The sequence below is a fragment of the Podarcis filfolensis genome (assembly GCF_964270895.1).
Source record: "Podarcis filfolensis genome assembly, chromosome: 11".
Classification (NCBI taxonomy): Eukaryota; Metazoa; Chordata; class Lepidosauria; order Squamata; family Lacertidae; genus Podarcis; species Podarcis filfolensis.
Window position 1 is genome coordinate 38879569 of NC_139613.1, and position 72089 is coordinate 38951657.

Consider the following 72089-nt stretch of genomic DNA (forward strand, 5'->3'; position numbering starts at 1 on the left):
TTTGTAGATGATAGATAGATATATGATATAGATAGATGATAGATGATAGGTAGATAGATAGATAATAGATAAATAGATGATAGATAGATGTAGAAATTGGACCGAACATACTTATTTCTTTATTCTGGAGTGCAATAGTTATAAGAGAAGAGCAAAGTTACATATGAATTTTCCCCTTTAGTAATTCTCTGACATTCCAATAAGTGCAACTCTGCAGCTGAAGCTCCTGGACTGAACCTGAGGGTTAAAGCAACCAGATGTTGGTCCTTTATAGTCCAGAGCTTTGTCACTGGGCAGCTAATGTCACTCTCAGCCCTTAGCTCTGGTGGCATGGTTGGGGGAGCAAAAATGCTAGAAGCCCCCCAGTCTTCAGATGTTCTAATTTATAAGTGAATACATGCAAGAATGGCATAGACCAGGCTGATCCCCCATCCCTAGTCCGTGTTGCGTTTAAGAAAATAAATCCAATTTCAGTAGCCTCAGTGTTGGTTCCTATTACTAAACCATAACCATTACTGCTATATGGTTGGTAAAGCGTGTTCTCACTAAAGGAGAGCACGTGTTGCGGATGGGGCCTAGCAAGACACCCCATAGTTGCCAGGCAGTATAAGATAGAGGGGCCTGGCAAGGATTGGCTGTTTGAGTTGCTGGGATAAAATTGATGTTGCCAATTTGGGGGTGGGAACAGGTTATTTAAACAAGGTTCACAGCAAGCTGCTTTCTCTTTCAATGTGGGAACCGGATCACCCGCCCGCCCTCCCTTTTGGGCTTGTGCTTTGACCTTGCTATGCCTATCATGGGGTCGTCCGCCTTGGTGCGGGGGCCTGGTAGGAATTTTTCCATTTGGCTGATTAGTGTGTGCCATTTGGTTTTTGCCTACTGCGTAGCAAATCGTCACAACTTGTAAGGTTGGCGGTTAGGCATTGGTTTAAATTGGTTGGTGGAGGGGTATGGATTGGCTGTGCCTGCCCCTCCAATGCTGCTGCTGCATGGGAATTCTGTTAAAGGAATTCAGGGGCTTACCATCCTCTCGTCCAAACCCTTGGTGCAGGGTGCGGGCCGCGTAAGCTCCTGGGAGCATGCGGGGAGAAGCTGAGGGTCTGTGTCGCAGCTCCAGTTATCCCTGATCTTGTTCCTCCACACTGGCTTTCGCTGGAATCCGGGAGTCAGTGCTGTCCCCCAAGGTGGGGGGGGGGACAGATAGTCATAACCAATGCCTAAGCAACCACTCACAATTTGTATGTTTAATAAAGTTGTGGCCAAAACTATGCCAAAAACCTTAAACAAAAATTTATGAGTGATGTGTGAGTTATTGGGGTAGGGGTGTTTTGGGGGACCTCAGCACGCAAATATAGATTGTTGATATTTATCCTAGAGGAAAGCATCAAACATAGAAACTAAAGTGTTACCCTTTTCAGGGATGTAAATTCAAATTCTTAATGCATTTTTACTATGTACTTAACAACAGCCATTATCTAAACAGAGGCCAGCAGAGGGGGGAAAACTAAAATGGAGAACTTCCTCTCTGCTAGAGCATCTAGCGAAAGAAAGAAATGGTGAGGTAGATTGATTTAAATCCCCAAAGAGCGTCTGAAGCAAAGACACTTAGTTGAACTGCTTGTCTGACTGAGAGGAAAGGGTGATTTCTAAGCGATACTTGGAGTCCTTTCTCTTTTATATTATGGTTATACAAGACATTCATTAACTGGATCTGCTTCATTTCTCTCAAAATTAGCTTGCTTACTCATGCCTCTAAAATTCTCCATGCTGTCCCTTAGGGTAAAAGAGACAGAATTATGTGAGATGTGTAAACAACGATGAATTTAATCTTAGCCAAATCCACACATTGCAGTGCATGTGAAGCTTAATTAGGATTATGAATGCAATGTTACAAGATAGGGTTTGACATCTTGTTTTTTTTATTAAGGTTACACATGCTTCCCTAATTTTAGGGAAATGTCTTTCAATATTTTCTGCAGATTAAGAATGATAAAAGAAATTCACCAAATGGACAAGTTAAGAAATTTTCCTGATGTGGCCTATGAAACAGAAAGGTCTCGAGAATTGGTTTGATGAGATTCCAGAAGGCACCTCCATCTTTTTTTTTCAAAATGGCAATTGTATTCTCCAGAGATGTACATTGAAACAGTGTTCATACTTGAGACATCTTGCTCATTTTGATTCCTTGCACTCTTCTGCACTTGATTGAATGACATTTATTCCGTGGCAGTCTGTGAACTTCAGAATGGATCTGACTGAAGTGGAGAAGGGAGACGAAAAAGGGAGGAGGGAATCCCAGCTTGCATCACGAAGCTGGAAATGATAAAATAGGAAATCGCAGGCCATCAACCTCATCTGAAGTTTAAGCTTTTGCTATTTCTGAGGTAAAGAAAAATACTACGTGGAGATTAGACTTTATCCAAAATCAATTCACAACTATCACTATTTTTTTTTAAGAAGAAACCTAAAAAACTTCAGAAGTAGACATGCATTTGACAGGACTATTAGAGTGGAAGTTATGAAAAGATCACAGACTGACACATCATTGTGGGAAAATTCTCAAGACCCGTGAAGATAAAAAAGAAAAAAAGGAAAACTCCCTGTATCTGGAAAATATAAGTGACTCGTTAATCAAATGTTTAATTCTTTGACAATGTACCTTGCACTCACATGGCTTCAATACATAGTTAAAATTCTCAAGTCATCTTTACTCTGATGTAATATATTCCAAAGGCAGTGGAAGTTACTACAATTGCATGTTGATGTGCAGGATTCATTGCCACCATGGTGTTGGATTGTTACATTGTGCACACAGCTGACAATGCTGTGTGTCAGTTGGTTAAGGTTAAAACATTTACACCATACATTTAAAGCATATTTATACTACTTAACAGTTGTGGATTCCCCAAAGATTTCTGGGAATGGTATTTTACCCTTTACAGAGCTACAATTCCCAGCACCGTTAACAAACAAATCCCAGGATTTTTTTCATGTGCTTTAAATGTGTATGGTGCAGATGTGATCAATGACAAATGGAAGTTGTTTGTGTGCTGAACGGTGAGCCAACCAGTTTGACCCTTCACCGTGGCCATTGCTGCAAAAAGTAACAGTCTGATTTGCACATCAAAGTGCAACTGGTACTCAGCACAAAACGTTTCTGATAGCTTGTGCAGGATGTAGCAACTCTGAGTCGCGATGTGCATCTGATCCCAGCAAAGCGTGGAAGAAGTGAACAGTGACTGTTAGTCTCATTTTCCGTGTGGGGAGGATATTCCTGGATTCTGCCATGGCTGCAGGGAGATAAACTGGCTAGATTAAATGAGGAGCAAAGAAAGGCAGCCATAGCTGCGGAGAAAACCTAGCCTTGAATAACCCCTCCTCATTTATATAGGATCAGCAATGCAATCATTGGTGACTTTTAGGGAAGCGGGGATTTGGATCTTGCCTTTAAAGACACAGTGGCTAAGTGTTTTTCTCCTTCCTTTTTGAGAAAATATAAGCAACAAGAAAGGTCCTGCTCCTGCTCCCATAGGAGGCAGTGATGGCCACCATCACATGGCTTTAAACGAGGATTCGACAAATTCATAGAGGAGAAAGCTCTTGATGGCTACAAGCCACAATAGCTACAGTATGCTCTGCCTCCGTGATTAGAGGCAATAGTGTTTCTGAATATCACGGGAAAGTGCTCTTATGCCTGGGTCCTGCTTGTGTACTTCTCAGAGGCATCTTGTTGGCCACCATGGAAACAGGGTGCTGGGCTAGATGGTCCATTGGCCTGATCCAGCAGGCTCTTCTTAGGCATTCCTGGAACAGGATGCCCGGGACACTGCTCCACTGCCCAACAGGGTGAGCCCACCTATGAGGCAAGGTGAAGTGGCAGAATCCACAGGGGCACCGGGTCCCAATGTCTTCCTCCCCTTGTTCCTCATGTAGATCTTTACTCACACCTTCTTCCCTGGTGGGGTGGGCAGCACCTTTTTGTGGTTTGCCTCAGGTGTCAAAAGGCACCGGACAGACCCCAACTATAACTGAACAAACCTGGACCCCCGCTGTGGCGTTCTTACAGAGCCCCCGGTCGTTTCACGGACTACTGACCTGTACACCACTGCTTTATTCTTCCGCTGCCATCAACCAGGTTTCTTCTGGTAAAATACTAAGGTCTCAGTCAGGTTGTAAAGTTAACAATGAAGATTAAAGTCTTCACTGAAGAACAAACAAGTTTTAAATAGATTCAGAACGGTTTCTCAAATCCCTTAACTAGATGTGGCACTGTCTCACTCTGTCACACTCTTCTCTCTCAGTTCTGTCCCTGTCTCTCACTCTAACTGTCACAACCGCTATGTTCGTCTTACTGGCTCTGTCTGACTCTGACTCCTCCAATGGTGTAATGGCTTGGCTCTCCCACAGAAGTGAGACACCGGTAGTAATTACCTCAGGTTTATTGCCCAAACACATAAATTACTCCAGAGCTCCTTCACTCCGTGTCTGACTCCAAGTTTGCAGTTGCCGAGTCTAAACTCCACCCCTTCCTCTTCCTCCAACAGGGGGAAAAGCCCTTTAGCTTTCACGCTTTCCCCCTCCTCTCACTGACCTTTTTGCGCCTTCGAGTTTTGGGGCTGGCTATCCCCAGCCTCCCTCCCTCTGTTTCTGAGCTCAGACTGCTATTTTGTGTATCTCTGCTCTGGATCCCCTTTCCTTGCTCAGTATTCTCAGGGATCAGGTTACCATTGCTATCTGCTGCCTGCTCTCTGAAGCCATGCCACTAGACTGTCCCTCCTCCCTCTCACATTCCAGCTCACATTCCAGTGTCCTTATCTCTCTTTGTCCTCATTCACAGCCTCTGTCAGCTCCTGAACCAAGCTGACAAATGGTAAAACCCCTGGGCTGAACCTCAAATCCAGGTAGGCTCCGCCTCTGAGCTTTCTCATTGGTCAATCTACATTAACCATTTCCATCCCCCTGTACAAACAAAATCACAAGGAATGGGCAAACGCCACACCCGCGGTCAAAATCTGAGGTCCTTCTTTGTGTGCACTCCTCCATGAGAGGTCCAGAGAGCAGCAACACAAGAACAAGCTTTTTCTGTGATGGCTTCCTACTTGTGGGATGCTCTCCCCAGAGAAGCTTGCCTGGTGCCATTGTTACATATCTTTAGTTGACAGGCACAAACATTCCTCCCCCCCCCCCAGGCCTTTGGCTAATTAAACAATCTATGGCCTTTTGAACTGCATGTGCGGGATTATTGTTTTTGTTTGTAACTATGGTATATTTTTGTGTTTTTATATTGGAAACCAGCGTATAATAATAATAATATCTTGGTAGTATGGAATGCCTTTCCCAGCAAAGAGATATATCTTGCATCCAGCACTGCTATTTTGCATGTTACGGGAGGCAGGGGAGGGGGGAGAGACACACAAAATCATTCCAGGTATTTTAAAGTTTAACTTTCCTAATCATATTAAACTCCCGGACCTTCAATCATGACAATGATTTATTTTTATACCCCACCTTTCTCAGAAAGAAACACAGGGCAGCTAACCACCATACCAAAATACCACCAACATAAAACAATAGATAAAACCAATGTAAAATAATAACATTAGAGCTGTAAAATGCAATACAACAAGGAGCTAACAGTTGGACTATAAAATTCCCATCCAGCTATATGCCAAAAGCCTGAATAAAATATAGATTGTAAGAACCTGAATGGAAAATAAGGGCAATTGTGCTTTTGTCTTGTGGTTGTTTATTCATTGTTATTCTACTTGCTGTAAGCACATTTTAAATAAATAAGTAGAATATTTGAAATTCCATTTGAATTTCAACTAACAAATGGGATGTTATTTGAATCGGTGACACAGTGTAATACAATAAATTCTTAACTGGCTAAGGAGCCACCTTCCATATACAGATTAGTAACAACCTTTTTTTAAAAAATAAAATAAAATAAGGATGTAGCAAGCCGATTGAAGGCAGTTACCAAAAAATAGATTGAGTCTCTGTTGGTTTCCCTATTTGTCAAGCGCCCGGGTTAAAATGAAATATTGTGTTGTTTACTTTTCCATTTTCGAAAGTTTCTTTTTTTCTTTTTGTCCAGAGAGGCTGATTATATACCTGGAAATGAAGACAGTTATGGTAGGAAGTATTGGTCAGACAGAGCTAAAACATACATTGTTCTCTCTCTCTCTACAGATTTGGCAGCCATGAATATTTCTGTTTCATGGAGGTGGGGGGGAGTATCAGAATGGATGGAGTCTCTCTGCCTATAGAAAATGTCTTATAAAGCGGAGGCAAACTTTTCTGCACATTTGAAATTTGGCATTTTTTAAAAATGTTTTTTAATATTTTGGCTGTTTGTTTTTCAAATCAATCTTTGAGGAATGTGTCAAAATTTCAACTCCTGAGGATGAATGTTAAGGCAAACATAGCATTAAGCAGAGATAGCTGCATATGTTGCTGTTGGTTTATCTCAGCCAGGGCTGGCACACCTATCTCGGTGGCTGATGGAGAAGTGAGAAGTGGTGGTGGCAGCTTCCAGTGAGATCTCATGAGCTCCTGCTGCTGCCACCACTTCTCCCATGGTATGGGGGTGCCCCATCCACCTGCCTGCCACCTCTACCACCAGAGAAGCAAGGAGAAGTGGCGGCAACTTCCAGGTTGTGGCAAGATCTTGTGAACCTCTTGTGAGAACTTGCCAGAAGCCAGAAGCTGGAAACTGCAGCTGTATGACCCTAGTAAGCAAGGCTGTGGAGAGGATAATGGCGATTGGAAGGATACCAGTAAGCTAGTAAGCAAGGCTGTGGAGAGGATAATGGCGACTGGAAGGAGGGTTGGCACCTTTCTGGTTTTGCCTCAGATGCCAAAACGGGATGGGCTGCCCTGCTCTCAGTTTCTCAGTTTCCCAATGTTATGCTAAGTTCTCCAGGTTTCCACATGATTTTGCAATTTTTACAAAAGCCCTCATGTGTCCAATTCTGGGTGCCGCAAGAGGAGGGCGGCCAAAATGATAAAGGAAGCCAAGCCTTGTGAGGAATGGTTGAGGGAGTTGGGTATGTTTAGCCTGGATAAGAGAAGACTGAGGAGATAGGATAGCCATCTTCAGAAATCTAAAGGGATGTCAAATGGAGGAGTGAGCAAGCTTATTTTCTCCTGCTCTGTAGGCTAGGACCAGAAATAATGGATTCCAATTTCAAGAAGGGAAATTCTGATTAAACATCAGGAAGAACTTTCTGACAGTAAGAGTGATTCAAAAATGGAACAGACTCCCAAGAGAGGTGGTGGATTCTCCTTCCTTGCAGGTTTTTAAGTAGAGGTTGGATAGCCATCTGTCATGGATGCTTCAGTTGAGATTCCTGCAACGCTGTGAGTTGGATGAGATCAGGGTTCCTTTCCGGCTCTACATTTCTATGATTCTATGAATGAGGCTGTGTTTTGGCTCACATATTGTTTAAGAATGTACAAATGCTTTGTAGGGAAACCCTCTGGAAGTTAATGTAGGAAGGCGAAGCCTCAGCCTGAGGCAGACTGCCGGTGGGATTTAGGTATGTGTGAAGCAGCTAGCATAGAACAAGGCCATCATGAAGTACTAAAACTATCTTCTTCTTGTAAAATAGTCAGGTGCAACTTGCTAAATTCTGTAACTGTCCCTTAGCAAAATATTTAAAATGCAAATCTTAAAATTCAAATGAACCTTCAGCTGGTGCTTTGGGGTGGGGGAAGCAACAAGTTAGCAGAATTCGAACTTTTGCAAGCAAATTTTGCTGGAGGCTTCTTTCCAGGTTCATTTCCACCCAAGTATTTGTCAGAGGAAAATACTGTATCACTCAACTCTTTCTGTAGCTGATATGTTCTTTCTTCTCTGCTCTTGCATATTACCTCTTGTTACTTTATTACATTGCCCACAGAATCTCCCAAGGCCATAACATATCTTATCTCTTGTACTAATGAGATCTGGCACATCTTCTGCTATTTTCCCTTTGGATTCCCCCCGCCCTCATGATCTAGTGATAGATGTTTACTGCTGTGTCCTAAATTTTGACTCAACAAATCTGGATGATTATTCTATATTTATACCATTTCTTTAGCAGGTGTCATGCTTAATCCTTTGCCATCTAGTGTTCCTTGGGGCAAATATATGATGGTTGTTTTTTTAAAAAAAGCAAGATCAAATGGATGAAATGCATGAAATGCAGACAGAAGCAGCTGTTTGAGGAAATAAATGAATATGTATTGACCAACTACTGCAATCAGACTTTCTCTCTCTTCCCAGCCTGTGTATGTTTTGCAGTTCATATTTTTGTGATGTTCCTTACTTAGACTGGTGACTGGGGGCGGCTGCCGAGACCATATAACACTGGTCTTGAAAGACCTACATTGGCTCCCAGTACGTTTCCGAGCACAATTCAAAGTGTTGGTGCTGACCTTTAAAGCCCTAAATGGCCTCAGTCCAGTATACCTGAAGCAGCGTCTCCACCCCCATCATTCTGCCCGGACGCTGAGGTCCAGCGCCGAGGGCCTTCTGGCGGTTCCCTCATTGCGAGAAGCAAAGCTACAGGGAACCAGACAGAGGGCATTCTCGGTAGTGGCGCCCGCCCTGTGGAATGCCCTTCCAGCAGATGTCAAAGCGATCAACAACTACCTGACATTCAGAAGACGTGTGATATTTTACTGTATTTTTGGTTTCTATGGAAGCCGCCCAGAGTGGCTGGGGAGGCCCAGCCAGATGGGCGGGGTATAAATAATAAATTATTATTATTATTATTATTATTATTATTATTATTATTATTATTTTACTACATGTAAATCCAGTCATTCTTCTAGGGAACTCAATGAAGTGTATATGGTCCACCTCCACTTTACCCTCACAGCAACCCTGCGAGGTAGGTGAGACGGCAACTGGTCCATGGTCATCCAGAGAGCTTTGTGAACAAGTTGAGTAAACCTGCCCTTTCTCTAACCCTGGGGTAGGAGACTGCAGGATCAAATGTGGTGCTTTGGGACTGTGTATATGAGCTGAACCATAAAGAAGGCTGATCGCCGAAGAATTGATGCTTTTGAATTATGGTGCTGGAGGAGACTCTTGAGAGTCCATGGACTGCAAGAAGATCAAAAACTAGATCTGGCCTAGTTTTGGCCTGAGATTTTTGATGGACTGCCTGCACAGATACCATCCTAGGAAACCCAGCCAGATGGGTATAAATATATTATTATTATTATTATTATTATTATTATTATTATTATTATTATTATTACACACACTGAGATCTCAGTTGAAGGCCATCTTGGTGTGCCCACAGGCTAAGTCCGTGAGGTAAGAGGCCTTTCCTGCAGTAGTTCCACATCTTCGGAACTCCCTTCAAGGAGAGCTTCAGTGGGCAGCTACATGCCAGGATTTTTGAAAAGCCTTAAATGTTTTCAATGGCTGTCCCAGAGCAACTTTTTTCTTGCTGCATGGAGGAAGCCTGGAATATTATTATTATATTATACTATACTATATTATGCTTTTGAATTATGGTGCTGGAGGAGACTCTTGAGAGTCCCCAAGGACTGCAAGAAGATCAAACCTATCCATTCTTAAGGAAATCAGCCCTGAGTGCTCACTGGAAGGACAGATCGTGAAGCTGAGGCTCCAATACTTTGGCCACCTCATGAGAAGAGAAGACTCCCTGGAAAAGAGCCTGATGTTGGGAAAGATGGAGGGCACAAGGAGAAGGGGACGACAGAGGACGAGATGGTTGGATACTGTTCTCGAAGCTACCAACATGAGTTTGACCAAATTGCGGGAGGCAGTGGAAGGCAGGAGTGCCTGGCGTGCTCTGGTCCATGGGGTCACGAAGAGTCGGACACGACTAAACGACTAAACACAACAACAAATATGGTATCATGATATCAGTGAACATTTCATTTGTTTCATTATTATTCCAGTATCTTCAAAAACTGAAGAATAACAACCTTAATGATGGATGAGTGTTTATAGTAAATCCAAGGCCCACTTTTTTGGGGGGGAAGGGGAACCAAATCATTTTAGGAAGCAGTACTAGATGGTTATTTTTTAAATTCTTGGCTTAGGGTAATTATTCCTGTTTAAAAGTAGGGTGAAAAACTATGTACCATACTAAAAATCTTCCTGCAAAATCAGATAATTTCAAAACATTTCATTCATTCATTTTATTTGTATGCCATTTTTATTGCAGATATTAATATTGTGCAGCTTGAATCAGTAGTAAAAACTGATTCCTCTTGGAATAAAAATCGTCAAGACCCATAAATATTATTCAAAAGCTTTACTCTCATAACTTTTTCCAAACAGATACAAAACAAACAAAACAAAACAAAGACAAATGATACATCCAAATAGTCATACAATATCATGTGCATGTCCAGCACAGGTTCATCTTCCTACAAATTTGAAATAACTCCAAACCTAAAATCAAAGGTTTGTCTATACCCACAGGCTCCATCAGCCTGGAGCTAATGGACATCATTATCACATCCTTTGTTCTCTGTAGCTTTCAGAGAAAGAACTTTGAAAGGAAACGCCCTTCAAAATGGTGATTTGCAAATGAATACCCCTCTCATTTGATCTAAAGTTAAACACCATGTGAGAGGGCAGAGCAGATATACACTAACAGCTAATCATCAACCCACCAGGTACTCAGAGACCTCAGCTTCAATGGAATGTTCAATGCTAAATTCTTAGCAATACACATATAGGCATATACAGAATTATTTTCCATTTCAATGTTAATTAAACAATTATACTTAACAACTTTTCCATACACCAAAAAATGCTTAAAGCGGCTTACAACAAAGTAATAGAGACACATTGCAAACAAACACTACAAAAACAATTTCATAATAACAAATAGCTAAGCAACACAAAATATAATAACATATCAACAAATCACCCTCCAATGTTATAAAAATTATAACATGCATCTCCCAACAGCAAAATGACCAGGGAGCGTCACAGTTTCACCCTAGTCTTAGAAACACTCATCCCATGATGTTGCTCACAGCCCTTCTCCTTCCGCTTCTTGTAAAGCTTCCAAGGGCAAGGAACTGAACTAACCATAAAATAAACACAGCTCCTCCAACCAATGTTTTTGAAATAATAATAATAATAATAATAATAATAATAATAATAATAATGTATTATTTATATCCCACCCATCTGGCTAGGTTTCCCCAACCACTCTAGGCAGCTTCCAGCAAAATCTTAAAATACAATAATTAATCAAATATTAAAAGCTTCCCTAAACAGGGCATTTAATTGATCTCAACCTTAGAAAGCCTGTTCCTTGTGCAAACTCTGACAAGTTTGTCCTGTTTATCTGTCTTCATATAAACAGATCTGTTTTATAGGCTCAAATGTAACAGTAGAAATGTCAACAGACCTCCAGGAGGCATGAAGTGCGATTCATTTCAATTTCAAACTACATTACTTCCAAATGAAATCAAGTCAATTTCTCACATTTATTAAAGCAAACAAACCTTTGAAGAAGAAGAAGAAGAAGAAGAAGAAGAAGAAGAAGAAGAAGAAGAAGAAGATTTTTTAATAGGGGTATTTCCCATGTTATCCTGAAGCCTTTAAATCAGTTTCCGCCAGCCCCCTATTTGTTGGATTGTGTGAGTAACTGCAGAGAGCTGCTCCTCTGCATATTGCAAATGCCAATATCTCTTGGACAGTTCTCTGACGAAGAGTTCCTTGTGTGGGTGCTGCTGTTCTGGCTTGGAGACAGAGCTGGCCCAATACATTTTGTGGCCTGAGGTGGGCAAGATGACATCTCTGCCCATCCCACATACAGAAAGTGAGTGGACTGGCAGGTGAATATGAATGAAACACTGATGAAAGGTAAAGGGACCCCTGATCATTAGGTCCAGTCATTACTGACTCTGGGGTTGCGGCGCTCATCTCGCATTATTGGCCGAGGGAGCTGGCATACAGCTTCCGGGTCATGTGGCCAGCATGACTAAGCCGCTTCTGGCGAACCAGAGCAGCGCACGGAAACGCCATTTACCTTCCCGGCATTTACCTACTTGCACTTTGACGTGCTTTTGAACTGCTAGGTTGGCAGGAGCTGGGATCGAGCAACGGGAGCTCACCCCGTTGTGGGGATTCGAACCACCGACCTTCTGATCGGCAAGTCCTAGGCTCTGTGGTTTAACCCACAGTGGGGAGTAATATCCATCACAACAGCAGGCTCATTTAGGGAAGCTAGGACATGCCATGTAGCATACACAGTTCTGTCCTCTAACAGAGAAAATTACTAGGGGACTTAGGAGGAGAAGGTAAATTATTCTGGTGGCAGCTGTCTTTCATCATCTCCTGTCTGAGGCAGTCACTTCATTTTGCTTAATGGTAGGACCCACCCTGTTGGAGATTAAGACTTAATTCATTGTAGGTTAAAATTTAGCATCCTGCAAGGACTTACAGTCCTGCAACCTCCTACAGGAGGTTGGCTTGTATCTGACCTCTCTCATCTGATCCTGATATTTATTTATTTATTTATTTATTTATTTATTTATTTATTTATGGGATGCCTGATCCATTTCCCCTTCTTTCCATGAAAACATGAGAGTATTTCAATGAACACCCCATGCCTACACTGAAAGGGGGAATGAGGACATTTCCACCAGCCCTGCCACCATCACTGGTGCATCAGCCAGGCGTGCCTGTCATCACCACATGTAACAACAGGTCCTACATGTGCACCAATATACACCTATAGAGGAGGGATCATGATGGCCAAGGACCCTTCCTTGCATGTGGGAGCTGTATACGCCTGTTTAATACCCCTTTTCATGCTCACCACATATAAGAACATAAAAAACACAATAAAAGTCTGCTAGACTAGACCAATGGCCCATCTAGTCTAGCATCGTGATCTCACAGTGGCCAATCAGATGCCTGTGGAGAACTAAGAAGAAGGATTTGAGCACTAGAGCTTTGGTACTTTCCAACAATTGGTATTCAGAAGCAACAGAGGAGGCAGAGCATTGCCATCATGGCTAATAGCCATTGATAGCCCTCTCTCACATGAATTTATCTAATACTCTATTAGAACCTATTAGGTTGGTGGACATTACTGCCTCCTATGGGAGTGAGTTCCATAGTTTAACTGTGTGAGGAAGTACTTTCTTTTGACTGTCCTGAACCTTCCAAAACAACATGTCGCTGTTGGGGTGTGTGGCCTGCATAAATGTACAGACATACCTTGGGTTGAAGTAGCTTTGAGATAAGTATTTTCGGGTTGCGTGCTACGGCGACCCAGAAGTAACGGAGTACGTTACTTCCGGGTTTCACACCTCGCACATGCACAGATGGTCAAAATGACATCACGCGCATGCACAGAAGTGGCAAATCGTGACCCGTGCATGCACAGACATGCGGACGTGGGTTGCGTTCACTTCTGGATGTGAACGGGGCTCTGGAACGGATCCCGTTCACATCCAGAGGTACCACTGTACTGATGGTGTTGCCTGGTTGATGGGAAAGGACCTGCTTCCCTGTGAGGAAGCGTTTATTTGAACTAGTGATAGATGGATCCATTGCTCACCTGTCATTATCAACATAATCAGTTTAAAAATGGGTCCTAAGTGAGTAATGCAGGTGGGGAAAAAATCCATTAATGTGGATCAAGGAGAGCATTCGTTCGGATCAGGTTTTCCAGCAGTTTTGTTACTATGCTACCCACATGCCACTTCCAAAATCAACGAGGTTTATATATTCATGAAGATCAAAGCAAATGATTTTTTTCCCCTCCTGGATAATTACTTAGTGAAATGACAACCTTATTATAAGATGTAGAAAGAGTATATAATTTTAGCTATGGTGGAGAATCTAGTGAACAAACACAGGTGCGCAACATTTTTAGATTAAAAACAAATTACGAGCAGCTTAGAAACCCACCATTTCCATTCCTCATAGGCTTCCCTAACTCACCACCATAAACCACATGGTAATCTTTATTTTCTGTGCAGCGTGATTTACTACAATAGCGAGAGCATTATGCATGCTGAGATATGGCACTGGCATTATGTATGCCAAGGTATTGCAATAGGAGTCTCTGTGGACTAATTAAAACTGTGTGGAAGCAGAATCCTTGTTTATTTTGTTGGGCCGTAACTTGTGAGTAAGTCTTAAATAAATTATGTGTGTCTACTGCAGTGGGTAAGGTGGAGAAAATGCTAATAGAGCTACAATCAGGCTAATAAGGTGGATGTTCCAGGTCTATAATTCTACATTGATAAAGCTCTTTAGAAAGCAATGCTGTGAGAAAGCAGCTGACTGTCAGGCAAAAGAGTGCATTTGAATATTTTCAAATTTAAAGCAGCATCGAAGTCCAGATCACTTTTCAAGGCTGCTGAATAGATATTTGGGAACATTCAATAGTACTAATTTGTGTCTATTATTTCCTTCTGCCACTCCAAGCAGCTCCGTAATTGAAATGCTGAATAACAGTTTCCCCTTGCTAAATTGTAATGATGCCCTTTATAATCCTCTCTTTAATGCAGTTCCTGAACTTTAGAAAGGTTGCTTACTGCCAAATGTCAGTTCATCGGCAAGCAGCCGCAATGGGAACCCTCTTGTTTTATCCATTATGCCAAATAAAATTGGCACTGCCCGGTGTACTTGCAACATAGGTGTCTCTGATTTACTAAGAAAGGAGACGAGAAAAAGGAAAGGGAGTGTGCCACTCTGATCAAAGCAACCCATTTGGCAAACTTCTAGTGAAGTTTTCTGAGACTCCCATCAGCCTAGAGAGCATGGCCAGTGATCAAGGAGGATGAGATATGTCATTCAACAACATTAAGAGGAACACACTTCAGATTATTACAAGGTTTATGTAAGCAACAACAGCAGCTGGAATTCTTTATGCACAAAAATGGAAGGAGGAAGAAGCTACCACCAAAGAAGAATAGAAAAACAAGGTGATGGACTATGCAGAATTGGCGAAGTTAACAGCCAGAAAAAGAAAACTTGATGACCATTGTTTTGTGGAAGAATTGAAGCCTTTTTTGGATTAGTTAAAGAAATATTATACAGTGGTACCTCTGGTTATGAATGCTTCTGGTTACAAACGCTTCAGGTTACGAGCTCTGTTAACCCGGAAGTAGCTGTTCCTGGTTGCGAACTTTGTCCCAGGATGTGAATGGAAATTGTGCGCCAGAGGCGCGCACACAGTGGGAGACCCCATTAGCGAAAGCGTGCCTCAGGATAAGAACTGTTTCAGCTTAAAAACGGACCTCTGGAACGAATTAAGTTCATAACAGAGGTACCACTGTAGTATGATGAACTCGTGAGTAGGAGTTGAACTATGAGTGACAGAAGAAATTAGAGATTATAGTAATATTGTTATGGTATAAGAGATAGAAGATAGGATGCAGCAGAGGGGGAGAAATAAAAACACCATGGAAAACAGGGGGGGAAGTTGACAAAGCAAACGGGAAAAAAATACTATGCATATGTTAAACTTTTGAAAATTTAATAAAATAAAATTGAAAAAAAGAGGGTCACACTTCCCCATTCCTGATCTACTGTAATAAGTAGACTAGATTTCATATTCCTACAGCAATACAATGTGATGATGATCTGCAGTGAGATGGACATATTGGAATTTGTAAAAAATAAAATAAAATGGATGGGATGTGGGAAGCTCTCCACAGGGCTCCTGATCCCTCAAACAAACGTAGTATCTCTAAACCAACTTTAATATCTATGGACATATGGAAGATGCACCCCCTTAAGTACAGAAACTGCATGTTTCTGGTATTGTTACATTGTTGTGGCCCTGAGGTACAGAGAAGACCCGTTCCCATATTACACTGGAGAGTGGTGCGGTCCACCAGATATTCTTATTTTAAAGGCTTGTCATTCTTTCAGAACATCACCAGCTCGTATAACCTAATGCTCTCCCTTGGCTTAGCACAGTGTGGTTTCATACACTAATGCAGAGCAGATTTTGCAGATCCATAGTAAACTCCATTACTTGAACATTAATTAGAATGGGTATGATATGGCATGGAGAGCAGCAGTTGGATTTAGAGGCACCAAATCCTGCTTTCTTATTGCTGAACCTCATGCGGTTTCCCAGTTTGGCCACTACTGCCAAATACTGTCTCTGTGTAGTGCATATTGATCTGTTTTTAAGCTTCAGCATTTAAATGACTGTACTGTTGTCCAGGAGTAACAAAGAGACAGAGGCAAAAGACAATAATTAGCTCTGCCCTCTGAATTGTTTCTTTTTCAGTCCTGTGTGTATTGGGTTTGGTAGGTGATCAAGTATAGCCATACTACAAACATATTTTATTTCTTTGTCTATTAAATTTGCATACCACCCTTCATTAGGAGATCCCAGCGTGGTTCACAGAGTAAAATACAATACAGTGGTACCTCGGGTTACAGACACTTCAGGTTACAGACTCCGCTAACCCAGAAATAGTACCTCGGGTTAAGAACTTTGCTTCAGGATGAGAACAGAAATTGTGCACTGGTGGTGCGGTGGCAGCAGGAGGCCCCATTAGCTAAAGTGGTACCTCAGATTAAGAACAGTTTCAAGTTAAAAACGGGCCTCCAGAATGAATTAAGTTCTTAACCTGAGGTACCACTGTATAAAATACAAGTAAATAAGTAAACCAGATACATTTAAAAGGCTATGGGATATTAAGCAGTTAAAGGCCTGGTTGAAGAGGACCGTTTTTGCCTCGTGCCTAAAAATATAGAATGAAGGCGAACCTCCCTGGAGAGAGCATTCCACACACATGCCATCTTAGCCACAGTTTATGGAGACCAGGAAACACATAGTTTCAAAACAGTATTTATTTATTACTTTGTACATTCCAAGGCAAAGATGTGAGACTGAAATGAAGATTGGACAATAGTGAAAGGGAACTTCAATCTTCAAAGGCAGTGTACTTCTGCATGCCTGTTTATGAGGAAAGAGTAGCAATGGATGGCTTCTGAGGTTTGCTGGTGGGCTTCTTCAAGACACCTGGTTGGCCACAGTGCAAAACAGAAAACTGGACTAGAGGGAGAAGGTATGGTCTGATAGAGAAGGTCTTAAAATGCCTTCTGAAGCTAAGAAGTGGCAACCTGTAAACTATGGAAATGTATTCTGTATTTGCCACAGTGGCACAAGTCTTTGCTAAAAAGGGCAGCAAAAGCCCCCTTCTTAGTCACTGGGCAAACCATGCACATTTTCTTCTTAGTGCAACATTCCAAGCACATTACATTTAATGTGATACTAAGGATTATTTCACATCAGTGGCTACAAATAAAAACCATAGCAGTTACAGGATGTTTTTCTTCCTTGTTCGCAGCTAGGAACCAAGTCCCTTGCCTGTTGTTTACATTTTTATACATATAATGTTCAGCATGCTTGAATATTCAACTGTACATGCAGTGATCTCTGTCTTAATTTCAGATGCATAGTCGGGCATTCGGAAACCTGGACGTGTTAGAAAGTCAACCACCACACATCTGTCATCATGCCTGAATATTCATGGGCAAGTGTCCATGAACAGTGTACTGGGCTCAAAAGGCAATCCAAAAATTCCATGGAGAACATTGGTGAGACCTTTCTGTACACAGGATCTTCCAAACGCAATTGTCCTGGAATCAGTGAGGCTTGCCATTGGTTCTTACATGACTCAGGTAGTATGGTCGCTAGTCCTGCTGGTTGCAGTTCATACTGTTCCGATAACACTGAATGGGGAGCACATGGGCAAGGGGTGGATGATGCGACTTCCTAGGCTAATGCTGCCCTTTCACCACTCTCCCTGATTCTGTGATGCAGCATAAAGGAGACAGGTGAAAGATTATCTAGCCACAAAGGCTATAACGTGTATGGAGGCTGGAGATGCTATGGTACATGTTTGGGACTTTTGACATTATGGGAACGATCATTCCCGTGTGGCAGGAGGCATCAAAGGTTGTGCAGGCTGTGCAGACTTACACTGGCCATCCTCAGATAACTTTGGGAGGGAAATTGAGGTTGTGGAGAAGCCATCATCTGTGTTGAGCAGTTTGTGGAAGCCACCAAGTAACAATGGTGCATGTGGATGACCTTACAGCCTATCTGTGATTGATCCGAATTCCATATTTAAAATCAAATTAACTACAAAGCAGAGCAGGGATGTTCTTCCCATCCCTAATTTTAATATATATTGCACACTTTAGATCATCCTTCATTTTATATTATCCTCCATGCCATTAAACTGAGGAATTATACTTCATTTACCAAGGATGGGAAGTTGAGCTGGAGAAACTTCAGACTCCCAAACAAAATTATTAATGGCTGGATGTTATACTGATTAGATTTAGGTGGCTGTAAAGGTTGCAAGTGAACTAAATCTAGCTGGCTGTGCTGTGTTTGCAGTCCAACACTGCCCTCATTATAAAACGATCATTCATTTGGCATGTTGGCAGGCTGTACTTTAAGACTCCATGTCTAGGTTTCATGTGCAGGAGAATAAATGGGCCTCTCGTATCTTAAAGCACAGGAAAAGTTTGTTATTCAAGACCGAGGGGCATTTTGAAAAATAATGCCCAAGTATATAAATGAAGTTTATGCTGTATCTGTGGTGCAGTATTTGAGTAACAGTTGCAATTACCCACAATGCTTCAAGCCATCATATATGAGACGGCAACAATAGTTGAAGCCTACCTGTAGCTCTATCCAGATGTTAGAAAGCAGGAAACAGGATTCACACCCCACCAACTAACCCTCATCGGCTCCACTCTCAACCTTTGCAGGTTGATGAAGAGCTGAAGGGTAACTCTTTGTGCAGTTGTCTGAATGCTCTTAAAAATCCCCTCTGCGATCGAGTCTTGACTGCACATGTTCAGTATGTTCAGTTAAGCAGGTGAATGTGTATGTGTTCAGACATTCAGCGTCAACATGCCGAGTCTAACAGTGGAGGTCATGGAGATGGGTGGCATCTTGCAGACGCTGGTCTTTCAAATTTCAGTGGCGCCCTGTGCGAGGCCAAAATTCAACGCCCCCTGCCTTTCACCTTCTGTTCTGTTCAATTCACTACATCATACCTGTGACGCCCTGCAGAGTCCCCATGGCTCTGCACCTACAGCAGTGTAGTGGAACTAGTCACACACTGGCCTAAATCTGCATCTGCCCCTGTCTACACATTCTTTGCACGAGGAGAAAACACATGCATAGGACTTAACACATGCATCAAAGTGGGGTTCTCCTTGGGGTAGACACTATCCCTAGTGTATCATCAATCCATTACTTCTAGAGCTATCCAAACAAATACAATGATCAATTTTGCATTTATTCCAATTAGGAGAAAACAGAGAAGGCTATATAAAACCACAGGGTGGTAGTTCATTACATTTTACCCACTGGGAAAAAACCACACACCATGATAGTGGAGCAGGAGAGCTGAAAATAATGCCAATTTATTTCACATCTGTCAACCAATGCTCAGCTTTGGCTGCAGATAGTACATTGGTAGACAAGTCTAAAAAGTCTGGGACACAAATTTTCACAGCCCTCTAGCAGCTATGGTGGCTCATTTACCAGAAGTAATGTATTTAGTGTTAACTCTGAAAGTATATACTCGATTCTGACCAAACTAAGCCTCCCTAGAGCAAAATATACATCAGGAGGCTTCTGGTGTATATATCCCAATATTCTAATGTTGACTGAAATGGGAAGACAATAGTTTTAAAGTGCAACACACACACACACACAAACACACACGTGTGTCTGTGTGTGTTCCCTTATCCACAGTGCATTGCTATATTGTCCTCATGAAAGTTACTGCTGCTCAAATTCAGGCACAGTTTACTACCAAGAGGCCATCTTTTCTTTCATCCTTTACATTGTCGCTTGTGTTCCTCTGCTTCAGGGTATTTGTCAGCTAGCAGCAGGTAGTGGTTGTAAATGCCTCCTCTGTTTGTTTGCTTATTGGGTTCCGTTCTGTGAAGGATCTGAAATTGCCGTGGTAAGAGACGGAAAGTTGGCTGAGACGGACCACTGGGAGATCAACACAAACTAAACCTGGAAATAAGAGACAAATATTTATTAATGAGGGTGAGCAGAGATTGCAAGAGGCGTCCAGGGAAAGTTGTGGAATCTCAATATGCCACACTCTTCAAACAGCTCTCCAAAGGCTGGAATTTGTTTAAGCACAAGCCGACTTTAGCTTAATAATAACTAGAGGGGATGCAGAAGACTAGTGGTCCCATCCACAAGCCAATCAAGCAGAAGCATTTGGATATAAGCCAATTTAGTCCAATTGGAGTTAATGAGATTCAGTAGGCTTCAAGTGAACACAAGTGAAGGCTGGATTGTAATTAAATGAGGCCAGGCTGGATAAGAGCAACAATCCTTCCTGCTCTGAAAACCTCTGCCAATGTCCAGAAGAATGGCAGGGAAGATGCAAGAAGCAATGCACACTTAGCCTGGCATTATTTGGAGACGTAAGAGCCATGCCCAGGGTCAGAATGATCACTTAATGAAGCGGTACACTGAAATGTTACAAAGCGAGGGCTGAACAGTCAGATAATGCGTTGCATCATTGGTCAGATCCAGTTTATACTCTTCTTGTGATCTTAAGCACATACACACAACTTCAGATTCTTCCCTTGCAGAGATGTTGGTATGCAGTTCAGAAATGCATTTACAAAGAGAGAGCAGAAATGTTGACCAAGCATTCATTACATTCACAGTACTACATTAACAAAATGTAATTATAATTATCCTCCCAGGCTTTCACTTAGCTGTTTGATTACTTTCCCTCTAAATACTTAAGCGAATCTGAAATGTGCCTTTCAGCTAATTCTTCCTGCAGATACTGGTGCATCTGGTTCTGTACTCCCTGCTTTTATGGGATAGAAGAGCTGTTCCCTACATTATGTTTTAGGTGTACACCTAAGGTGTTTTAAGTGTATGTCTAGCAATGAAAAAATGTCAGCAAAGTGTAATGGTTAGAGGAGCTTTTGCCAATTTGGTGCTCTCCAGATACAGTTGTACCCTGGATCCTGAATGCCCTGGTACTTGGACGTTTTGGCTACCGAATGCCACAAACCAGGAACTGAGTGTTTCAGTTTGTGAATGTTCTTTGGAATCCAAATATCCCACAGGGCTTCTGTGGCTTCTGATTGTGAAGCCGCACTATGGTTTTCAAACATTTTGGAAGTCGAACAGACTTCTGGAACAGATTCCATTCTACTTCCGAGGTACGACTGTATTTTGGACTAATGGGAGTTGTTGTCCAAACAGAAAAACTGAGAAGGAGTGCTGGGCTCACCTCAATTTATTTCCCAGGGGGCAGACCCAAGCAAGGCCCATTGGCTGTTTGGCCCAGCCCTTGGGGAGTCGCTGGACCCAGGCCTGCCTGCCAGTCTGCAGGCAGGCCTGCAGTCCTCCCCAGCTGGCTGCCGGATCGCTGACCAGGGCTGTGGTCAGGCCTCAATGCCTTCTGACCATTTAAGATAAGCAGACTTGTCATCCAAAACATCTGAGGGGGCCCAAATACATGGCTCAGACACGTGCAACATATACATATATAGCCTTATTATGAAATTTGGATTTACTATAGCACACTGTTCAACCATTCTTTCCTGGCAAACATGCATTTACTGCTGTGAAATTTGCAATTTTGCCTGTAGTTCTTAGGTATTTTAATTTATTTAGCAAGATTTATATATTGCTCAATCAAACAAAACAATCAAACGATCCAAGCAGTTTCCACAAATAGTAGAAAAGATTCATTTAAAATAGTGGTAGAAAAGAGTTTAGAAACAATATATGCATTTATTTCTTGTGCTTGCTTTAAACTTAGCACAAAACTTCTAGAAAGTGATTTACCATCTGCTGAAGCCTTAAGGTAAGGCTGCATGCCAGGCAATAATTCACTAAGGAATATTCTCTATTTTCCTTAAGAATGATCTTAAATGTGGTTTCATTTCATTCCTCCAAATTATGGTAAATTTCCTTGTGACTGGCTCTAGTCAATAGAGCAGAGTGAAGGATATGTTTTGAAAGATCTCCCATCTCACTTCTCAGCATTTACTTTTTTCTTCATTTAAAAAGCTGGAAATGCACAGCTCTGCACTGTGCAGTATTTGTGATCTATTGGTCAACCCCTGCTTGATTAATGCACAATTTTAGTATTTTCCTCCCAACCTGCAAGCTGCTTTCCTTCAATGATTAAAAAATGAGCACTTGGCACCCTTAAGCACACACGCTGATGTTCCAGGCTCAAATTTATCTTGTAGCTTTGAAAAATAGCCCTATAAACACCAGCACATCTGAAAGCTTTACTATGTATTCCAATGAGCACTGATCAAAAGAGCTGATCTGAGTGCTGCGGTCAGACTTGCAGAAAGGTTAAAGTTCACTCTCCAGGAAGCATATGAATTATAAGATGTGCCTGGGAGATGGGGGGGGGGAGAAAATGTGTCGCAGTGACAAGAAAGACTGATTGACTAGTCATATGCAAAGAATCATGGAAGTGGGAAGAAACTTTGAGATCATTTATTCCTACCCCTGTTCAGTTCAGGAATCAAGATCCTTGACAGATAGCTTTATGCCTCTACTTGAACATCTGCAACTATGAAGAGTCCCATCACCTTCTGAGATACTCTGTTTCACTCCCACACAGCCCTTGCCATTAGAAAGGGTACCCTAAAGTTTAGTCAAAATCTACTTCCACATATTAGTTCTAGTCCTTTCTCCTGGAGCTACGCAGAACAAGCACGCTCCATCTTCTGTATGGCAGCTCTTTGTGTGTTTGAAGGCAGCTATCATGTCTCCGCTTAAATCTTCTCTTAAGGAAGTTAAACATCACCAGCTCTTTCTCATGGACAGAGCTTTTTTTCCAACTGGAACTCAATTCCACCACCTCTCAAATGGGTGCCATTTCCATTGCCATTGCAAGAGAACAAGGGAGGTATCAATGGTGAGTTCTGGCTTCTCTGTTTCTAGAAAAATAGCACTGTTCACAGGAGTTGGTTTCAAGATCCCTCACTATCCTGCTCAGCAGCCTCCCTCTTCTGGACCCATACTGGTTTTTGTCAAAGTCATTCTTAAAATATGGTGCCCACAACCAGACAGAATACTCCAAATGCAGTATAACCAGCACAGAATAGAATGGAACTATTGCTTCTCATGATATGTTTGTTTTGTTAATGCAGTCTAAGATGGCATTCACTTTTTGTTATCATCCACATCAACAGCTGTTATACAGAAGCAAGTCCCATTGAATTCAATGGGCTTTATTCCCAAGTACAGTAACTGTCCATAGGTTTCTATTCAAAATACAGAGAGACCCTGCATTAGATATTTTTCACTCTGCTGCTTCTGAAATTTGATGGGAAATTTTTTGGATGACATTATAAAACGTGCCCTTGTTACAAATCATTTTTTACAAAAATAATAATAGTGTATTGTGATTGTGGGGACTTCGTTGCTTATTCTTTTTGCTCCAAACCATTGTCATTGCTCTTAATCAAACCTTAGTGCCAGATGCACCAGCAGGTGATGATGCTGCTGTGCTATAGAGGGATGGGGAGTCAGTCATTATTGGCCAATGGACAGCAACAAGATAATCCAGTAACATATGACTTTGTGATCAGAGTTGGTCACATTACTGATAGGGAGGTGCAGGAAAGGTTCAGGTTAGATAATGTAATACCTTTGAAAGTGAAGGGCTTTTCTGGTGGCCAGATGGAACAGTCTTGAGGTCTACCTGCCACATCTGCCTGGAGTTGTGGGGCCCTGAAGTTTAAAGAAAATGTGACTGTAGATACCATCACCAGTATCTGGCCTCCTTATTCCTGGGTCTGGACACAGAATAGCCCACACCATGGTTTCCAGGTGCCGGTCGGTTGCTGCTGTTGTTACATTAATATATGGGGCCCAGTTCACCCAGCCTCCTTATTTCCCTTTGCAGTTGCAAAGCTAAACCCACTGTACAAAAATGCAGATAAGAAGACTGTTATGATTTTAGGCTTGTTTTCCACTCTTCTGCAAGAACTCACACCAGGTAACAAATCAATGTAGGCAGGCAAGAAATGAAAGACTATATGTCAGATTTGATTTCTTGCAACTTCCTGATAAGAGGAGGCTTTTAAACTGTACATTAATACAAAATTATTAATATCCTTTTGTGAGGTGTTAGATAAAATAAAATAAAGCACAACCCATGCTGCTGAATCCACAGTTCCCACCAAGTCTGGTCTTTTAGCTAGATTATTTTTTGACAGTATAATTAGTCACAGTTTTTCTTAAATCAGACAGAAGAATAATTGTATACATTGTGTGTGTGTGTGTTTCTGTGTGTGCATTTGAGTAAGTTGCTAGACAACTTTCCCCTGCAATTATTTTCTCTCCTAATAAATAATATTTGAACTACTGTGTTCATATTCTTAAGTGAGCATCTCTCAATCAGACCTGCAGCTAATCTGGCTTTTCGAAAATAACAGGCAAATTGCCCTGGAACATTATATAAGTCTCAGGTGGTGGAAGCTATTTGAATATCCTGCAGCTATTTATTGGATCTAAATGGAAAAAACGGTGACATATTAAAATTAAATCTAGATAGCTGTTCCCATAGCTGCAAATGAAGGGCAGAAAAATTGGGTCCTGATGGTTCCAAGATTTCACTTTCTACTATTCTATACATGCATTTAGGACTGAACCGGGGCAATTTTGTGCTGGGGTGCTCTAAGGGAAAATGGATTTACCGAACCTTCTCTGAAACATTATTATACAATGAGTTATAATGAATAAGCCTCAGTGTATTCATTTTGCTACCATGTAGGTGTGGTGCAACTGTCAAATATTGGTCCTGGTTTTTGAAAGAATAGAAACACTGAAAGTAGACCCGTTCCAGGCAACTGGAAAACAGGGGGTTTTTTTGTTACTTAGTTTTCAGTTAGTCCTTAAAATCTGTTGCCAGTAACACAATAATTCTGTTCTCATGCAATGGATGGGTTTGGGGTTGGTGTGTTGCAGTGGGGCTGAGGGATAGCCATACCCACAAATCAAGGTCCATCACTGAAGAGGGTTCATAACATGCTAAGGCATTGATGACATGTTAAGGGGGTCAGTCTTGCTCATAGACTAATGGGCAAGTGCTCAATCCTATGCCATCTTACCTGAGAGTAAGCCTTATTGAAATGAATGGGACTTATATTTGAGTTGACAACTGTGAGAACAGGATACTGGACTATACAGAGCATTGGCAATTAGACATGTATAGGATTATTCTGCAAATATTTTAAAGAAAATAAAATAGGTCATGAAATGCAGCATGCAGAGGAGACGGAGTTATGAAATTCATCTCTTCTGGTCCATGACAGCCAAGAACCTGTGTAATCATGTTACCTACAGTATTCATAATTTCAGTGGATGCACTAGCAAAACATTGTGGTTTAATGCCAGGGAAAATATGATATTTATGGATTTAAAAAAAAATGTACTAGAGGATCTACGGAAGAAAATTGACTCTCAATATGTAGACAATTGCAGTTTGTCCTGCATATCCCACTTACTGTCCTATTATGGTAGACATGCCCGAGGCAATGTGGTTACCTCCCCTTTCATGGTGGCTTCTACAATTTTCAGGATCCAGGAACATTCTGAAGTTTTATTTATATAGCATGCAAATGTCACGCCTCCCAAATCAGTGGGATTTGGCCATATACTGTAAGCCGTACTAGTTCCTGGAGTTATGTGAGAGCAGTCACAAAGATGGAAGCAGCTGCAATCTTCTTCAGGCACTTGATATGGGCAGACCTTCTGATCAGATTCTGATTGTGTGTTTCAGTATCTTGACAGGGATAGCCAACATGGTAACCTCCAGTTGTGGCTCAACTCCAAGCCCATAAGCCCTAGACAACATGGCCAACAATTTGGGATAATGGAAGTTGTAGTCCAATAACATGTGGAGAGCACTACCTTGGCTGTCCCTGATCTAGGCCTGGCTGAGAAACCTATGGCCTTCCAGATGTTGCTGGACCAGATGTTGCTGGACACCCATCAACTGGTCATTGGCCATGCTGCCTGGAGCTGATGGGATTTGGAGCCCAACAACAACAGGAGGGCTACAGGTTACCGACTTCTAGTTTAGGGGGCACATAGCTCATTCATTCATTCTCAAGAACTTGTACATATGGCTTGCATAATTCCAGGTAAAAATATTACATAAGAACATAAGAAAAGCCTAAGGTTTGTCTAGTCCAGCATCTTCTTCTTACAATGGTCAACTAGATACCTGTGGGAAGCCTGAGCATGGCATTCTATGTCTGACAGTGAAGGTAGTAGAACATAAGTAGAACTTATGTAAATGGGTTGGGTGCCTCTTCTCATGCTACAAGAATCAGGCTACCAGAAAAACCCCTCCATCTGTTGTCCGACACTGTAAGCAGAACTAGGCACAGTGCTTGCAGTAATTAACTTTATTGCTCAGTAATCAAGAAGTCATCACCCAGCACATCCATCAGATAAGTCAGTTGCAGAAGCTAAAGTTCCGTCTGCTCTCCCCCTTATTTGTACCTCCCTCCTTGCATTTTCCCCCCGCTGTGACTCATCTTTTCTCAATTGTTCTAGCCTTTTCCTGACCCTTCTTTCTTGTGCTGAGAGTAGGGGAGGGGAAGGAGCTGAATCCGGACTGTATTGCAGAGCAGAAGACACAGTCCCTGCTCCTTCTCTATCAGTGTCTGTGGCTACCTGAAGCATCTCCCCTTCACCCTCACTCTGCTGATGATTCCTCCCTGTCTCGCCAGTCTGAACCTGGTTCAAAGTCTCCATCCCCCTCAGGTGCCCTCCTGGACTACTTGCTGCTGTTTCTCATCCAGCCAATCCCTGACATCTGATGTATAAGTGACTTAAGCTTCTACTGTTTTGTGTTTCCAGTATAACATAAGAATAAAGAAAGTTGTGATCTGCCCCCCATGGGGTGCATAAGTTCCAAATATGTGTGGAGGTCAAAATCTTGTTGGACAGGGAACACAAGTTATTGCTTTGCAAGTTATTACTGTATAGGCAAAATAATGCTGATCTATACACCATACTGCAATGCCCAAAGCTACTTTAAGGTACATCAAACTTTTAATGCATGTTTATACCACTTTGTCATCAACTGCATATATTCAAGCCGATCACACACAATATTACAAAGAAATCATATTATTTTTGTTATCCATTAAGGGATCCAACAAGGAGGTTTGATTTTGGGGAATTATTAGTAATGTTACAAACTTCTGTGCCTCCCTTGGAATTCTCCTGTGTGTCTGTATCATCACTTAGAACAATATTTCATCCGTTTGTTCAGTTATTCTCAATTTTATAATGGATTGAATCTATATTGCTCTGAGCCTGTTTACGCTCGGCAATTTTGTGTGTTTTAAGATTAGCATTTCTTATGATTTCCAGGACATATTGATTTTCTTTGGATGGGATACAGAGGTGCACAGCTGATTTCCAATGATTCAAAATGTCGCAAAATCTCTAGCCTTCTAATGCAGGCTAAAAGGGACCGAGTTTTTAGTGCCTTGTCTGGAGGATGGCATTTCTTGAAGGTCAACCAAAGCAGCTCCCTGGCAGACAGAAAAATATTATTTGTCAAACTGAGATGACAGAAGTAATGCTTGGTCTCAAAGCTTATCAGGGCTATGTGGTGGTGTTCATGAAATGTGTACAGTGGACATATCTTTGGAGTGACACCGCAACAGAAACATTTAAAGTTTTTTCTTACTAGCTGATAAGGGCCCCTTGGGAGCATGTCTACAATTAATGACTACGGTGCAGAACTTATTGGATATATGGTTTGGTTGTCAAGTGATAAAAAAAAGCTTGTTCAGTTGATACAAGATTGATCTTTGCTGTATTCATTCCTGAATTCTAAGAGTATGTGCTTCTCCTTACATTATAATCTCCAATGCTGCCTTTAAAAAACAAAACAAAAAACCCTATTGACTGCACTGAATAGAAATACGGTAGTGGAAAAATAGTTGGGACAGTTTAGGACAAAAGGCAGAATGGATCACATAGTGTTATTCAGTTGGCAGGTTCCTAAATCTTCTTAAATTCAGAAAAGGTTTATCATCTCCTCTGAGGGGTACGTCAGTCTGGACAAGATGCACCACTTGGATGTTGCACTGATTATTGCCCCCAATCCAAGAGAGCAAATACTAGAAGGAAAGGTTATGTAGAACTCAGCCTATGTGATTTGCACAACAGACTGAGACAGAGTGGCATGAACCAGCCTTTTTCATGTGAAGAAACAGGACCAGGACCATGTCTTCACCCCCAACACCCGCATCCTAATTCTTTCCCAGGTCCTTTCCCTCTTATTATTACACTACTAGTAGTCTCGTTGCTCGGGAGTTCTAAGAAACCCCCAAATCAGTGCAGCTTTGAAATCACTGTTTAAAATCAGACTAATTTTGAAAGGTTCAGTATCTTCACCATCTTGATTCAAAATGGCACCTCATTGTATCCAAACAGACAAAAAGCTGTTGCTTAATATCTTAAGAGACGTCCAAATCCACAACAACTTTCTAAAATATATAATAAAAAAGACAAGTGAGAGAAAGAAAGTAAAAGAAAGAGAACAGAAAAAGAACACGATACACATAAAAGAGAAGGGAGATTTAGGAAAATGAGTTATTCCTTGGAGCCCGTGGCAGCTACTTTTAAATTCAACAAAAACGCTGGGGAACTGGTCCTAAGTGTATCATGATCAATACAGCTTTGGGAGTAAGATAATTGCCTAAAACAGGTTAATTATCTACAGCTTTAGCAGAAGCCTTATTGGACAAGTAGCCTTTTGGAAAACCTGACCGCTTCAAAAGTAGTAACAATGAATCCAGTATAACTGGATTTAAAAGCTACCAAGTGCGGCTCATGCAAGACATTATTTGAAGACTTTATTGCCAGATGTCTTTGCTTCCGATTCCGTAAGCTCAAATGGCAGCATTTGTTGCTATCAGTCTTTTGACTGGGAGTTTCAGGTGCATGAAGGAACAAGAGCAATTGAGCATTGTGGGATTTGAGTGACAGCCTGGGGCTTTCAAGGCAGACTCTTGCTTACAAAGTTGAGAGAATTTCCAATTGTCAAATTGGCATGTGCCAGATGAAGGGCTTAGTCGGGGCGCCAGCTGTTCTACAGGCACACCTGCTGCGAAATAAACAATTAATACAAGAGTGAAGTGCACGAATATGCAGGCAGAAGACTTTAATCCCCCCCAATCCCATATTGTGCCGTTCTACAGCATCTTTCTGGGGTGACAGGTGCCATAAGTCAGCTTATTGATTAATAACAACATATTGTCGAAACAGAATGGGCGGGCTTGTCAATGAGAAGCAAGAGGAAGGGGGCACAAAAGGGGGAGGCAAAATCCATGAAGAGTAAAAGGGCTTCAATAGGTTTTTTTGCTGTTAAAAAATGGAGGGGCAGATACAATATTCATCCAGTTTTGTTTTGTTTTGTTTTGTTTTGCAAGGGAAGCAATTTTTAAAGAACTGAGAATAAAACATTTCAGACCACTGCCTACAAAGATATTGGCTATAACCATGTGAAACAGGCTGTATTGAATAATATAGTGCCCTGTTCTAAGTATGCATCTATTTATGAATGCCTGCCTGCCTGCCTCTCTCTCTCTCTCTCTCTCTCTATATATATATATATATGCAGCACTTTGTAAGAAACTGCCTGCAGCCTAATCATCTTACAATGCTTGCAGCACTCCCTATCCACATACTGTAAATTGTGGAAGAGGCACACAGATAACACATTTACCTTTCTTTTTCTTTTGCTGAAAAGGTTCCCAAAGAAATTTACAAAGATTAAGTTTAAGACCGTCTCTGCCCTCAGGATTACGATTTAAAAGACATGACATGCCAGGAAAAAGAGACAGGGAGAGGAAGCATATATTAGGAGAAATGTGTGAGAGAATGCATGCAAATTTCCATGGGGAATGTTAAAAGAAAAACTGGCAAATTGATGAAGAAATCGAATCTTAAGTTTGGAAAAAAGAGAAACAAAGACTAACGGGTTTGCCCATCACTAGTCAGGGACCGTCCAAAGTTGGGGGGGGGGGACTGGTATCCCTTGTACATGTAATAATTTTTTAAACCACAATTCATGAGGTGAGGGAGACATGGGGCAGACACAGGATTTGGCAACAAATTTGCACCGCTTCTCTTGGGGGAAGACCTGAGGGCTGACAGTTACCACATCTTCCTATTCTGCAGCCATGCCTGCTGTGGATTTACTACATTTCCACCACTAAAAGAGGCAGCCTCCAAATTTCATCCAGCCACCACACATCCCAAAATTGTCATGCTCATTAAATCAATACCAATGATAATAGAGATACTGCATTTGACAGTGTGTAGCCAGCTTGAAGGGTTTTAGCAGTCTCTGTGCTCTGTATTTGTGCAAATGGCAGGTACAGTAAATATTATTGACATGTCTGGTTTGTTGAAGGGTTTTAAGTAAAAGGTCTTCTTCCGTCAGTTCCCCTTTTTATTGTCTAAGAATTAAATTGTTTGACTGGATGACTGTCTAGCTAGCTTGACTTTGGCACAAGAGTGCTATAACTAGTAATTTCCCTCTGTAGGTCATTCGGTGTGCGTCTTTCCTATGCGAGAGCTAATAAGAGGTGTCACTCCTCAAATCCTTGCCTCTCCCTGCATTTGTGTCAGCAGCTAAGGAGCTGTGACATTCAGCTCCCTTATGGCCGTGGTGTGCCCGCTAATTATGAAGCTCAAATCAAATCACTAACAGGCTCAAAGGGGGACAGTTATCTGTTGATCGGTGCCATTTTTTCTTCAGACGATCAGCTCATGGATGCCTGATGTAAAACCCTTAGCATCTCCAAGAGAAACAAACCCAAGCAAACTGGGATAGATTTTCCTCACAGTCGTGGACTTTAGAGACAGTCTTACATGGAAGAAAGTCATTCAACACAATAATGCATGTGTTTTCATTTAAAGTAGACTTGGAACAGTACAAATGAATGTTTTCAGTGAAGGATGGCAACTTTCAAGCCTTACCTTCGTTATGAACTCATTTCACAATAATTTCATTTAGAATGCATTAGGGTTAAATGAGCAGCACCCAGCGGTCTTTCATTACACTATATCATGGGTCGGCAGACTAAGGTCCGTGGGCTGGATCAAGCCCAATTGCCTTCTAAATTCGGCCTGTGGAGGGTCCAAGAATCGCTGCATGGATCGCCAGCGTGTGGATCGCCAGCGCGTACATTTTTTCATTCTCCCTCCCTCTTCCTCACACAGCGGTGGCGCTGGTGCCTCCTTCCTCCCTCCTTCCTCCCTCCTCCTGGCTTCTCCCTGCCCTGCCTAGAGGAGGAAGGAGACAGGGCTTTGTTGGTGCTGGCCCCTCATTGTCCCTCTGCCGCTGCTGCTAGCCCCTGCCACTCACAAGACACAGAAGCCAAGGTTGGCTGAGCGCCCCTCTCGAGTGGCCGCCATTTAAAGCAGCCCCTCTCCAGAGCCCTTTTGCGCGCCGCTCATCATCCCTCATTCATTTTTTTTCCAAAATACAGTCCGGCCCCCCACAAAGTCTGAGGGACAGTGGACCGGCCCCCTGCTGAAAAAGTTTGAGGACCCCTGCACTATATGTTGACAGAATCCACTGCTTTCCAGAAAGGAGAACTAATACAGGATTATTATTGAAAGCACATTGAACTATTCTGAACTACATGCACACTGGGGAGGGCATGGAAAGAAGACAGGAAGAGACAGTTGTAATATAGCTAAGCTGGTACAAAGTTAGAGATAAAAATGAATCACTATTTTGGGGTGGGGGACATACGTATTTATTCATTTTCTTTCAGAACCTTCCATTCCTACCTTGCCCCTGTCACACAATCCCAAGCCCCTACCCTTTGCTTGAGGAAAGCACCACAAAACTCCAAGGAAGCATTCAGATTAGATTACTTTGTCACAATAAAAGCATAATGACTTGAAAACTTACTTCCTGAGGTAGACTTATGATCACAGGGCTTTCCTGCAGTCCAAGTATGGTTTTCTCTGCTTTCCCAAAAGTTTTTTGCAGAGTTGGAGCAGCTTCTTGAATAGCATAAAATGTTACACAAATATTGTAGTGGGAAGGGCAACTCTGCAAGAACTAGTCCTCTTTCCTTGCAAGCAGAAGGGCCTTGTTCTCAGGCAAGGGTATACTGGGCACCTTATTGGATTCAAGCCGGTTTGCTTAGAGCATGCTGTGATCTATAGTATATCATGCTCTATTTGGGAGCCATGCTAGAGCTCTGATAATGGACTATCCCTCCCACTCATAACACTGGTTCTTGGGACACCGCAACCCACTAAGAGATTTACCGGTGACCAGTACCTCTTAGTAATTGGACATAGGCATTTTCTGACTAATGCCAAACCAACAGGAGCCAGATTCCCCCCCCTCCATGCCCAACTACCAGTATATCACACAATCACACATTAAATATAGGTCACCTGGGGGCCAAGTATTATGGCTAATTTTCTTTGAAAAATGTGTTTACACAAATTCTAGTGTTTAAGCATAAAATCCCCCCAGGAAAAATTATACCTCCACCACACATTGTCTTTGTTCTACAATTGATTTTCTGACGTTGGGCAGCAGCAAGCCAACAGCAGTAAAACATCTCAAAATTAAGTGTGGGATAATTTGTTAATGTGCCAAACTTCCAACTTGCTGCACGGAATGGGCAAATAACAAAGCAGTCCAAGCAAAAATAATGCCAGGTGCTGTGCCTGAAAATGTCTAATCTCATACTTTGCAGCAGTAGTGGCATATGTGGTGGTGCGTAAGCATGGAATGCTCCTCAGTATACTGCTGCTGGGTGGCTTGGGGTGGGGCAGGGTGGGGCTGAGGTCAGGGCCATGTGGGTCACTGGAGGGACCAGTCATTGCTGCCCTGCCTCAGTGCTACCCAGGTAAGCCATAACAACACTGTTGTCAGGAGGGCAACTCTACTGTACCACAGAAATCACTACTGTTTTATAGACTGAATTCTGCAGGGCTGGCCCACCCGTGTGGCAAGGTGAGGTGAGTGCCTCAGGCAGCTGGATCGAAAGGGGCAGCAGATCTGTTGTTGTTGTTTAGTCATTTAGTCGTGTCCGACTCTTTGTGACCCCATGGACCAGAGCATGTCAGGCACTTCTGTCTTCCACTGCCTCCCGCAGTTTGGTCAAACTCATGCTGGTAGCTTCGAGAACACTATCCAACCATCTCGTCCTCTGTCGTCCCCTTCTCCTTGTGCCCTCCATCTTTCCCAACATTAGGGTCTTTTCCAGGGAGTCTTCTCTTCTCATGAGGTGGCCAAAGTATTGGAGCCTCAGCTTCAGCTTCAGAGAAGCTATGAACTATGCCAAGCAGGGCAGCAGATCTAGCCCCCAAGAAATGCATCACCCGCTACTCCTGAAATTGCAATGGCAGTAGATATGGCGTGCTCCTTGGAGGTAGGATCTGCCATCTCTATGGCAGCCCCTCTAAAGCAGCCTTTACAGTGGCCTCTTGGTAAATAGGAGGTGCTGCTGGTCTCCTCCCACCCTTGTTCCTAATGTAGATTTCTATCCCCTCCTTGTTCCTGATGTAGAACTTCATTAAGCCCTTCTTCCTTGGCAGGCGGCACCATTTTGTGGTTCGCCTCAGGTGCCAAAAACAAAATAGGCCATCCCTGAATTCTGGACATCAGTCCGATGGTATGACAGCAGAAAGCACCAACAAACTTCTTCCTCAGCTCCTATTCACTTCTCTAATTTGAATCTATTAAACTTTATGGTGTATGGGAGGTATTCAATAAAGTTCTTTCACTAGCATTTTGATTTCCACTTGTGCCATGAAACTGATCTGCCATGTCCTCTCCCTGCACACACCTGTGTCCTCCCTGAATCTGCTCTGGAAGGCACATTTAAGGGTCACAAAGGATGGGGCATGTGGAGGGAGGAGAGGGGAAGTTCCATTGTGAAGCCAAAAGTCCTTGCCATAGTGGAAGCATTTGGTTTAAGAGTGCCTTGTGAGTGGTATTCAACTAAGTTTTACTCATAGTCGACCTATTGAAATCAATGAACCTGTTATTTTCATTAATTTCAATGGGTTTTATTTGAGTAAAACCTTGGTGGGATACCATGCCATGTCCTCCTCCCCTCCCCACTTCCTGGACATAGCTCTCATGTGAAGAGGACATGTCAGGAAACATGTTTAAGCCTTCTTCCTGATAAGGTAGCTTGTCAATTGTCTGTTCTTATGGGGCTGTGCCCCAAGTCCCAGGAGATCACAAACTGGCACATCAGATAGAAACTGCATAATATGTTTCACACTCTAAAATACCTAATTGCACCCTGAACTAGTTGAGTTTCTTTGGTCCCAAGATTGTTTCCATAATCTAATACCTCTAACAGTTTAACATTCAACCCCACAGCTCCAGGAAAAGAGAGTGATCATATCTCAAAGATGCTGGTTGTCCATGGTAATTTTTGTCAGTTTCTGGATATGGGCCAAACATAATTATTCCCTGTGTTTTATGGAGAATGGTGCTTACTGTCCCATCAGTCAGGAGTGTGGTTTTGACCCTGCTTCTTGTGATGATGATAGCAACAAGAGAAAAACTATCCTGGCCAGTGCTCAGAATGACTCTATTTTAACTTCTAACACACGTAGTGCCATTTCAGGGTCATCTGGGTAGGTGGCAGCTACTAACTGCCTCAAGGAGTTCCTCCTTCGCTCCTACCACTACCCCTGCTATTGAAGTTAGTGGCAAAACAACTCATCTCAACAAGAATATGAAGTTAAATGAGAAGCATCTGCCACTACCAAGTGTGAACCCACAACAAACCTTGATTATGTTTGACCCAGCTATGAAATTGTTCCCTTTTCAAGGATCCAAATTCACTTTCTTCCACCAAAAATGTTCACCTCAACCCTAATATGCTCATAACCTCATGCACCATGTGACAAGTTGCATGAGTTAAAGAAGCATCATTAAGGAAAATGAGGAGTCTTGTGGCATGTGGTTTCATGGACCACAGTCCGTTTCATTTAAAACTCCAAGCCTATGTCATATAAAATCTGTTCATCTCAAGGTGCCAAAACACTGTTACTTTTGGTATAGTAGGTTAACCCTTCTGGAAATGATAGAGGAAACACCACAGAGAAGAGGTTTCATATTCACTTTGCTGCTATCCCTAGCTAAGTGAAGGAAGGTGGGTCAGTTTTTTAAAAAAATGTTTCCAGTTTTGAAACCATTCCCTAGAAATGAGACTGGCTCCCCAAAATACAGGGACTGGTTATAATTTTGTTAGAGCAACAATGTAAGACTGATGATCTATTCATTTTAGTGAGACTTTGGCCAAATAAACTGCATTAGACAAACAGCCACCAGTTGCTGCCAATGTAGGCTTTGTTCTCCTTTGGCAGGTTAGTTATTTACTGGCTGATTGCTCTTTTCATATGTGAATGACAGTCTTTTTGAATTAATGGCTTACATGATATCTGCCTTTGTTTCATATGAATACGTTTATCTGTACAAAGTGGCATTATATGCCAAAAAGCACTGATAGTGATCTGATGTTGCATGTCTGCCGTTGTACAAGATCTATGGCAGTGGTAGCTAATATGGTGCCCTGTATATGTTGCTTGACTCTAATGCCCACCATCCCTCACTATTGGCTGATGCTGGTGGGATCTGATAAGAATTAGAGTGCAACAACCTCTGCAGGTACCATGTTGTGCTATCGCTGGCCAATAGGAACAGGATGTAATCTTTGTAAACTGTTTAGCATTTTTGTTTTTTGTTTTTGCCAAAAATGTTAAGCAATATATCAACTCTCTAGACCTGGTCCCTACCACCCACTAGTGGGCGTTTCAGGATTCTAGGTGGGCGGTAGAGGGTTCCACGGCACAAGCTGAATCCTCCTTCCATCAAGCACTGGTGGGCAGTAAGGAAATGTTACCATTAAGAAAGATGCATTAGTGGGCGGTAGGCACTAGACAAATAAATGAAACTGCTCTTCTGGATCCTTCACTGATATCAAGCACTGCAGGTAGGAGACACGGGGTGTTATGGACCTCTCTACCTATAGCCTGTCATCCCCATGATAGTTTGAACAATAATTTTTTTACTAATTCTCTACCTATATGACATGAGGATTTGTTGGCTGTTCTTCCTTCTTGTAGGGGGAACTGTAGTGATTCTTGTTGTACCAAGGAAACCAATGAACCTCACTGGGTGACTTTAGGTCATTCACTGTTTCTCAGTCTAACCTAAAATAGAATGAAAGGAATGGGAGAGAAACTTATACACTGTCCTAAAACCTGGAAAGAAAGATGGGATAGAAATGTAGTAAGCAAATCAATTCAGGTGAACTGGGTAACTGCAGAATTGGAGGTGCAATGTGAGAACCAGTCTGGACAATATGAAAACCAAAGGTCCATATTCTACTGTAGTTTCTTCGGTCCTTTTCTGAAGAAGAATATTTGGATTTCAAAGCCTGTTCAGCAAATGGCTGTGGAAAGATTCTTGTAGTTTCTACAATATAGCTGAAGTTGGAAAATTCCACTCCATTTTCTGATCTGTTTTCTTTCTACTCCTATGATCAACATTTCCCCCACTCATTATAAAGTGTAGCAAATGCAACAGACATCAGCTATGCCTTATAGTATATGTATTTGATTACCTGCTGTGCAATGAAAAAAAGATGAGATGGATTTCACACTATACTAGAGATGATTGGTATGTTTATTTTCTTCCTCATCACTCATTTGGCTCTGGAGATACAGTGCATAAGCAGCTAAAATCCAGCTTTGAATATGCCTCTGGAGCTAGCTCATAGGAGGTACCATGACTTAATGTACGCAATGTCCATGTGAGAGGGCAAAGTAGCTATGGGTGTGCTGTGACACTGACTGTTGTGTTGGTAAGCTCAGCCCCGAAGACAGAATAGAAAGGGGAAATGCTCTACCATCCCACTGGTGCTACAATGGCCATACTGAACTGGAATCAGACTGATCTAATTTATTCCCAAATGGCTATAAATAGAAGTTGCTATAGGGCAAGCAGGGAGGGAGAGCTGTTGCCTTTGTGCCCTCTTTAAGGTCTCAGGATATGGACTATGGACACATAGCACAGTCACCTTGCTGAGGATGAGCAGATCTGGCTCCGATAATATAATAATAATAATAATAATAATAATAATAATAATAATAATAATAATAATTTACTTATACCCTGCCCATCTGGCTGAGTTTCACCAGCCACTTTGGGCAGCTTCCAATAGAGTGTTAAAACAATACAGCATTAAATATTAAAAACTTCCCTAAACAGGGCTGCCTTCAGATGTCTTTTAAAGATAATATAGCTACTTATTTCCTTCACATCTGAAGGGAGGGTGTTCCACAGGGCAGGCGCCACTACCGAGAAGGCCCTCTGTCTGGTTCCTTGTAACCTCACTTCTCGCAATGAGGGAACCGCCAGAAGGCCCTCGGCGCTGGATCTCAGTTTACATAATCTGGAGTTCCATTATGGAAGAAAGGTGAATGGGCTCCCCAATGGCGGGGGGAAAGGACTCTGGACTATGTGAACGTATAGTTTGATGCAACAAAGCTGTAATCTTCTTACACTCTCAAATGTAAGAATCTGCTGGCTCAGATTTAAAGATCTAAGGCAAATCCCACAGTTGTTGGGGGTGGGATTCCCTGCTATTCTCTCTGTCCGTTGTCTCCTTTGGTGAACATCAAATTCCACAGCTTTTCAGTATCACCAACATGCAAATGATACCCAGCTGTAGCTCCCTACCCAAGGCATCTCTTCTTCTATCCCATCTTCTATCTCTACTTGTGCGTCAGATAGATCTACTACAATGTTTCACTACCACTTAAAAGTTGACATATAGATGACTGAAGCACTTATCTTTCTTCTCAAGTTTCCATCTTCCTGATCATCCTCCCCATCCATTCCATTATCACCTTGGTAACTAAGAATGCAACACTGGCTTTATCCTTGGTTACCTTTGCTTCTTACATTTAATCAGTTGCCAAACTGCATCACATACCCCTGTGGAGCACCTCAAATATCTGCTGGTGTCCCGTCTAATTAGTTAAAACTCTGGTTCATGAGCTGGCTATTTCTTGCCTCTTCTCTTCCATACCTCAGTCCTCTCAGCTGCATACAAAACTCAACTGCCAGAACCATTCACCACTTCCATTGCTCAGATCATATGATGTCCTCCTTCACTAGCTTCATATGTAAGATCTAAGATCTCCTTATTCCATATGGGCCACTCAGCCACTTCAGTCTGTGGGACTGGCACTGTTACAGGTGCAGCATAGTACTCTTCACTTGTAAGAAATTGGTCTTTGGAACTCCTTGCCTATTGATATCATGCAGATGCTGTCACTTTACTCTTTTCAGCACCTGCTTAAAATATTTTTGTTAATGCAAGTCAATCCAGACACATGACACATAGATGGTAATGTATTTTAAGGTCTGTCTAGTCTATTACATGATTTTAATTACTTAACTGGTTTTCTTGGTAATTTTAATTGTTCTTGAAAACCATTTAGGGCTTTCATTACAATCAATAGTTGCATATAATTTATTAAATAAAAATAAATGGACCTTACTCTGTTCAGCTGAAACTCCTTTTGCTTACTCTTTGAACCAGGGTTGAAAAAGACTTTAGGCTTGTTATAACTTAACCCCCCCCCAAAAAAAACTAGAATCCCAAGATGAGCAAGCCAACTGTTTAGCTTTCTTCATTTCAGCAACCTAATTTAGGTGGGGAAAGTTGCTTTTGTTGTTGTTGCTGTTGTTAAACAATCTAGAGTCAGAAGCCTTGTAGATCACCCAGTGATTTACAAGTAGATAGCAATTTACTCTTTGTCCCCCTGCATTGACATTCTTTGCAACCTTGTATACCATAACATCCCTCGCTTCTCATTATATCCTTCTCTGCAACCTTCAGTTTTCCAACTCTGCCATCATCACAATCCTGTCCATTGCCCTTGCTGTTCCATCATGGACCATTGCCATGGTGGTGCTGCTTTCACTTCCTTCAATTCCCTCTCCAAACCCCATTTCTTCAGGATAGTCTTGGACTTATCCCCCTAGTACTCATTCCAACAATAGCTATGTTTTTGTTGTAAATCTGCATTGCTTCCCTATTACGGATGGGGAAGAAATGCAACTCAGCTCACATTTAAAGCCCAAAGCATCTTATTTGCACTTTCTGAAACAATACAAGAAGAGAAGCACGGCAATCTTTCAATTTTCACAAATTTCAGAATTTTGCAAAGCAGTTCTCCAGCCAAACATTGTTTACAAAATTGTATATATCAAGGGAACATGTGCATAAAAATCAACAAAGTAGTGAAAAAAATATGCAAAAAGCAGTATATCGGGGGAATTGCTTGCAAAAATGTGCAAATTTATCAATACTGCATGCAAAGATGTGTTTGTTCATATAAATTTGCACTCAAATTATCAGAAATGTGGAGAGCTGAATTTAAGATTTGAAAAATGAGAACTATAAGCAACATATCTGTCCATCCCCACTCCCTACCCTTATCTCTTCTACCACTGTCTACGTTGTTTTCTGTATTGTATATTGTAGTTTGTAAGTTCCTTAGAAGTAGGGACCTCCCGTCTTTCTTTTTCTCTCTCTCCCTCTCCTATGAAACTCTGTAAGGCACCATGCACACTCTTTGTGCGGTATGAATGATACAAATGACAAAGATACAAGTCACCAAACATCTGGAATGAAACCACAGTAGTGACTTGGAAGTGATCCTCCTGATGGAACAGTGACAGGAAAAAGACTATTTGGCAGTAGCTGTGGCTATAGATTACATATTAATCAGCTGATAACAATCTTTACTCTGATCAACTATGATTGCAGACAGAGAGGTAATTAGTTTTTTAAAACACATGCGTGTGAACCATAGACTGAACCTGAGACCTTTTGCCTGTGCTTTCCCACTGAGCTCTTGCCCTATTTCTGTGTCTAGTAATTCATCCTAATGGCGTTTTAGCCCTTTCCTTTATGCCTCCGAAATCTCTGGCAAATAATTAACAAATAAATTACCCATATATTAAAAATTACGGCTAATGATTGATACCTAATGAACAAGAGGAGTTAGTCAAAGGGGTATCCGTTGAGAGTGCCTCTTCTGTTTGCGCATTACCTTCAGGAGGTCGGAATTCATTACTGTAATGAGCAAGGCTAAATATATGTGTTCATTCAAGAGAGAGCAGATTTCTTCGCATGGTGATTATGTGTACACATTCATGGTTTGCTACATCACAAATGGCCTGGCTGGTCAAGTAACTCAGGAGGTTGCAGAAGGAATGTGCGTCTAAGTTGATGGCAGCAAAACACATTAAGGAATTCTTCAGGCAAGTCATGTCCAATAAGTCTTTGATTTTCATCATCTTTGTGCATCCACACAAGACGCTATCAATGTCACAGAGATACTGCTCATCTGGCAAAGATATTAAAAGGAAGAAAATGCAACGGGACATGCTAAGAAAGCCGTTTTGGTGTTCAGCATTTAGAGTCTTCCCTGTTCATTTTGCACGCCTTCTTCCAAGCAGTGACTCCTTAATGTCAACATAGCTAAGGACAGATGTTATACAGCATGTCTAACTACAATGCAAAATCGGGGGCTGTTTCTGATATCATCATCATCATCAGGTTGAAGGAGATGGTCAAGCTCTTTGCCTTTCCACGCACACGAGCTGTTTGGTACAAAGCCCAAGTGTACTGCAGGAGGGAGATTCTGGAAGAGCAGAAACAGAGTTGCTTTTTTGCCTTCTAAGTTGCATAAAAGAGGATGAAAGGAGCATAGAGGACAGAGCCAAGAGAGAAATAGGCCTAAGCCAAAGCTTGGCTTAAGGAGAGTGTGGAAACACACAGGCTCCTAGAGAAACTTTGCTCTTCTATGGTCATTTTGGCTGCTGGGCCACAGCAAGATTTGACTTAGTGTGTGGCCCGATTGAAGTCTTGTGCTTAAGCTCTCTTCTCACTAGGCCTGAGGGCTATGCATCAGATTTGACTGAGGCCCAAGCCAAATTCGGCATATTCAGAGGGACCTGTGTATTGGATTGAGTTGCACCTACAGGTTGGGTTGGATGGCCCAGAGTGATCTGTGGCTGTCAGGGGATGGTGCATAAGGCAGGACAGAGAGGAAGGCCATCAGGTGGGGAAACCCCACAAGAAGTCTCATGACTGGAATTGCTACCCTCAGAATGGGACAGAATGCCAGTGATGGGGAGAAGGGGCCCCTCTGGCTCTGGTGATGGGACCTGCTCCTCTGGTTCCTGTGCACTGACCCCCCATCCCTTCACCATCCTCTGTCACATTCCAACCTCTCCTTCACCCTCCTCAGCTTGCCCAGCTGTGTACCAGTCATGGCTACAACCCTCGCTAGCATCCTCTTCCCCTTCCCTGTTGTCCTGCCAGTTCTTGACAATATGTCTGCTATGAAGAATAAGTATAACAGGCATTTTGAAGAATGTTAAAAACATGACGAATAATGAAAAATATTTTCCAAATATTCTCATAATAAATCGAATTTCAACACCATTGTATTTTTTGCATTTTTAAAAGCTTGCGTGAAGCTACAGTTGAAGCAAAGGAATTTCAAAAGACAAGGTGTTAAGGTAGCTTTTCACAGCCTTCTTGGATAGGGAGTTGCAGCAGATTCTGCCCATCAAGAAAGTGAGTGTTCATCTTTATTCAGATCTTACTTTTATTCTGTGCAGGTCCAGCTCGAGCTGGAGAAAAAGTACTTATTTCTACTAGGCAAAGATTCTACAGATGAATCAAGTCTGACATCCATGGCAAATAACAATTTCCGGTCTAAAAATGGGAGGAGGGGGGGGGAGAGAGAAAGATTACTCACAGGAAAAGTTCCACGTACTGACAGTGACAGGTTGGCTTGAAGATTTGAAAGAGTAAGCATGACTTCCATTGATGATGCATTGAAAAATCACCTGGCTTATCACAGCTGAAGACAAGTCTGTGTAGTGCACTTCTTCTGAAACTCCTCTGTGTGTGTGTGTGTGTGTGTGTGTGTTTGTGTGTTTGTTATATATCTGAGTTTTAACACTATCATGATTAAACTGGGTCGTGCAGCACTCGAAAGCACTAGGGGCCTAGTTTATGTTAAAATGATTGCTAATCATCTCCTTTTTATACTAATTACTCATGACAAACACTCTCTGAACATGATACTAATTTGGCTGAAATGGATAAATGCAAATATCTATTGATACTTTTGTAAACCTATACCGTTTTTGCATAGTGTATTATCTGCTTCTGCTGTAATGAGATTATTGGCACTCTGTGATATAATTAAAGACCATCCGTGTTCCCCACCCTATAATATTTTTCTTGTACTTAATTATCGTATCTTAAACCATAAATACATTAGGAAGTAAAATAATTTATTTACAAGTGTAAATAGCTTTGCTATCATTGTGGCACATTCAGACTGTGTTCTGATTATATTATTCATAAATACTCTGTCGCCGTAGCAGTTAGTGGAGTGGTGCCGGTAGGGCAGTGTTGTTCACCTGACCTCCAAACCCCAAGCATCACTGCTCATTACTTAGAGGAAGGGGATAGGCATGGACAGCTCAGGACATTGTAGGTTTGGTGTAAGTATGGTGGCAACCATGTCAGATTGGTTCTACTGCCATCTCACCCTCTTCCTCTCAGGAAAAGGCAGAAACATTCAGAAGGCCTCCCCACCAACCACTACTGCTCTGTTGGCACAATTGTTTGCTGACACATCGTGGAAGAAGATACTCGTGAGACAGAGTAATGGTGGAAAGGTTACATTGATTTGAATATAACAGCGGAATATCTGCCAAAGAACCAAATTATGTAAATATGGGCAGGTGGGATTGATTTGACATATATGAGGGAAGTATCACTACATTCCCATGGAAGATGACACCAGAATGCCCTTAAATCCCATAATGCCTCAGGGTGCCTGTCAAGTAAGTTCTTAAATTCCCTCACACTGAATGACAAACAGAGCAAATAAATATATGCATCAAGGGCAAACCAAAGACACCTACAGTGCGGAGTAGGCCAAATAGAGGAATCCCAAGGGCCAGTCAGGGACTTCCCCCCCCCCAATACCTACTCAGTCCCTACAATGGGCTTCTTAGGGTCTGGTTCAGGAGATCCTATACCCACTGCATTTCCCCTACAATACCTTCAAAAATATTAAATTGCTAATGCTTAGATTTCTGTGGCCATTATTATAAGGTGTGTATAAAATAAATGGAGGAATGAGAGTTGTCTGAGAAAGAATGATTTGCCAAAGCTCACACACTGAGTTTCATAGACAAATAGGAGAATATGAAACAGGGTTAGCCAGAGCCTAAAATTCTAGTCAGTGGAAAGAGCTGCAGTGGTGATCCTATATCTAAAGGATATAGCAGCAGCACCACCATAATTATCACCATCATTAAATTTCTTACCCAACCAGGGTGGGTTACAGCATTTTAAAATTCAGTATTAAAAACATTAAAATAAATAAATAAACAAAAATAGAGTTTCAGTTCTGAGTGAGTCCTCAAAATATGTATCTCAGGTGTCAGAAGCCAGGGTCTAGATAATTTAAGACATCTCAGCATCATTACAGCATTCCAAATCTACATATATTTCTCAAGTGGGGACTTATGAAAATTCATGAATGATGCACAGCCTTCCACTGCAATACTTTCGGCAGCAAAGAAAACAACTCCATTGCTGCTAAAAGATATGGGAGTGGATAAGGTGTTGGGCTCAAAAAAGGTTCTAGGTTTGCCTTTTGTTTGACTTGTAGTTTTATGTAGGTATGACCAAATGTTTTAGGGTTCCTGCCCCTCCCTTTAGGTTTTGAACCGTAATTCCAAAAGAATGATCAGTAATTACCTACACTGGAATTGTACTGTGAGAATCACGGATTTAATTGGTCACCAGGATTCTCCTAAACACTAAGCTGTCGTTTCATTGCTTGTGCCACAGATGCCACCAAAGTAATATATTTCATTAAGGAAGGACAAAGGATCGAGAGCTGACTTCTCACCTCAGGATGAACTGCAAATTGCATTAAAGCAAAAAACAGAGCCCTGTCAGGTAAGGAGAGAGAGAGAGAGAGAGAGAGAGAGAGAGAGAGAGAGAGAGAGAGAATCACTTAAGCTACTGGGTAATGTATCTAGCTACTGTCCCCACATCTGCGGTATAATACAGGACTGTGTCATTTTAAGCTGATTAGACAACTAATCTCACAAGAAACACCTCACACTTGCTCTGTATACCTTTGTGATTTCTCCTGCATTTCTTCAAACATAGAGGTTGAACAGGACACAATTATTTTGCCTTGAACTTAATACAAGTGACAAGTGCCAGCAGATAGAGTACACATCAGTGTCAGCCGCCTTGTTTAAAGTCATAGAAACACTCTCGCGTATTCCCATGAAAACCATCTCAGTGTGAAAGGTACAGTGTCTACCCTTCTGTTTTGCTCCAATGGAAAGCAAAGCTTATAACACACACTTACCTCATAATCCTCCTTAACCTATTCAGATTGGATTCTCTGTCAGGGGACAAGTGGAAGAAGATGGGGTTAGGAGGTTTTCCTTATTAAATTTGTTAAGCAGCTCATTAGCTCACAGTGACAATTATGGCTGAAAAGTGTATTAGTTGGTTATCTTATTTAGCAGTGGACTGTCATACATGCTTCGGGGACACACAAAACTATACGACTACCCCTGAAATCCATATAATATAATTTACCAGGGCATTAAAAATAAATTGTGAAGAAAGCACCAAGGAAGGATAAAATATTTGATCTATGAGGTTGCCAAATGCTAGTAGGCTGGTCACATGTCTGACTTTACATCCGAAAGTCCTCTATTGGAAAGGTTGTGAGAGGAGTTATAGTATCCTAGAACTGTAGAGTTGGAAGGGACCCCAAGGGTCATCTAATCCAACCTCTTGCAATACAGGAATCTCAACTAAAGCATTCATGACAGGTGGCCACCCAGCCTCAGCTTAAAAACCTGCCAGGAAGGAGGGTCCATCAGCTTCTGAGGGACTGCATTCCACTGTAAAACAGCTCTTGCTGTCAAAAAGTTCTTCCTGGTGTTTAGTCAGAATCTCATTTCTTGTAACTTGAAGGCATTGGTTCAAATCCTACTCCTCAGAGTAGGAGAAATCAAACTTGCTTCATCTTCCATGTGACAGCCCTTCAGATACAGTATTTGAAGATGGCCATCCAGTGGCGTAGCGTGGGGGGTGCAGGGGGGGCGGGCCGCACCGGGCGCAACATCTGGGGTTAGGGCAAATCCATGGGTTAGGGGGCGCAAATCCACGGGTTAGGGGGCGCAAATCCACGGGTTAGGGGGCGCAAATTACTTGCCTTGCCCCGGGTGCTGACAACCCACGCTACACCACTGTGGCCATCTTATCTCCTCTCAGTCTTCTCAAGGCTAAACATACCCAACTCCTTCAGTTGTTCCTCATAAGGGTTGATTTCCAGACCCTTGATCATCTGGGTTGCCCTCCTCTACACACATTCTTCATTTGATGGCATCCTCCATTTGAAGGCTGTCTGGTCCGAGAACCAAAATAAGAGAGACAGAAGGAATCTCGCTGTTGCCCACCCAAGCTTAGTCCCTGGACAGAAGATGAATAGGCCCTCAGGTCACCTGGTCACAATCCTCCCCGTTATTGTGAGATGGATTGTGTTTCTAGTTAAATTATAGCAATTAACTCTCCATTTGCATCTCTATAGGTATCATTCGACAAATGTCCTTTTAAAATCTGTGTCAAAAAATGAAACTGTTCTGCCATTTTGTGCTTTGCTCTTTTAAATGTTTTGCTCAAGAAAATCAGTTTGGGCAAGATTGGGCAACTGGGTCTGACAGGGTACTGGTGGGATAGGAACGAATGAGGAAAGTTATATGGGAGAGCAGAGAATTGACTTTAACCTTGTTTCAGTTGCTAATTTCAACATTCAGGCAGCATTGCACACCATACATTTAAAGCGCACCATGCATTACCGATTTAATGAACCATTGTTTCCCCAAGAAATCATGGGAGCTGCAGTTTGTTAGGGGTGTCAAAAGTTGTTCAGAGAACCCTACTGCTCACACTGAGCTACAATTCTCAGAGAGGTTTAACAATAAGTCCTAGGGATCTTAGGGAATTGTGAGGGGAATAGAGATCTCCTGACCACACTCAGCACACACTTAGCAAACTACAGTTTCCAGGATTCTTTGGGGGAAGCCATGATTCTTTGAAGTGATGTGATACTGTTTTCAATTAAAGCTTTTAGTGAATACTGCAGATGGGGCCTAAGTTGAAGGGGGGTAACCTTTCCCCAATAAAATATATTCTGCTTATCCACTACAATGCCTATTTGTCGAGAAGTCCCAGTGGTCAGCGGTGTTTACTCCTAAAAAGGGGTTCACTTGTGAAAACGAGACTTGTTAACTTTGTGCAGGGTTCTGAAAAAGTGTATAGCAATCTTTAGCTGTCTTTCACAATTACAGTTTCCAGGCAGTAAACTTTAAGTAAAGTTAAAGTGAGTTTCAAGTGTAGAATACCCTCAATGTGATAGCTTGCTATAAAATGAGGAGGGGGAAGGGCGTGACCAACCTCTGCACCAACCATCATTGGGTGGCTTGGAAAACTACACACACACACACACACACACACACACACACATATCGGAAACAGCTAATAAAAAAACAGAATTTTAATTTGGCAGCCCTAGATAGTCTCCTCCTGGGCTTACGCATTCAGGAATGCCCATTGCAGACACAAGGAAGGGACACATTAATATAAATGAGAATTCAACCTTCAGAATTTAATCAAAAATCGCTATAGTTGTTAGGTTTCTACTCAGCACTCAATATCTTATTGGAAACAATTTACAAACAGGTTTAATCTTAGATGTGATAAAAAGATGTGCTAGACAGTAATGTTGGTATTATTAAATCCGAGTTGCTGTAGCATCTTATTTTGTCTTGCACCATTTGATTATGACATCGCTTCTACTGCCTGGTAATTAACAGATAAAATCTGGGATAATAATAATATAATTTTATATCATTGCCAAGTAAAAGTAAAGTACCAGATGGTAGGTTTTATGCTAAACTATGCAGCACATATCTTACAACATTCTTCCATTGTAAAGAAAGACTAACTCTTATTTCTGAGAATGGAGTATCTAAACATCATGAGAAATTATACGCTGGAGTCTGTGGTGCAGAAATCCTTCATGATTCAAGGCTCTGGTGCAATGTTCTTGAGTAAAACTACCTGGACTATTTTTTGTAAGAAGTAAACTGAGCACAATAAAATAAAATAAAATAAAATAAAATAAAATAAAATAAAATAAAATAAAATAAAATAAAATAAAATAAAATAAAATAAAATAAAATAAAATAATAAAATAAAATAAAATAAAATAAAATAAAATAAAATAAAATAAGTCAATTTCTGACTTTGTGGGAAAGGCATCACTGTTGATCTCCTGGGATTCCCACCCATAGTGCTCCAGTACCATAAAAATGTAAGATGTGGATTGGGAGAAAGAAGACTTATGCATGGATGGCCACAGCATGGGAGGATGCTGTGAGGAGGTAGGATTAGCATAGTGGCTTCCAAGTCCAGCAGTGTCCCATCAAGAGACCAAGAATGCAGTATAAGAATCCACAACAAGATCACCCCCAGGACCATGGAGAGCTCCCAGAGTCCAGATGGAGCAACTATACAGTAAAGGCTGTTCTTTCTGCAAGCACCTAAAATGACCTGAAACCTTATACAGTTGACTGAACTTTTAGTATAGTAAGACTTGCTCCCCAGAGAAGTGGCTGGCTGTTAAAGGGCCTTGGTCTGCAGCATTTACTACCTGTGGGGCTGGGGAGATAGTACTGTGAGAAACTTCTCTGAATCGGAAGACAGTAGCAGCACTCTATCTTCCAGCTAGAAGCATCTTGAAGAATGTCCTGGCAGTTCTTCCCCCATGAACAAAGCCAGGATCAGAGCTGCCACCTCCTCTTTTGTTGCACCAATCACATTCCCAGGACTGTGATTCATGAAACATTTTAAGTAAACAATATTTTATTTAAAAATACTATTTGTTCTCTGTTTTTAACATTTATCCATGTCTGTCCATTCCATTTCGAGAAGTCTAATATCCTGGTTTTGTTATATTGATGGTGTACTTAGGATAAGGTCTTTATGGGTTTTTTTAATGTGCGTGTGAAAATATAAGGAGTCATTAAGAACCACATACTCCACAGGTTGTGAACATTGCACAGTTACCACCACATTTTGCCATATGTGGTGGTAAGTGGTGAGATAAAATATGGAAATGACCCATTTTTCCTTATCCCATCATTTTGTATTTCACCATAATATTCACACAAACTCATGCTGTTCAACTGCTGTAAATCACAGCTCCTTCATGAAGACTCTGAGCTTGGGAACCCTATCCAGAATGCCTTTTTTCCTGTTTCCAGAATTAGTGCATCTTTCAAGTTCTATGATGACCAAAAATTCATCTATGCTGAACAAGTTCACTGTCAGTCAAGAGGCAGATGGAGTAGAAAATAAACTCTTCCAGTAAACTTTTAGTATATCTGCCTTGTTAACCTTGTATGTCAAATGAGCAAGATGTTTTCCTGGCACTTCTGGTTTCCTGTATTTATTTCTCTCTCTACTTAAGTCAGAGTCCATGGGATTTTGAAGCCTCGGGGTCTCCTGCAGAGGCAGAAGTGGTTGTTTGTTTTTCTGATGGCGGCCCCAAGGTGTGTTGAATGCTCTTCTTCCTGACACTGGACCTCACAAGTCAATAAATGAAGTTGGATGAAAAGCACCAGTAGAAATGTAGCAAGGAGTTTATTTTGCTTCTATGATGGCTTGATTTTTCTGTTTTCGTCCTCTTATTCCGTTTAAAGTGCCTCAAATACTCTGACAGAAAAACTATAACAAGGCATATAATTATCATTTGAAAGTAATATAATTCTAAATGTTGGGCTTGGGGGCTTGGAGAAACGAGGCTATGTAAATTGATACAATTACAATATGTTGATTGTAATCTGGAAATGCACTAATAAATAGCTAATAGTTTAAAATATCCTATCCGTATGTTTTATCCATAATAAAATGTTTTTATTGCTTCTTGTTGTTGTTGTTTAGTCGTTTAGTCGTGTCCGACTCTTCGTGACCCCATGGACCAGAGCACGCCAGGCACTTCTGTCTTCCACTGCCTCCCGCAGTTTAGTCAGACTCATGTTTGTAGCTTCGAAGACACTATCCAACCATCTCGTCCTCTGTCGTCCCCTTCTCCTTGTGCCCTCCATCTTTCCCAACATCAGGGTCTTTTCCAGGGAGTCTTCTCTTCTCATGAGGTGGCCAAAGTACTGGAGCCTCAGCTTCACGATCTGTCCTTCCAGTGAGCACTCAGGGCTGATTTCCTTAAGAATGGATGCGTTTGATCTTCTTGCAGTCCATGGGACTCTCAAGAGTCTCCTCCAGCACCATAATTCAAAAGCATCAATTCTTCGACGATCAGCCTTCTTTATGGTCCAGCTCTCACTTCCATACATCACTACTGGGAAAACCATAGCTTTTACTATACGGACCTTTGTTGGCAAGGTGATGTCTCTACTTTTTAAGATGCTGTCTAGGTTGGTCATTGCTTTCCTCCCAAGAAGCAGGCGTCTCTTAATTTCGTGGCTGCTGTCACCATCTGCAGTGATCATGGAGCCCAAGAAAGTAAAATCTCTCACTGCCTCCATTTCTTCTCCTTCTATTTGCCAGGAGGTGATGGGACCAGTGGCCATGATCTTCGTTTTTTTGATGTTGAGCTTCAGACCATATTTTGCGCTCTCCTCTTTTACCCTCAATAAAAGGTTCTTTAATTCCTCCTCACTTTCTGCCATCAAGGTTGTGTCATCTGCATATCTGAGGTTGTTGATATTTCTTCCAGCAATCTTAATTCCGGCTAGGGATTCCTCCAGCCCAGCCTTTCGCATGATGAATTCTGCATATAAGTTAAATAACCAGGGAGACAATATACAGCCTTGTCGTACTCCTTTCCCAATTTTGAACCAATCAGTTGTTCCATATCCAGTTCTAACTGTAGCTTCTTGTCCCACATAGAGATTTCTCAGGAGACAGATGAGGTGATCAGGCACTCCCATTTCTTTAAGAACTTGCCATAGTTTGCTGTGGTCGACACAGTCAAAGGCTTTTGCATAGTCAATGAAGCAGAAGTAGATGTCTTTCTGGAACTCTCTGGCTTTCTCCATAATCCAGCGCATGTTTGCAATTTGGTCTCTGGTTCCTCTGCCTCTTCTAAATCCAGCTTGCACTTCTGGGAGTTCTCGGTCCACATACTGCTTGAGCCTTCCTTGTAGAATTTTAAGCATAACCTTGCTAGCGTGTGAAATGAGTGCAATTGTGCGGTAGTTGGAGCATTCTTTAGCACTGCCCTTCTTTGGGATTGGGATGTAGACTGATCTTCTCCAATCCTCTGGCCACTGCTGAGTTTTCCAAACTTGCTGGCATATTGAGTGTAGCACCTCAACAGCATCATCTTTTAAAATTTTAAATAGTTCAGCTGGAATACCATCACTTCCACTGGCCTTGTTATTTGCAGTGCTTTCTAAGGCCCATTTGACTTCACTCTCCAGGATGTCTGGCTCAAGGTCAGCAACCCCACTACCTGGGGTGTACGAGGCATCCATTTCTTTCTGGTATAATTCCTCTGTGTATTCTTGCCACCTCTTCTTGATGTCTTCTGCTTCTGTTAGGTCCTTACCACTTTTGTCCTTTATTATGGCAATCTTTGAACGAAATGTTCCTTTCATATCTCCAATTTTCTTGAACAGATCTCTGGTTCTTCCCATTCTGTTGTTTTCCTCTATTTCTTTGCATTGCTCGTTTAAGAAGGCCTTCTTATCTCTCCTTGCTATTTTTTGGAAATCTGCATTCAATTTCCTGTATCTTTCTCTATCTCCCTCGCATTTTGCTTGCCTTCTCTCCCCCGCTATTTGTAAGGCCTCATTGGACAGCCACTTTGCTTTCTTGCATTTCCTTTTCATTGGGATGGTTTTCGTTGCTGCCTCCTGTATAATGTTGCGAGCCTCCATCCATAGTTCTTCAGGCACTCTGTCTAGCAAATCTAAATCCTTAAACCTGTTCCTCACTTCCACTGTGTATTCATAAGGGATTTGATTTAGATTGTATCTTACCGGCCCAGTGGTTTTTCCTACTTTCTTCAGTTTAAGCTTGAATTTTGCTATAAGAAGCTGATGATCGGAGCTACAGTCAGCTCCAGGTCTTGTTTTTGCTGACTGTATTGAGCTTCTCCATCTTTGGCTGCAGAGAATATAATCAATCTGATTTCGATGCTGCCCATCTGGTGATGTCCACGTGTAGAGTCGTCTCTTGTGTTGTTGGAAAAGCGTGTTTGTGATGACCAGCTTGTTCTCTTGACAGAACTCTATTAGCCTTTGCCCTGCTTCATTTTGTTCTCCAAGGCCAAACTTGCCCGTTGTTCCTTTTATCTCTTGATTCCCTACTTTAGCATTCCAATCCCCTATAATGAGAAGAACATCCTTCGTTGGTGTCCCTTCTATAAGGTGTTGTAAGTCTTCATAGAATTGGTCAATTTCAGTTTCTTCAGCACCAGTAGTTGGTGCATAAACTTGGATTACTGTTATGTTAAAAGGTCTGCCTTGGATTCGTATCGAGATCATTCTATCATTTTTGAGATTGCATCCCAGTACTGTTTTCACCACTCTTTTGTTGACTATGAGGGCCACTCCATTTCTTTTCCGGGTTTCTTGCCCACAGTAGTAGATATGATGGTCATCCGAACTGAATTCGCCCATTCCTGTCCATTTTAGTTCACTGATGCCCAGGATGTCAATATTTATTCTTGCCATCTCATTTTTGACCACATCCAACTTACCCAGATTCATGGTTCTTACATTCCAGGTTCCTATGCAATATTTTTCTTTACAGCATTGGACTTTCCTTTCGCTTCCAGGCATATCCGCAACTGAACGTCCTTTCGGCTTTAGCCCAGTCGCTTCATCAGCTCTGGATCTACTTGTACTTGTCCTCCGCTCTTCCCCAGTAGCATGTTGGACGCCTTCTGACCTGAGGGGCTCATCTTCCAGCGTCATAACTTTTATATGCCTGTTGTCTTTGTCCATGGAGTTTTCTTGGCAGGGATACTGGAGTGGCTTGCCGGTTCCTCCTCCAGGTGGATCACGTTTGGTCAAAACTCTCCACTATGACCTGTTCATCTTGGGTGCCCTGCTCGGCATAGTTCATAGCTTCTCTGAGTTCTTCAAGCCCCTTCGCCACGGCAAGGCAGTGATCCATGAAGGGGATTACTTTTATTGCTTCTAATGGGGTCTTTTTATTCATTCCACTACTACTACTCCTGGACCCTTTTATAGTTGATATGTACTTTTTGCTGCGTACTGCACAGTCATGATAAAGTCCCTCCCCATAAGAAATGGGTACAAAGTTTGACCAAAGCAGAGGGTGGCATTCAACTAAGTTCTTGCATGGGGGAAAGTAGATCCACTCACGCAACAAGACTTTCCCCATCTCCACCCTCCACACACATACCTATGCACCCTGTCCATCTGCTCTGGAAGTTGAGGAACCCCTCAGAACAGATTTAGGGAAGTGGAGGGGGGAATACAAACTGCACAAACTGATGCCATTCCTTGTACACATACCCTGCTTAACACTACATTGAATTCCACCCTGAAAAATTGACTGAGTAACCTAGGAAGATTCAGTAGAGTCAAGGACTGTTTTCTCTCCAGCTAGTATATACATTAGCCGCTGCTGAAACTCCAGGGCTATTATTGCAAAAAACTTTTATTTTTTTAATAAATGGCAGCATTGCAATGCGGCTGGACTTAACGGCCATTTCATATGTTTCCTCAGACAAACTGAAAAAAATACCAAGAGTGCAGATGAACTTCACGTGTCTGTTTGATAAGGCTGTACAGAGGCAAACTGAGAAGAAACAGAAGCTTTGCTGTGATGGGAGAGGAACTATGAAACCATTAGAAAGAACTCCCTTTTGGTTCATTTGCAAATCTATACATAATATTATTGTGTCATTTCCTGCCTCTATCACTTTTTGTTGGTCTGTGATCATAATTAATAATAAATATTGAAATATTGAAACAGTAATATTTCAGTGAAGAAAGCAATTGGCACGTCAAATTAATTCAGTATACTCAAAAGTGTGAAAGAAGAAAGGTCCCAACAGCAACACATGGGCAATTGTGGTTGGATCTTTTGAGATGATTGTAGGACAAGTCATGTTCCACTATGTGAACAATCAGTATGAAATGCCTTATTTTGCTCTATTAGGAGAGTTGTTAATAGTGTTTTGAATGTGCCTATGATATGCATTGGAACTGTTGCTTTATGGATTATACTGTGGATTCATGTTTTTAGTGTTGAACTATATCATTATTTTTGTCATAATGAACTTTGATTTGTTTTTAATTATTATTAGCTGTGTTGAGCATCACTGTTTGGAAAATAGGAAATATATACAGTGGTAACTCCGGTTGCGAACTTAATTTGTTCTGGAGGTCTGTTCTTAAGCTGAAACCCATCATAACATGAGGCGCGCTTTCGCTAATGGCGCCTCCCGCTGCTGCTGCACTGCCAGAACGTGACTTCTGCTGGCATTCCGGGGCAAAGTTTGCAACTGGGAGCATCTACTTCCAGGTTAGGAGAGCTCGTAAGCCGAAGCATTCACAAGGAGGATGGTACGTAACATGAGGTTCCACTGTATGATGGTATGTACATGTATATGCATATGTGTGTGTGTATACACATATATATGAATTCATTACAGTTGTTGCATCTACTTCAGCAGGACTGGCAGAGGTCTATGACAATGTGTACAGTTAGGAATTGCCGTAGTATAACATATTAGGCAACTTTCATAAACAAAGAGTGGAAAACTATGCTGGATTTCAATGAGCTCTGTGAAGATGGTAGATATGATTATAAAGGCTTTGAGACTGTGTGTTAACCCTATCTTCAAAGTCACATCCCTTCCCCTGTTGTCATGTTCATAATATATACATGAAGCCTCCATGTGTGATCAGGGTTCTCTATCATGAGGAGAGTTTCCACGAGTAAATAAGTTTGTTCACTGTATATTATTTACCCATTGTAGATGTTATGACAAACATGGTGATGGCAGAAATGGGAGAAGCCATTGGGAATGTTGGAGAATTCACATGGAAACGGAAATGAGTGTAGAAATTGCCAGTGTTCTCTTATTCATCCCATGTCTAGAACAGAAACCAATCTAACAAATGCAGTCGGTATGGAGTGTCGTTGTTGTTGCTTTCACTCCACATATCATACGTAATTTATTACATCCCCCTTGCCCATTTACAATGCATTTCCTTTGCATTGAAATTAATGGGGTGGCATAAAACCTATAACTAATTAGGTAAATTACATATGTTAGGCAATCTTGCCGCAACTGACAGTGTGACAAATAACAGTTTTTGCAGAGGATGAATTGCAGTGGAATGGAAACAGTGCTGCATGCGACTAACAGAGCAGAACGGAAAACGATGCCTTCTCGCATCCTTAGGAGCCACACAACTTTGAGCTTGTGGCTAAACATCAACTCCTGCAGCTACTGTAACCATGTTTAGGTACCTTCTTCATGTTAATAATGTGTGAACGCAGCTTATATGTTCCCAGATTTGGAAAACTGGCCGTAACTTCTCTGTCTTGCGATATGGAAGAAACCACTGTGTTCTGAGCTGCAGGTACTTTTCAAAGAATGCAACAAGACAAGCAAAATAGATCAACTCTCTACAACAGGAAGCTTCCAGATAGTTATCCCACATCAGGGGTTCCAATTTGGCCAATGTCCTACTCTGTGGCTTACTTAACATGATGGATAATCCTGCTGTATCTACTAAGCTGGCAAGTGGAAACAAAACCATTGCCAGAGCGTCATTAATTTCCACATGTGCTTTGCTGCTCATCAGCTAATATCTATGCAGCTATTTCTTGTTTGGTGAAAGTGAAAACCTTCCCATTTTCCTTCCTATAGTTAACTTGCACCTGACAAAACACAGCAGGACATGCTGCTTGCATAGGTCTTGGAAATAAATATTGCCCACATCTTGTTCTCTGCACAGCTTGTATTTTCCTCTTCATAAGCAAGGGTAGTGTTTAAGAGTAATTTGTTTTTCCTGAAACTGCAGCTCTCTGAAAATTTAATCCACTTGTTTTTCACTTTCTTTGGGCTGATGCATTATCATCAGCCATGTCACATAATAGTATCGGATGGAGGTAACTAGGCATGACGTTTCATAGTGATGACCCATCAGCCTGGGAAATTCTAAATGACATGCATTGCTGAAAACAGCTCTTACAATTAATGTGTTTTTCAAACTCACCACAGTGAGACCCTTCTGATGATTGGGGGTGTGAGAAATGGATAAAGAGAGAGAGAGAGAGATTAACCCTTACTAATTTAAGTGGTTAACTTGAAAATCCAGAAAACAGAGTGGTGACACTAAACCAGCAATTATCAAATCACAAACTATATACACTTTAATGAATGAAGCATGGGATTAGCTGAAGTAGCCACTTTGTGGCTATGAAATAAACTTCCTCTGGTAAATATCCCTGTGGTTAATGAATAGGGCATACACCGTTCTCCCACTAATTCAGTTTTCAGTGGTGTTTGTCAAAAATTGGGTCTGTGTGTTCATTCTATCACCTCAAAAGTGATTCACATTTCAGAACGTCAGAAAATTTTCCATGAAATGCAAAAACTCAAAATTTCATTGAACAACAACAAAAAGATTGTTTATAGTGATGTTGTTGAAATTTGTAATTCCCAGGAATGGAAAGGTCTATAACAATGATGGCCAAACTTGGCCCTCCAGCTGTTTTGGGACTACAATTCCCATCATCCCTGACCACTGGTCCTGTTAGCTAGGGATGATGGGAGTCGTAGTCCCAAAACAGCTGGACACCCAAGTTTAGCCATCACTGGTCTATAACATTAAAGTTTGTGAGTTCAGATGCTCTGTGTGAGTGTAGCGCAACACCCCTTCCCCAGACCCCAGCACCAAACACTGACTGCAACAGTTACTTTTAGCTCTCTATTAGACTTTCACTGATTGTTATAAATTATATGTCCAGCTAACCCAACAAAGCATTTTTTTCTCTGGTATGTTTGGTATGTTGTCTGTCTGGGTCGGTTCTCATGATTATTTCTTGCAAGCATTTCCCCCTATTTTTTATTTTTTGCTTTTAGTAGCAGTCAGTGGGCAGCATTTTCCGTTTTGCCTCTAGCAGCAAAACATCATGGGCCAGCCCTGGATTGCTCATCACATGAGTTTGTATTCCGGATATATAAAGATGCCCATTGGCCCACTGGCCAGTCTCAGTCCAATTAGTTTCAATTATGTTTTTCATTTAATATATTGCATGGGTAGGCAAACTAAGGCCCAGGGGCTGGATCCGGCCAATTGCCTTCTAAATCCGGCCTGCGGATGGTCCGGGAATCAGTGTGTTTTTACGTGAGTAGAATGTGTGCTTTTATTTAAAATGCACCTCTGGGTTATTTGTGGGGCATAGGAATTCGTTCCCCCCCCCTTCAAAATATAGTCTGGCCCCCCACCAGGTCAGAGGGACAGTGGACTGGCCCCCTGCTGAAAAAGTTTGCTGACTCCTGAAATACTGAGTTGCATCCAATGGTATTAGAGCATGCCTGCACAAACGGAATCTCCTGCACCACCCCTCTCAATTGCAGCCCTCTGAGCTTACCAAAAAGCCTTGCTTGGGTGGGTGGGGGGAAGTGGTGAGGATGCTATAGGGAGTATAGGTAGCTTGCAAGGCTGTCCTTGAGCTCACACAACATTGGGTGCAACCCATTGTCATTAAGGATTTCTGTTCCCCACTGACATTGACATGAGCATTGGAAAGGTCTTTCAAGTTCTTGCACTTCTCTTTCCAATATATTATCCTCATCATTTTGAATTGCCTTGACATTTCTTTACGAACAGCAGCAGAGAAGCATTTTAAATAATAAATAAAAGCTCGCTTTCCGTAACTCCCATTATCTGCAACCCGCTCTCCCGTTTTTCACATCATTTTCCTGAAATGCAGTTTGAAAACCCACCCATTCCTCCCTTTTGTCCAGAGATCAGTTGCTACTATATAGAGCAGAAAAGCAGATAAAGAAAGGCATCAGTCCAAACAGTTATTGAAGTTGAAGCACAATATTAAACCAGGTGTCTAGCTGACAATTCAGAGCTGATAAAGAATCTCATAACTGACCTCTGTTACCTATTTGGACATAAAATTTCCATGAAATTCACTGAAAAATAAAAAAAATTGGAGCATTAAAATATGTCTGATATTGTAAAGTCTGGAGGTTTATATTTATGTGATGCTTAAATGCATTCTGCAGAAGAGAAGCAAGTTGAAAAAACAACATACTATTATTATTATTTTATTTTTGCAAATTGAGGCCCTGCTAGTTTTACTTGTTCTTGTTTTACAACTTTCTACCTTGCAATGAAAGAATGCCTATAAAGAGATATGCCCTGCTAATTGGTACACCAGTAGGGGGCTGACTTAGTTTCTTTTTGGCTTAAAATGTTTAGGAGGAGAGAAACAGACTATATTAAGCCAACTCTCTTTCCAATTTATGTCATGGAAACAGAGAAGAGTATACTTCATTACCTGTGCTATATGACCTTACTTTTTGACTTGTGATGTCTGAATACTCTTCCCTAAAAGGCATTTTGGGGGATATAAACACATACATTTTCAAACTCGCTGAACTTTACTGCTCACAAAAGCTTTTCCATACAAGACTGCCATCGCAACACCATCTGGTATTAAAGTCTCCCTTGTGTTCTCCCAGACAAATAGTGCCAATTTATTAGAGTATCTCAACATGGACAAGGGTCTAAGAATTGAAGTTTGAAATAACCACTAAACAACTTATTTATTGCACTATCTCAATAGGTTTCTAGGACCCAAATGAGGCCTGATGCTAAATTCTGTGAATACAACTAATGCAAACATCTTTGTTATGGAAAATACTGGTGATTGGGGTGGATAATTTAATTCTTTTTCTTGCTGCTATTGTCCAAACAAAAAATGGCTGCTCTGAAGCTTCTCTTTGCGTTTTAAGAGAAGTACCAACTGGCATTTCAGAGAGGCATTTATTTATTTTTTGGTCAGAGTCTTGGCCCCAAGAATTCATTTTTTAAAACATTATGTGGAGTTAAAGTCTAGTCGCTTCAAAAGTGTTTATGTTATTATGCTGCATGACTCGGGGGCTCAAGTTGTTATGTATACAGTAGTTTTGTGATAATCTGAAGATACTTTAAGAACCAATTTTAAACAAATCTCAAGGTCAGGCCCAATCCTTTGTGTCTTATTCACAAAAGTAACTATGATGTGTAAGATTTCCACTGTTGGAAACAGTCTTATAAAGAAACCCATTGTTGGTAATAACCACTGCAAATTGCTTGTGAGTTTTTGTAGCTGTTCACTTGTTGAAATACTGCAAGCCCATATTGCACTTTCCTATATGTCTGTCTCACCCCACAAGCCTGATTTCTGATAGACACAGATGTAGGAATCACAAACCCAGGAAGAATGTTGTGGCAAAATGTCACAGAATCCTGCTATTCTCCTCCATCATAAACGACTAAATGAGGCAGCTGGGATCAATCAAAATACTTTAGGTGCTCGGAAAGCTCTTCACTTTGTCCTCTTGAAGTGCTTCACCAGCATGAGTAAGTGACTCAACAATAGAACTGAGAGGAAGGGAGCAATAATAAACTTGCCTTGAGGAATCTGCAATCCTTTGGCTGGAAGATGACACATATCATTAGGGGCAGCACTAAAATGAACAGGTGATCAGAGTTTGCCCAGGCAGCCACATTATGTGACCCATGAGAGCAGCAAAATAACCAGACTGTTCAACAGTGATGGGATAAAATCAGGCCAAATCTTTATTGACAGCAGCAGGCAGGGCAAGGTTTGGCATGGCATTGGGTCCCAGGATCAGTTTATCATTCCACAAGCCCCGTGTTGATGGAATGGATCCACTGGGCTTGGATCGCTCCAAACCTGTATGCCAGGAGTCAGCCAGTGTTGAACCTTGCCGTGGTGCAAGTCAAGCAAGCAAGATCTCACTGGGGCACCAGGGTGCAGATTCCAACCAGGCCAATACTGAAACCACACTTGGGTTTGCCATGGTCAATCCTCAACCTTATGCCCCTTATGCCCCCCCATACTATGTTGATCCTTCCCAATGCCATTTCCACCCTCATACAAACAATGTTGTTCCACCTAAGAAAGAAAAGTCATAATTTCACTGAGGGAAAGGTGAAAAAGTCCCCAACCAAGTACCGATCAGGTTGGGGGGGGGGAATCTTTTCCAACTGTGTCAACCAGTGACACAACATTGTTTAGTGAAGGCTCTAACCCAAGGGGAGGTGGGTGGAAAGCTCTCAAAGCAAAATGGATGTGAGCTCCAGGTGAAGCAGCCTTATATAGGCTTTCCCCTCCCCTCTTCAACAAGGGTTCATGGGACAGCTTTTTCCCATGAGCCCATCAGACATAGAAGATACTGGGCAAAACCCTGCCCAGTATTTTGCTGCAATCTGTGGGCCAAAGCGCCACCGGGCAAAGTTGTCCCATGTTTATTGGGCACGGAATGGGACTAATAATGGTCTTTGTGATACCAATAGGCAGTAAATTTAGGGTTGCCATATTTCAAAAAACCCAGACAAAAACGTTACTGAAGTTTCTTTGGGGTGGGGGGAGCTTTCTTGGCATCTCAAATACAGCAACAACTACAACTTTACAGCTGTTTTAAAGGAAATTTGCCAAAATCTACAATTCCAACATGGGTTGCCATACATCTCATTCTGGGGCTCTTGGTGCTGTGGGAGCTGGTTCAGGGGGTTCCTGCCTGCTAGCCTCAGGTTCAGTGGAATCAAGTTCACAGTCAGGAATCCAGTCTGATTCCTTTGTTGGTAGTGCTGTAATTTCTGGCCTGTCCTGGTCACTGAAGGGGCTGTAACAGGAGTCTAGTTGAATATAGAAGGCTCTTTGCTGCAGAAATTCAGGCTAGAACATATGGTGGGTTCTAGGAACACTGACAGGCACATGCAGGAGAGGGAGGAGCCAATGGACTTAATCCTTTGCATGGACCTGGGTGAGAAATGGATTGAATAGGGCTCAAACTGCAATTTTAATTATATGGCCATTGCTAATTCTAATATAGCCAAGATCTTCAATGAATTCTATCTCACAACCCCTTTTCCATTTGCTCTTTTCATACAGTGAAATCATAATCTTCATCGTTTAACTACAAAACTTAAAAACACCCCATAGATAAACTCATCTTTCCCAATGCAATCCAAAACATTTCAGATTTTATTCATAGCTCATCGAGAACTAAAATGGGCAATTATAAGCAGGAATCAAGCAAAGTCATAAAATCCCAGCCTACGCTGAGAGCAAAGGGTTGTATTATCTAACTTTATAATGAAGATATAAAAACAATTTAATTTAATCACTTTGAATTACTAACTAGTGCTAAAGAAATAGCTAGGCAAGCATACATCAACAAAAGTAATGCATATTTTCTAGTTTATTCTCTGAACGACACTATCAACACACAGTTATTATATTTTTTATTAACTACTTTATACATAGCTATGGGGAAAACACATAAAATAAGCTTTGCACAAAGAGACCTCCCTTGCCGAAAGACTGCTACAATGCTCAAGAAATAAAAGGCCAGTTTATGCTTACTGTGGCTTATCTTTACAAAATGTTACTTACTTTAGCTTCAAAAAAAAAAAATCAATTAAGTTCTGAGTTTTTGCACTCCTGCTTACAAAAGTAGCTGAAAAGTGGTGTCATCTTTTCTGTTTGTCTGCTTGAGGACATTGGAGACTAAGTAGGTACCATTCTCAGTAGTGCTGAAATGAAAGAGGGAAACAAATTTGACTTCAGAACCCTCAAATTCAAGCAGGTTGGCCACATAGCTTTAGAAACCAAAATCCCAAATATTTTCTTCCTGTTTGAAATATACTCAGAGTCGCAAAGTGATTTCATGCTCTTTATTCAGCTCATAGTGGTGAGGAGGAATGAATGAATGTCCCCTCAAAGTATCTGCTTTATATACATTATTTACACAATGGGCTGCACATGATTGGCTAATTCCGGAATTCTACTGTAAGCCAATCAGGTTGTGGATTCACTTCTATCTGGAGCATGATTGGGTGGTTTCTGCCAACCAATCATACTGCTGCATTGTTCTAGGACCAATCAGACTGCTGCATTCTGAATCCTATTGTTCTAGGACCAATCAGACTGCTGCAGTTTGGATCCTATTCAACTCAGTACATAACACCGTTGCAAATTCTACTTTCTTATACTTGTTTTCTATTGAAACAAGCTGGGGTTTTAATTCAGCACAAATGTTATTTCGCCTCTGAAAAGAAAAGGAATGCCGATAAGACATAAGTTCATCTATCTAAAACATATACACCACCTTTTCAGGAATTTCCTCCACAAGGTGGCTTATATTCTGAAATAAAAGCCACCTGTAAAGGTAAAGGTCCAGTTGTGGCCGACTCTGGGGTTGTGGCGCTCATCTCGCTTTACTGGCCGAGGGAGCCGGCGTACAGCTTCTGGGTCATGTGGCCAGCATGATTAAGCCGCTTCTGGTGAAACCAGAGCAGTGCATGAAAACGTCATTTACGTTCCCGCCAGAGCAGTACCTATTTATCTACTTGCACTTCATGCTTTCAAACTGCTAGGTTGGCAGGAGCAGGGACCGAGCAACGGAAGCTCACCCCGTTGCGGGGATTCGAACCGCCGACCTTCTGATCGGCAAGCCCTAGGTTCTGTGCTTTAGCCCACAGCGCCACCCGCGTCCCCAAACTGTACCTAACAACAACTAACAACAAAATATAAAAATTCAAAATGCAGTAGAAATAAACAATAAAACAGCATAAAAAATAAATAAAGAACCTCTCCCTCTGTGATGTCAGTGGCCAGCAATAGCTGCTAGCTATTATGAGCATGGGACATGGGTGGCGCTGTGGGTTAAACCACAGAGCCTAGGACTTGCCAATCAGAAGGTCGGCGGTTTGAATCCCTGTGATGGGGTGAGCTCCCGTTGCTCGGTCCCTGCTCCTGCCAACCTAGCAGTTCAAAAGCACGTCAAAGTGCAAGTAGATAAATAGGTACCGCTCTGCCGGGAAGGTAAACGGCATTTCCGTGTGCTGCTCTGGTTCGCCAGAAGCAGCTTAGTCATGCTGGCCACATGAGCCGGAAGCTGTACGCCGGCTCCCTAGGCCAATAAAGCGAGATGAGCGCCGCAACCCCAGAGTCGGCCATGACTGGACCTAATGGTCAGGGGTCCCTTTACCTTTTATTATGACCATGCTGTCACTCCGCAGCTAGAGACTGTAATGCTTCTAAATGCTACTTGCATAAAACCACAGGAGGGAAAGATGCTATTCTGTTCAGCTCCTCCTTTCAGGTTTTCCACAGGCATCTGGTTGGCCATTGTGAGAACAAAATAATGGACTAGATGGGCCATTGGCCTGATCCAGCAGGCTCTTCTTATGTTCTTATGAAGTGCTAGTGGTTGGAAGGGATGTTTGCAATTTTATTCTAACATGAGAAGACACAGTACAGTATAGCGGAACACTGGTCTGAACTTTATGACAGCATGAGAAGAAATGCATCTAATATGGCAACCACATTTTGATGACTCCTCATCCCAAACATTTAAGATCACACCCACACCATATATTTAAAGCACAATGAACACACATTTAAAGCACATGGCTTCCCCCCCCCCCAAGAATCCTAGGAACTTTAACTCACCTCTCAAAGAGCTACCATTCCCTGCACTCTTTAAAAGCTACATTTCCCAGGATTCTTTGGGGGAAGCCAGTGTGTGCTAAATGTGCTTTAATTTTGTATGGTATGGGTGTGACATTGATGACCAGCAGTTTCATGTTGAGAACCATTTGGGACAAGATGGAACCTCTAAAAATGCCAATAACCAAGAGGTGGAACAGAAGTCCTCTAGCAACAATTTCTGGACCCTCCCTTCTCAACAGGACCAAAGGCACTGCAACACCGTGCCCCCAAGTACCACCCCAAATATCCCATTCAGAAGGATGTCATGGTTGATAGTATCAAAGTCACTTGGAGGTCCAGGAGAACAAACAGGGTCAGACGTGTCCAATTCATCAACCGGCACAAGCCATTGAACAAGCCCAACAATTTCACCTCCCAGAAAAGCTCAATAACATTGTCTGGATTTTCACTTTAGGGAATATGGCAACCCTAATCAAGGCAGTTGTGGGAGTTTCTGTTCCCAACCAGGCCACAAAGCAGACTGGAATGGATACAAAGTGTTAAGTGTTCCCCAAAACTCAATATTATTTTTGGGGGGCGGGGCGGGATGTTAACAGTGAACTCCCTTTTAAAAAGTATTTCATTTTTTTAAAAAAGCAAAAACAAAAACTTCCAGATTTTTAGGGTATAAAGCCTTAAATGAGAAAACAAAACTTGATATCATCAGCAATTCTGAAAATTGAGAAAACATTTAAATGTAACAGCCGCAGATTTTCTAGGAGGTTGTCCAACCACTGGAGACAAATATAATCACACACAATTACCTGCATTGCTGTTGAGAATCATTCAGTTCTTCAGATGCCCAATGGAAAACAGTTCTTTGTGGGATGAAATCATATTTAAGCAATTTCATTTTGTAAAGTATTAGCTATCTATTTATTAATCACTTTAAAAATCTGCACACTATTTTGCATGGCTGTTTGACAGCAATCGCTCTCGACAGAAAAAAAGAAATCCCTTGAAAAATTAAAACCTTGTTTCGGTGAAAAGCCCAAAACCTTGCTAACGGGGAAATTGGCCTTTCTTTTATATTATTGTTGGAAGACCTTTAGAGATTATTATATTAGTATAAAGTTTGTTCACATTTTCTTTTTTAAAAAAATGGTCACGGTCAAACCTTGACAGTTTAACTTCTCTAAGAAAAGCCCTCTGCTTCCAATGAAAGAAACATTCACTTACATGAGATGAAAATAAAGCTTTGTGGGGCTTCCATCCAGCTACAGGTAATATGCCATTCTCCTTTATGTTGAGAACTCTTCAGCATCTCCTTCCAGAAAAAGACTTCCATGCCCAGCTTTTGCCCTGTTACTCAAGGGGGCTTCTCTATGTATATCTGTGTGTGTGTGTGTGTGTGTGTGTGTGTGTGTGTGTATGAAGCCTCTCACTATCCTAATCTGCATGGGTAATTCTACTATGATCCAGATGAGATTCATGAGTGCTACACCTTGATGTTGTGCTTGTAGATCCTCCGACCTATCAGGGTGCATGTGCTAAAGGGAGAAAGGGAAGGTTCTCTGATTTTCCAGATTGATGCTCCCAAACCTGACAATATCAGCTGCTGAGATTGGGCCTGTAGAGATCAGCACACAGAGCAGAGCATGAACAGCTGAATGAGGTATGTTACCTGTAGTTGATTCAACATAAAGCAGTTAGTTAAAGAATCCAGTTAATTTGGGCCTGATATAATGTTTAAGCTTTACTTTGATTCAGTTCATATTGAGATGGTAAACCTTTTCCCTCAACTCCAGATTGCAGGTGGGGTTCGTGTGATTCAGTGCTACACTATGCAAATCAACAAACAAACAATATGAATACAAAATTAGTATGTTAAGAAGAAGGCTAGGTTAGAACCTAGTTTTCTGTGTGGAGAGATTCTTCTTTGTGAGAAGAAGTGGGGAATCATGTGAAGCTCTCAGCTAGGTCTCTAAATACTGCAGATTCTTAAAGAAAAAAATGTCTCCTTATTCTCCTTCGTGATGTTTGGTGCTAGCATGGCTGGTGTCCATGGTGACTGGGAGGGCAGAAGGCAGGGAGGCTAATAGCAGGTGGCACCAGAGCCAATAGCAGGAAGATTCAACTAAACCTAGTTTGTTGCCATCCTTCTCTTTGATGAGTTTTACAAGGGCAACAATGAGACTAAGGAAGAGGAAGTTGACAGGCAGGGCCACCACCTGGCATCATTGTAAATAAGAAGGAAGGCAGGTGAGGGGCAGCATCTGAGGGCAGGCTGTGGTTTCTGGAATAGAGCCCCATTTGTCTATTGGACCAACATCAATTGCTTGTTCCCTAGAGTTCCCGTCTTCAAAGTTTACACACTTTCTTCTTTCCATTCAGTCCTCAGAAGAAGAACAGCTATTTATGAGGGGGAAATATTGAAACCCAATATAAGAAAATATATGCAAGTTGCCTAATTTGGCCAATCTAGCTTTGACTGCAGAATTTGGGTCTTTTTCTCCAAGTGAACAAATCTATATAAAACAGACATGACCTAAGAGTCCATTGCTGATAGTATGTCTGTTCCCAGGAACTACACGTGGTAGTTAGTTGCTTTCCCAATTTGTAATGTGACAGGCTGACCTTAAGAAAACAATAATTGGAAGTTACACCACATTAAGAATGTGTCAGCTGTTTTTAATAGGCATTTTGAGACAGGGAGGGAAAAAAGGCTTCATTAGCCCTATAGCCCTAATGATTCTGAATGGAGTGCTTAATGAGATATAAAGGCTTGTAGCAATTCCAAAGAAGTATTGATGACAGCAAGATGACACCAAGATCAGTTTGCCTTTCTTGTTTTGTTTTGCTTTTAATTTAAAACAGAAATGCCCTCACCTAATAGCTTGATCTACATATATAGACTTACTGCTGAGCAGAACATTTGTTGGTTCTGGAGATAAGCGAACTCCTCTCACCCTTTCAGTTCATATTATCATTGTTCTTTCTAAACTTCTGTATATAATTCTCAGTTTTCTGAAATCTTTGAAAGACCTGGCCCACTCCACTGTCCTCAGCCATCCCTGCATCCCCCCACCCTAAGAAGCTTGCTATCATTCTTCCCTTTACCTAAAATAAGCAAGGATGAATTGTGTGCGAACAAATGAGAGGGTAGTATCTTGGGCTTTCATTACATTCTAAAGCCTTTCTTTTTTAAAACAATTTTTATTGGTTTTTATTGGTTTTTAAACACATACAAATACAATAACTTTTAAACACTTCTCCAGTAGAACATCTGATGGTCTTTGCTTTAACCATAGTCTCTAGACATACACTCACACATTCAACATTCAAACATATTACTTAACGTAAAAAAGAAAAGGTAAAGATGACTAACCCTTCCCCTGAGGATATTAAGCGGTTGGTATAAGAAAGTCTTGATTTTGGTCATTAATATAGCTAAAGAAAGAGGTCCATCATTCTAATAGGCAAGCAAGGCCAGTGTGAGGCAGTTGATTTTGGGCACAGCAAGGACAGCAATGTTCTTCCTCCATGGTCAGAGGCAATATGCTTCTGAATAAGTGGGACGCAGGTGGTGCTGTGGTCTAAACCACTGAGCCTCTTGGGCTTGCCAATCAGAAGGTCAGCAGTTCGAATCCCTGCAACAGGGTGAGGTCCCTTTGCTCTGTCCCAGCTCCTGCCAACCTAGCAGTTTGAAAGCACGCCAGTGCAAGTAGATAAATAGGTACCGCTGCTGGGGGAAGGTAAATAGCATTTCTATGCACTCTGGTTTCCATCACGGCGTTCCGTTGCACTAGAAGTAGTTTAGTCCTGCTGGCCACATGACCCGGAAAGCTGTCTGTGGACAAACGCCGACTCCCTCGGCCTGAAAGCGAGATGAGCGCCACAGTCTCATAGTCGCCTTTAGCTGGACTAAGTCCAGGGGCCCTTTACCTTTTGCTTCCAAATGCTATTTGCTAGAAACCACAGGAAGGGAGGGTGTTCTTGAGCTAAAGTCCTGATGCGTGTGTCCCACAGGCAGCTGTTTGGCCACAGTGAAAGCAGGAAGCTGGACTAGATGAGCCGTTGGTGTAATCCAACAGGTCCAATGTAGCAAATTGCTACTTATTAATTTATTATTATTGTTAGTGCTATTTTTCTAGAAAAAGAGGTGCTGGAACTCACCATGAATGCCTCCCTTGTTATCTTATAGTGGCAATAGCACCCACCCGAGGGGTGGCAAAACTGAGTACCAGTTGGGGAAAAAGCCCTGATTGTTTTCATATATTTTTAGTCCTGGCAATAGGCACATATGGGATTTGCTGCCTCGGTTACCAAATTAACTTGATACACACACATATTTTCCACTATCTCCTTAATTCATTGCTAGTCCAGGGCACGGTAAAGGTAAAGGTACCCCTGACCATTAGGTCCAGTCGTGACCGACTCTAGGGTTGTGCGCTCATCTCACTCTATAGGCCGAGGGAGCCGGCGTTTGTCCACAGACAGCTTCCGGGTCATGTGGGCAGCATGACAAAGCCACTTCTGGAGAACCAGAGCAGCACACGGAAACACCGTTTACCTTCCCGCTGGAGCGGTACCTATTTATCTACTTGCACTTTTGAAGTGCTTTCGAACTGCTAGGTTGGCAGGACCAGGGCACTGTAGAAAATAACAAATAGAGGGCAGGCTGCCAGCACTGTTGCTACTGCTGTCCTTTGCAGCAGTAGGGGGGAAAGCGCCTATTTGTATAGGTCTTTAGAACGTTCAAAGCACTTCTGATACCTTATTAAGAATCCTTCCAACAACCCTGTACGTTAGGCCAGTAATATCCTCATCTTACACATGGGGAATTAAGACTTACACATAGTGGCTTGGTTAAGGTCACCTAAGTGAATTCATGACAATGGAGAGATGTGCGCCAAGCAAATTCCTGGTTCACAGTTCAAGCCAGTCCTTATGTCACCTCGACAGCAAGAAGCATGACAGCAGTGTCACCTCATTCCTGCAACATTTGATCAGAAGAGAAGCTTTGGCTCACATAGGAGATTCCTCTCCATAATAATGTTAAATCAGTTTCTTAATGGAGGAGCTGCAACATGGGTTCCTTCTGCAATATTTGAGGCAGTAGGAAGTGGCTGTCCTGCAGCAACAGTTCCTCCATGTGAGAATGTAAAGGTAAAGGGACCCCTGACCATTAGGTCCAGTCGTGGCTGACTCTGGGGTTGCGGCGCTCATCTCGCTTTATTGGCTGAGGGAGCTGGCGTATAGCTTCCGGGTCATGTGGCCAGCATGACTAAGCTGCTTCTGGTGAACCAGAGTAGCGCACAGAAACGCCGTTTACCTTCCCGCCGGAGCGGTACCTATTTATCTATGTGCACTTTGATGTGCTTTTGAACTGCTAAGTGGGCAGGAGCAGGGACCGAGCAATGGGAGCAAACCCGGTTGTGGGGATTTGAACCACCGACCTTCTGATCGGCAAGTCCTAGGCTCTGTGGTTTAACCCACAGCGCCACCCATGTGAGAATGTAGAAAGAGCCATTTGGTTATTATTTATGTATCTTAGAAATGTATTCTGCCTGGAGTAAAATCTAGACCTTCAATCCTGTCTTAAGACAGTGTTCTCGAAGCTACCAACATGAGTTTGACCAAATTGTGGGAGGCCGTGGAAAACATGAGTGCCTGGCATGCTCTGGTCCATGGGGTCATGAAGAGTCGGACATGACTAAACAGCAACAACTTGAGGTGATTGGATATCAATTTCTAGGAATTGCAGGTGGTGAAAGGGTTGTTTTGCTCAGGTTCTGCCTCGGCCCAGTATACCTGAAGGAGCGTCTCCACCCCCATTGTTCTGACTGGACACTGAGGTCCAGCTCCGAGGGTCTTCTGGCAGTTCCCTCACTGCGAGAAATGAGGTTACAGGGAACCAGTAGTGGTGCCCGCCCTGTGGAATGTTCTCTCATCAAATGTCAAGGAAGTAAACAATTATCTGACTTTTAGAAGACATCTGAAGGCAGCCCTGTTTAGGGAAGTTTTTAATGTTTGGTGTTTTATTGTGTTTTTAATATTCTGTTGGAAGCCACCCAGAGTGGCTGGGGAAACCCAGCCAGATGGGCGGGGTATGTATGTATGTATGTATGTATGTATGTATGTATAAATAATTGTTGTCTTCCCAGAGTCATTTGATTGGCTACTCAGAGTACATGATGCTGAATTAGATGTTGACTTAGGTACACATGACTTATAGTGATCTAATCATAGTCACCTGTCTAAATAATTATCAGCTTCACTATTCAGTGTTTTTGACATGAAGTGCTGTCCAGAGAAAATTAATTAATTTTTCATTCTAAAGACTGTCAGAGTCATTCTGTCCCTTCAGATCAATTACATGAGTGGGCTTGGGAAAGAGGTAAGGAGAAAGGATTTAATATTGCATTCATATATTAACTTACCTAGGAGTAAGTCACACTTATTTTAATGGGCCTTACTTCTATGTAAGGATTCACAGGATTGCACTACCATATGGCAGAAGTCTGTTTTTTGTCTGCCTGCAGCAAAAATCTTTGTTGCATATTTACAAAAGTGGGCAAAGGGATTTTTCTGCCAATCTTTTGAATAGCCCCAAAATCAATATTTGTTTCTTCAGGAAGGAAGGTGATCTTAGGCTTATATGTATTCCTGATTTTTTTTTTTATCTCGGTTATAAATTCAGTTATAATCTTTGTATGTACAGTCAAGCTGCCTGATTACTAGAAGATGTATTTATGAATATTCATTTGAACTGTAAATTAATTTCCTTCTGTTCTGCTTATACCTTTTATATATTTGCTTTCTACATATAATTATGCAAGTGAGTTTTAACAACAATAAAAAGTTAGTTGTGCATTTCCCATAATTTAACATGTCCGTGCAAGCAAATTAGGAGTAAGAGAAATATTATGTACTTAGGAAGAAGAAAAATCCAAAACAAAAAAGCCTACTGAGTTGTGGATGGTTTGAAAAAAGAAGGCTTACCTTAAAAAGCAAGCAAATTAAAACCAGAAGTTATATATAAAAAAAGTTAAGCCCCCTTTGAGATCTTAGCATATAATGAGTAAATTCAAGGAATACTGGAAAGCAGCAAATGAGTAATAGAATTGCAGAGCTGGAAGGGACCCTGAGGATCATCTAGTCCAACCCCTGCAATGCAGGAATATGCAGCTGCCCCAGACTGAACTTGCAACCTTGCCGTTATCAGCACCATGTTCTAACCAACTGAGCTGGTGTCTAGAGTATCAGTGAAAGGACTTCTTTGGTGGTAGTCCCTGACCATGGAATGCTTGCTTTGTGTCTACTGATTTCCTTTCACTAGGCCAAGACTTTACTGTTCTTCCTGGCCTTTTAACATTTTTTAAAAATATCTCTACGGTAGGCTTGGTGGTTTTTACTGCTTGCATTTGATAGCGATCTCCCACCCACCCAATAAATAAATAAATTGTGCACACCCATGCGTATGCTTAGGTGGTAGATGGAATCCATATCAAACTTGAGGGTGACACTACACTGGAAGAGTGATGCATTTCTAAGAGATGGAATTGTGGTCAAGTCTATATCTAGTGCTAGTGATCAGCTGAGAATATGGCTATGAAGATTTGTTTGACAGTCCACCATCACCACAGCATTCCTTCCGTAATGTCCTCCTTCATCTTAGTCCTGTGACACATGACCCTTTGACTTTGAGCACCCTGATGAGACAGCACACTATGTAAACTGCTCCTTAGTTTGACACTTAGGGGCTAAGCAATGCCTATACAAAGTTCCACTTTCCTTCAGGATGTAGCTCAGCTGCGCTCCATGTTCCCATTTGTTTCACATTGTGCAGCTAATAGAGCTTCTCCTATTCTGAATGTTTCCATCTTTAAATTTAAATGGGATTAATGCTGTGAAAAGTTCCTTTTAAATGATTAGGTTAATAATCTGGAAATGATAGCTCCCAAATAGGGCAGTGCAGCGAGCACCAATCTGAATGTTTTGTCGCAGCTGAGTGGAAACCTCTGTGTGTACGTCTACAAATTTCCCAGGTTTCAGTGCAGAGAAACCCTAATTTGTAGCCATAAATGTGATTGATCTCCATTTTATCATATATCTACAGAGACTTTAGCAAATAGTGAACATGTTCCTGCTCGCAGCAACAGCTTTAGGTATTTCCAGGGGTCAAATCACAAGATTGGTATTTGTCATAAATCTTGGCTTAATTAACAAAAAAGGGGGCTATAGATGAACGGTCATTTCCCATTATTGTCACTTTTTTGTGCTGCAGAGACTTTAGCTTCTTCTCTTCAAGACATGTGGTTATAAAAGGCAGCTGGCAATCTGTTCTCAGAACCTCCCTTGTCTCTGTTCTTTCTGGTCATTCACTTTTCTTTCTGAAAAGTCATCCTTTATGGAGAATATTCTTCGTGGTCCATTATGTGTTATATGCTTTTTCAACCAAATGCTTAAAATTAGCAGTACTCCTGCGAGCAAATGTTCCCATTGCGTTCAATTTTTTGAAGTTGTTCCTTATGAAGGGTGAAGGATGGGTTATTTCCCACCATTCACAAGGTGTGAAATTTATTATCATATTTACGATGTTACTTTCATTTTGAATTTCCAGTGAAACATAAAGCTAGAAAAGACATTTCCCATCACATTCTAGTCATTCTGACTGCCTGTGATTAACTTGTGTAAGAATTTCTTAAGTCTCAATTATTGTATGGCTTAAACTGAAATCGTTAACTGATTGGTATGTACAATTAGTCAGTTAAGTCAGGGGAATTCTAGACAAGCATATTTCAATATTATAATGGGGTAAAGAGGTTGTGTTAGTTCTTTAGCAAATAAAATGAAAATGTGGGGTGCTTTTTTTGTTTTGGTTCAGAATCTGGACAGAAAATTACATTGGAGAGCTATGATCTTCCCTTGAAACCCATTATTTCATGATGCTAAATAATCTAATGCTGTGAATTTGCTGCACGAGCCTTGCATAACCACAGGGAAAGAAATGTAAATAGGTGCATCCAAGGGCAGGCTTACTATTACGCAGTGAGACAACTGCTCCAGGCAGCAGTTGCTGGGAGGCATCTGAACCCCTAGCTATTTCCCTCTGTTGACA

The 72089-nt window shown here is 41.7% G+C and overlaps 1 long non-coding RNA gene across 2 annotated transcripts; it reads right to left on the minus strand.

Moving 5' to 3' along the window:
- Positions 1–16808: 16808 nt before the first annotated feature.
- Positions 16809–37942, minus strand: LOC310745053. 2 transcript variants are annotated; one of them, XR_014539867.1, is made up of 4 exons: positions 37795–37942; positions 36134–36263; positions 23665–23747; positions 16809–20024 (listed from the first exon to the last, which is right to left on the minus strand). It is a non-coding gene; the product is annotated as an uncharacterized lncRNA (long non-coding RNA). The 2 variants fall into 2 exon arrangements; XR_014539866.1 differs by lacking the exon at positions 23665–23747.
- Between the last annotated feature and the right edge of the window lie 34147 nt (positions 37943–72089).